Raw genomic sequence first — 72,089 nt, forward strand, 5'->3', positions numbered from 1 at the left:
ATTTCTGCAAAGCCTCTTACTCGATTTTTCTCCAATTTACAATGAATCTAGTTTTACAGTGAAACTTATCTGGTTGAAATACGTATGGAAAGAAAATGCCTGGCCTATTCTTGTGTCTCAAAGCTGACAATCGAACCAGAGTTAAACATCCCATACTTGTCTTTCAAGCTGCGGTTAGGGGTACAGAGGAGGTCCATAATCTGGGAAAGCCAACCAACCCACCATTTGTATGAGGTAAAGGCAAAAATATCTTGCAGCTTACCTGGTGCTGTGGGTGTCTGTTTTAAATTGCCCCCCAATTTTAATTCTTTTCTGGAGTTTGTTGCAGGTTTTCGTTGCTAGGCTCTCCTCTGAGAGAGAGAGAGAGAGAGAGAAGAGGGGGGGGGAGGAGGGAGAGCCAGTGGCCAACCCTTGGATTATGCTGCTCCAGTAGACAACCAGCTTTTGCTCAACCTCCCCCACACACCAATCTTTCATTCTGGCCTCTAATGAGCTGAATTCCAGCAAGTACTGACTGAAAGATGGTGAACACGGCTAGGGAAGACAGTAGCCCATTAATGGATTCTCTCTCTCTCTCTCTCTCTCTCTCGCTGTGTGTGTGTGTGTGTGTGTGTCTCTCCCTGTGTTTTTTTGCGAGATAATAATATCTAAAAAGAGGGACAGAGACAGATCAGAGGCTGAGAAACAAACAAGGCAAAGAATACAGGGTTTGGGGCTGCCTCTGAGTTGAAAGAATGGCTGAGGTCAAAAGCACAATAGAAGACACACAGAGATGCATTCGGCTTCAGTACTAGATTCAATTGGGTTGCACATTGTGGCTGGATTTTGGATCACAGCATAGGGTCCCTACAGTTAAGATCTCCCTCTCCAAAATGTCTGCTTGGAGCCAGGGGCAATTTTCCACCCCAGCAGTAACAGCACACCAATCTGCATCAGTTCTTAAGCTGACATATGCATTACTGCTGTTCCTCACAGTATCCTTTCCCTATTTCTTAAAAAAAGGGTTAAAATCAGAAAGTAAGCAACTGGATACAGACAGATTTATAGATGTTCATTTAATTATTTTTAAATTATATTGTTACTCTCTGTAAAGAAATGATGCTTGGTTCCACTGTTAACCACAGTGGTCGAACTGCAACTGCTTAGAAATCATTTAGATCTGGATTCTAAAACTATGTTACTACACCACTGGTGCCTGGTTAGATCTCTGCAGATCTAACTCAATGGATGAGTAAACAATTAATAGTTGAAGCTTCAGAATACATTGAGAAATGCAGCTGGGGGGGAGGCAGATCCCCATTTTAAGGGTGGTGATTTAATTTGGAGAACTATAGTTGTGCTTTAAAGGGAAACCAATTCCCACCACCACCACCAACAGTGTGTTATAAGAAAAAAAGGGGGGGTGGATAAAACCTTTAGAACTCTATAATGCACATGTTCAGGAATGATCCAGAATCTGGTGACAAATTACTCAGTTTAATTCAAGTAGCAGCCATGCATGTGTATCTGAAAGCAGCAACAGGGTGGGTGGTGTTTTTTTTAATGTCTTTGAGTGACTTTTGGCTCCTGGAAAAGTGTCTGCAATTTTCTTGGTAAGGTTTCAGATATGGCTTGCCATTGTCTTCTTACTAGGACTGACAGAGTGTGACTGATCCGAGGTCACCCAGCTGGCTTTGTGCCCAAGGCAGGACTAGAATTCACAGTCTCCTGGTTTCTAGCCTGGTGCTTTAATCACTACACCACGCCAGTTCTCATAGCAACAGATACAATCATAAATTATTGAACTGGAGCAGCCCAATTTCTCTCCAGAAAGTGATATGATTTTCCCAACCACTGAACCACACTGACATTGTAAAATTGAGGTTGTGTCATCTTTTGTAGTTCTGATCATTTAAAATTTACCTTGCAAAGGTTTGGAAAGAGGTTTAGCTTGTGAGAATGAGCAATAAACCTCTAGTTTTGTTTGTTTGCTTTTGCAGGCTTATAAAAGGAAAATTACATGCAAGACAAGTGGGATATTTATTGACCACATGGGATGGTCATGGGATGGCAACAGAGTCAAAAAGGACAAAGGTATCTAAAGGAGGAGCCCCATATGTGATGAAAGAGTGGTACGAAACTGTGTAGTTGAGACGGGATGAGGGGGTGGGGGGAGGAATCTATTGTGTGCAAAACAGTCTGATGCCCCTTTCCCCAAACATCATTCCAATTAATAGCAAAGCTATTTACTACAATGATATTATCTATTGGATTCTTATGCAGTTCAATCTGTTCACAAGTCTTGCTTTCCTTTATAAAATTACAACAGTGAAGTCTCCTTTGAGCTTATTAAGAAGTCCAAGATACAGAAGACCTTTAGATTGGTCCTTCATTTCTCATTTTTAATAAAATTAATGGACTCGCAGCCTGGAACTAGAGGAACTTGAGATTTTACTATACACTTTTCCATTCTGATGCTCTCCAGATGTAAGACTGCTATTAACAACACTCTCTGCCATTGACAATATTGGGCAGAACTTAATGGAACTGTGGTGTCCCAAGCACATAAACAGTGCTAGTTTGCTTACTGCAGTTCTAATAAACTCTTTTGTTTCCAACAGTGAACGCCCAACCAGTTTAAGGAACTCACAAACAGAGGCACTGGGAAGGACATTCTAATTTAGCTTCATATTTCTTCTCAACTGATTATACTGCCTCTTAATCTTGGAATACATTCTTCATGGCCAAAACCACTAACTAATCTCTCCCCACAAGTTTGTCTTATACCTCAAATCCTTAGATGTGGACATCTGTGACCCTTCAAATAATGGAACTTGTATTCCAACATGTAGAGGGTTACACACCCAATCTTCACCCTTACTTTGACTTTTTGCTCATAGTGGTGGCCACAACTGCTCTTGTCTGTAATATTTCCAGCTCTCTAATTAGGACAAGCAATCTAAGTTATTTATTTAAAAAACAAACAAACCATAAGCAGTGCAAATATCTTCCTCAATGGGTTCTGAATAAAGAATGCATGAATAAAATGGTGAAAAACCGTCTACTGGCTTGGCTTTGCCTGCTATATTAGAAAAAGAACCTCTTTATAAGCCCTAAAACTATCATATATGACTATCATATCCTCTAATTTGCTTCAAAACAGACCAACGATCCTATGAAGACAAATATTCAGAAGCTTTTAAAAAACTTTCTACTGGGCAGGATATTTTTTACCGCCAGGAGCTATGTTTTAATGTCCATGGGTAGCAGGAGACATGTCAATGATGTATTTTATACGACTAAAGGAAACAGGGCTGGAGTTCTACCATAGAAAATTATCTTCTAAAACCCTGGGAAGGTTTAATAAAATAAAATAGTTAAGCCTTTTAAAATTTAAAATGTCTGTTTTAAGGCTGATAAAAAAAGCTGCGTATCATGCCATTATAAGTCTTTTTTCAGAGATTCTATCTGACCAGGAAAACTACTGACCTAGGAGTGAATGAGGTTATGTAAACGTGAGACACTCCTCAGCAAAAACAAGGCTGGGTAAATAAAAGCAATCCCTTTCCTTCTTTTTAAATCCCACTATCCACAGCTTTCACTTTCTGTTGCACAAAAAGACAGAGACTGTTTTTACAGTTTTATATATATTTTTTTCTTCAAAGATTATTTTACAGTTTGAATCCCACGAGAAGGCACTTTTGATTGGCAATTTTATCACACTCTCATTCACGATTAAAAATTCAGCTTATGTTCATCCGATACAGACAGCCTGAAAAACCTGAACGGGGGAATAACTTCTCCGATCGCAGGGAGGAGAACTACTAACAATAATGTGAGACGTGGATGTGGCATTTTATTCAGCCACTTCGAAAACTCCAGGAGCATGGTACACCCTACCTATCTAGTTCCTTGGCGTGTCTAGATGGAGGTTTGTGTGGCTCCTTGGAGCTCCCAAGCTGGCACTGAGAAGCACAATCTCAGCAAAGTGCTGAGTTTTCCAATACTCGGTTAGAGTTGAAACTGGCTTGCTGGCCTTGAACCTTTAGCCTTCCTGAAACAAGAAATAAAGCAGGATGTGGCTTCAGTGGGAAGGCAATTCTATGGAGAAAGTGAGAGAGGCATCACCCAAGCAGCTGTCTAAGGAGGGGCTTGTTTGCTGCTACCCTGAAGGATTAGGATGGGATGGGTTGGTGTGAGAACCAGTCTCCAGTGGGTACAGAAAGCAGTGGAGAAGGGAAAAGAGGATAGGACAATTATGTGAAATGGAAAGTAGAAAGAAGAGAAAAAAGTCATTTCTCTTCCAGGGAACAATTTTGGGTTCTCTATATTTGATGCAGATGAAAAAATGAGTTTTTTTGTGGAATGAGTCCATTGACTGGGTCTCATATTAACTCTTAGCCAATGTGGCTAGTAACACTGGCCCTGACCAATATTGTGTGGATTATTTCATTCCTTTGCCTCAAAAGAATGACAGGGGAGGTTGCAGGCACTTGGGGACACGACAGTGGCTCTCTCAATAGAAGTGTCAACTCATGGGCAAAAAAGATTCCCAATGCATTTCCTTTTATATCAGAAATGACAACAAAGCACACAAAAATAATCACCATCTCCCATGAACAGCATTAAAATACAGCTATAAAAATCATCATACTTTTTCTCATTCCATATTTTCCTATTTTTTCCTAATATATATATATATATATACACACACATATATACATGGTATACATATTTATATAATCTAAAAACATGCCCAGTTAAAATTCTTTCTACATTCTGTTAAAAAAAAAGTCATTCCCCCCACAATAGGGTGTACTGGGCAACTCCCTACACAGAATTTGGATTAATCTTAAAAGGGGATCTTTTGGTTTGTGGGAGCTAATGGGTCCAAGTTGGCCTTTGGCCTCTTTTGGGGAGGGGGGAGGGAAGAGAAAGATTTCTTGGTCCTGCCAGAATGAAGCAATTTCTCAATTTCTCAACTTATACCATCAAACACAGCATTAAGGAGGCAGTTGAGGTAGGGTGAGAAAAGGAAAAAAGATACAGTTCAGATCAGGCCAAATTTAGCTACTCCAATGGGAAAAACTATGTACATGCCAAAGGAGGTTGACGCCATCCTTAAATCAAGATGATCCATTGAAGCAGCAAAGAAATATGCAGTTTAGGTTTACACAAAAGTAAATTAACTCTTTAACAATTTTCTGTCCAAAATGTGTGCATAAATTGTAACCTTCTTCCCGCCCCCGCCCCCAGGAGTTTCTGTGGCTGGAGAAACAACAAAAAACAGTCTTAGAACACCACAAGAGAGTTCCTTGTTAATTCAACCTGACATTAGTATAGATTGGCTTATAAGATAATATGGAATGATTTAGAGATCATTTTGCACTACATTTTACTTTTGCCTCACATCAATTTCAAAAAAATCTTTTAGAAATACTGTACATTTTAAAATGAGTTTTGATAGTTTCACTGCTAAAAACCGTGATATAACATTTGAAGAACTATAAAATATGGAGAAAGTTATTCAATGCATATTTTCAGTGTTTTGATGCATGTTTGCCCAGGAAGTGCAAATCTGGCAAGTCATTGAGAAAATTGCCAGGTTCAATTTCTCAAGGACTGCTAAGGAGAGACTTTAGACCTTCGGTCTTTCCATACAGTACTAGCAACAGGTGCCACACCTGCAAGAAGCAGAAGGGGAAAAAAAAGAAAGATGACAGTAGACTTAAGGGAAAACAAAGCTTCTCTTCTTTTACCCTCAATTATTTTTTCTCTCTTCCACTCCCTTCAGGTTGTTAGAACAATGCTGCTTTTTTAAATGGTTCTTATGGGGGGGGGGAATAAATAGAAAATAAAAAGAAACATATTTGACTACTGTTCAAGGAATCTGCAGTTTGCATTGTTGAAAGATGACCTGCTGAATGTAATAATCAACTTCAAACATACCTGATCTGACAGCTGTGTTTGCAATGCCCAATTCAAAAAATTTCTGAACATCCTGTCACTCTTAGTAAGAGGGAGCAGTATGTTAATCAGAACTGCCTGGTCAGGTGTAGGCCAGCAGTGATCAGATACGTCAACCATTTCTGGTCCATTGTAACAGTAAATTTAATTGTTATTTCATGTTGAAGAAGACAGCTCAGGAACTCCTTGAAAATGAATTTCAAAATGAGCTACCAATGAGCTACCAAGAACTGCAGTACCCTATGCCTGAGTTAGATTCATGGGGTTTATGGCATCTTAAAAAAATAGTAATAGGCAAAGGCACAAGGAATTCTTACATCTCAAAAATATTTTAAGGCAAATTTAAGATGGCACTGGAGAGAAACCGAGGCAAATCGATAAGTAGAAATAGTAACTAGGCAGATTACCGAGACAATTCTTGTTTGGTATCAAAATTCTCTCCTATTAAACAGGCTTCAAAGATGCTGGAAAAAAAAGGAAGAAACATACTGAACCGCAGGGATGGGTCAGCTTTGCTAAAGCATCCTCTTAGGGAACCCCCAGCACTGTGGACAAAGCAGCAGAAATGGAGATACCTCCTTTTGGCACACTAACTCTGCTTTCTCCTCCTCATGCTATATCAGCAAGTCTATTGATTCTAAAAGGCACAATTTCCCCCACATACTCCACAAATACAGAAAGGTTACAGATCTCTAGGGAGACAGTGGGATTTGAAGGCACCAACTGTAGCGCAAGACAAAAAACACAGCGGTCAAGGAATACACCTCCCACATCTTGTCTCTCTGTTTAGTCTAATTCTGCCTGATGTTGTATCCTGTTACTGAGAGGACAGTGTCAAAGAGGGGCTCAAAGGTTGGAGGAGGAAGAAGTCAGGGCTGACACAAAATACAGAAAAGGTGCAAAGAGGACGATTCCAAAGCATTCAACATAAATACTGCAGGACAGTTTCACATATCACTTCTCTAAGCGGTGGGAGGGACCTGTGGCTCTCCAGCTATTGCTTTAGGACCATTTGTGGCTCCCTCATCATGATCATAACAGGAAACCAAGAATGTTCTTCAGCCACAAATGGGACCATGTTTCCTAGCTTCTGTTCTTTAATATTGGACTCTCTTAATTACAGAACTATCTATCCTTTCCATCATTCTGTCCTTCCCATAGAATTTTCTTTCTTGTCAGCCATATTTCACCTCTCAAGGAGTCCCTTCTCCGCATTCCAATGCCACCTCAGTCTTTCCTCCTAAGCAAATGTTTGTATCGTGAACCACCTTACCCCAACACGACCAGTCATAGAAGTGGCCTGAGAGATCTATTTCCAGAGATTTTTTTTTTAAAGAGGGACTTGTAGGCTGGAGGCTGTTTCAACTCCTCTTATCCCCTTGCTGGTAAAGGTGACATAGCTGGCTCACCCTATGTCTCAACGGGAAGAAGCAAACCTGATTTTTTTCTCCTCCTTAGGAACATCTCCAGCCCTTCTCTAATTTAGAGGGGGTGGGGAATGAGTAAAACTGGGAATTCTTCCAGTCTCTTTCTTCTCCCCTCACTGTGTTTGGAAATTTAGGAATTTTCCCACAAGGGGGAGGGGGAGATATTTCAAGAGGAGCAAAACACAAAACTGACCTCACTATTAGTCCCAAGAGTTAGCTTATGTGTAATAGTTATATACAGTCCACAGCTCCTTTGCAAAAGATCCAGCTTAAATTTCAAGCCAAAAAACTAAGCCTTTGGAGGAGGTAGAAACATCTTCTTCTTTAGGGATGAAGCTGAGTCCACTAAAAAAATGCAGTCCCCTGCTCACATCTGTCTATCACTTTTCTGTATCCCTGCCCCATCCACACCACTTTAGTTCTGCTGGTTCTTTTTAGCTTTTCTTCTCCACTTTTCTTGAATAATTTCAATCTGGGCTCCTCCTAGCCAATCAGTGATTTTAGAAATCACTTTTTCCGAAATTGGGACAATGGAGATCTATGAACTGATACAACAATGAAGTGCAGTGAATACCTGGGAAAGAGACTTGTGTACCTTCCCCCCCCAAGATGGTGGCAAATGGGTGGAGAACTGTTCTGATTAGAAGGGAAAGGACCATAGTTGGATCATAGCTTTGGTCACATTAGATGTTTGCGTGTGGAGAGAAAGGGCTGAGGTTCTGGTTTCTGCAACCCATAATTCAAGGGGAGAAACTGTTAACCATAGCAGCAAGGAGGTTTCCTTTCTGGGGGTTCAAGATCACATTCAGATGCTGAAGTTTCTTCTGGTGCCTCATGGGAATAATTGCTCTCTGCTGCCTCCTGCAGGGTTTCCTGGGCACTGCATTGCTTGTTGAGGCCGAGGGAACAGGTCATCCTGCTCAGCAGAAGAAAGTAGCCAAAATGGGCATACCTACCCCTCCTACTTCCCCTGCCCAAAGCCCTGCCCCCTCCATTGGTCACTAGCTAGTAGTCCGATGCTGCTTTAGCACGGTATATACATCATCCACTTTGCTGAGTCTCTCAAAGAAAGGCAGCAGGTCAAGGAGCTCCGTGTCAGCCATGTTGTCAAACCACGAAGCCACAGGCACCTGCCAGGGGTGAAAAGAGGGAAGGGGTTACTGCATCGGTGGCTATTGGTAATTAAAATAAGGCTACCAGGAGCTGCTCTTTTATGTAAGCACACTTCTTTATACCGTGCTATGGATTGCATATGATATTGCTCTACTATTTAGCTTTCAGTTGCCAATTGCAAAAAAAAACAAACCCATCTGCACGATGCATGGTATTCAGAAAAAGACCCTCTTGGGCCCAAGAACCAAGTAGAAAACTATCCCCCACTTGCCCTCTTCTTCAGGCATATATTTTCAGGTCTGTTCAAGAGACAGTCTTCCAAATTGTTATGCTTGCCCACCCCTCAATTTAGAAAGCTGATAGCTCTCCCTCTACTTACAGCATTATCAGGGTGGAAGACATAAGAGGCAGGCGAATTGTCTACAATGATGATCCGTGTCAGATCGCGTCCCAGGCGGCTGAGGTCCTTGACGTAATTACCCCGGTGGAAGACACATGACTCGCGAAAAAGGCGAGCGCGAAAGGCTCCCCACTTGTCCAGCAGATCAGCCACAGGATCAGCATACTAAAATTGAAGGACCAACAGGTGATATAGAAAATTGGTTTGACTAGATTCTCCAGGTGCTCTATATAGGAAGGGAGGGTGTAGCATTAGGATACACAATTTATTCCTGTTTATTTATTTCCTGCCAAAATCCTGAAACTTTTGTATTCCACAGGGCTGGATTGGAAATAAAGATTAGCAAACTCTTTCGCCAGCAGAGGCTAATTGTTAATTAAAGCAGACTTCTACTGATGACATCATCCAGATTGCCTTTTTGTTGCAAAAGATCAAGAAAAATCCAACATCTACAGTACAGGTAGTCCTTGATTTATAACCATCCATTTAGTGACCTTTCAAACTTACAATGGCACTGGGGAAAAAAGTGTCCTTGCATTTATGACCTTTGCAGCATCCCCACTATCACGTGATCAAATGTTGGATGGTTGGCAACCATCATGTAATTACAACTGTTGTAGCATCCAAGGGTCATGTGATCATCATTTGCAACCTTCTCAGCTGATTTCTGGCAAGCAAAGTCAAGGGGGGGGGTAGAATCCAGCTTCACTCAATGACCACATTTCACTTAACAACTGCTGTGATTCACTTAACTGCGGCAAAAAGTTCATAAAATCAGATACAATTCCCTTAACAAATACCTTGCTTAGCAACAGCAATTCAGGCCCCAGTTGTGATTGTAAGTCAAGATTTCTACTAGTAGAGCATTTGCTTTTTTTTAGGATCAAGGAAAATGGTACAAAAGAATGTCTCAGCTTTGGAATTTTTCAGAATTCTTCATCAAGCAAAATGTTACAGAAATCCTGGGATGAAGAGGAAATCCAAAGCACAGAGTCTTGTTTCAGATGACTGGGAAAAGCTTTCTCCCGCAGCTTGCAAGAAGTAAGAGGGATCCTGGGAACCAGGATTTCTGGATTAATTTTGAGTTTAGAATGGATCAGGAGGTTAACTGGACAGAAAGGCTTCTCTCTTTCTGTTGGCTAGGTTTCCCCAAATTGGAGGCCGTTGACTGCCCTGAAAACTTCATGAGAAAGCAGGATGATAGGAGAAGGAGGAGAATCGTACCTTTGCCAGGCTAGCAGTGAAGAGTACACACTCAAAGAGCTCACCCATCCGCCTCAGAAACTCATCCACATGGGGTCGCTTCAGTACATACACCTGGTAAGAGAAATCATGGAAGGGGATCATGGAACAAGAAGAAGATGCGGGCTCCACATCCTGCCTACTTGGCCAACAAACCGATGGATCCGGTTTCTGTCTAAAAGAAGGCAATGCTGAGCATCAGAATAAACCCACCGGAAAATATGCTTTTATTTATTATATATATTTGTGTGTGTGTGTGTGTGTGTGTGTGTGTGTGTGTGTGTGTGTGAAGTATTTGTTAAGTATTTTAGAATACCTTGCAAGGCCCAAATACGGGCCAAATCTTATTGCCTGTATGAGCCTAACCCAAGGCCATACATATATGTATGTATGTATGTATGTGTGTGTGTATATGTATATGTATATGTATATGTATATGTATATGTATATGTATATGTATATGTATATGTATATGTATATGTATATGTATATGTATATGTATATGTATATGTATATGTATATGTATATGTATATGTATATGTATATGTATATGTATATGTATATTTATTTATTTATTTATTTATTTGATTTATATACCGCCCTTCTCCCGAAGGACTCAGGGCGGTGTACAGGGCAATAAAAATAAGAATACAGAATATAAGATTTAAAATTAAATGATTGTGCCCGATGCAGTAAATTAGTTAAAAACGGTGTTAAAACCCCAAACCCATCAGACCAGGCCAGCTTGTTCGAATAGATAAGTTTTTAGATCACGCCGGAAGGAGCGAAGGTCAGGGGCCATCCGGAGTTCAGCCGGTAAGTGGTTCCAAAGGACTGGTGCGCCCACCGAGAACGCCCTCCCCCTGGGGGTCACCAGTCGACATTCTCTGACCGGTGGTACCCTGAGGAGGCCCTCTCTGTGGGAGCGCACTGGACGGAGGGAAGTTGACGCCGGCAGCAGGTGCTCCCGTAGGTAATCCGGACCCATGCCATGTAGGGCTTTATATGTCATCACCAGCACCTTGAATCTCACCTGGAAGGCAACTGGAAGCCAATGTATATGTATATGTATATCTTCCAAGACCTCGGGTCATTGACAACATCAATAGAATAGAATACCCTAAAATTCAATAAAGCACTGCATACAAAAAGAGCCACAAAACTGGCCCAAGCAATAAAACCTGATGAGAATAAAATATCAACTATACAAGATGATTGAATCACTAAAATTCAAGTATCTCCCCCCCAAACAAAATAGCTTTCCCTGCCTAATAGCACTTAGCAATAGCATTTAGACTTATATATACCCCTTCACAGTGCTTCTCTAAGTGGTTTACAGGGTCAGCTCATTGCCCCCAATAATCTGGGTCCCCAGTTTACCAACCTTGGAAGGATGGAAAGCTGAGTCAACCTTGAACCGTTGAGAATCAAACTGCTGAACTGCAAGCAGCCGGCAGGCAGCAGAATTAGCTTGCAGTACTGTATTCTAACCATTGCGTCACCCCAGCTTATGGAAAAGCAACAACCAAGAGACTGGTGCGTGTCCAGCAACCAATATTCCTATGAATTGGGATCATCCTGAAGGTGGTTTTAGTTCAGTTCAGTTCAGTTCATGTCCCCCCTTACCTCACAGGGGGTGGGGATCCTAAGAGCCTTGGTGGAGCAGTGGGCTAATGCCTCCTTAAGTAACACCAGCTGCCTGCAATTAGTGCAGGTTCGAGTCCCACCAGGCTCAAGGTTGACTCAGCCTTCCATCCTTCCGAGGTAGGTAAAATGAGGACCCAGATTGTTGGGGGCAATTAAGCTGACTTTGTAATAATGCCGCTTGGGGTGTGTGTGAAAGCCCTAATAAGCAGGCATATACATAGAATGAAGGCTACTGCTAAGCTTGTAAGCCGCCCTGAGTCTTCGGAGAAGGGCGGGATATAAATGGAATTAAAATAAATAAAAATAAATAATAAATCTCCTCCCCTAAAAGTTGGGTTAAATTGTCATGTATTTATCATATTTATTGTTTAATTCTTTTTTAATTTTTGTACTTTTTTATTGTTGTGAGCCGCCCTGAGTCCTTAGGGAGAAGGGTGGCATATAAATTTAATCAATCAATCAATCAATCGTACAGAATGGCTAGAAGCCAATTGGAGGAGGCAGCCCCTTCAGCAAACTGGAGCTGCTCCTTACAGAGCTTTATAAGTTCTAAGCAGATCTTTGGATTGGGCTTAAAAGCTATCAAAGGATTGGTGGCACACTGCAGTAGCATGTCTCCCTGTTAGCAGGCTGGCCACGAGAATCAGCAACAACTCTACTTGGCAAGCCATCTTCAAAAGCAGTCCTATGTAAAACCTGCTGCAGTACTCTGAAAGTATCTTGCGAAGAGCATGAGTCACGACTGCCAGGTAAAGATTGCAAATATACCAGCCTAGCTGGATAAAAGTCCCCTGGCCAGGACCTCTATCCGCTGCTTCAGCAGGAGCCATGAGTCCTGGAGGAACCACAGACATTTTCTATAGGCTTCTACAGGATCATATTCAGAATTATCACTGGAACTTGATTGCTCCGGGATAAACAGTACCTCTGGGTAGAGAAGGGCAGAGATAACAAAGGCAAAAGAATGCAAGATCCCTTAGAAGATTAAAAAGACAGTAAATGACACTCAGCCTGAGAAAAGTCAGAGAAAGAGGCCCATAGTAAACTCACCTTGATTTGGTATAAGAGAGGGCAGAGGGGGAAGGGTTCAGTTCTTATGCAGTATAACCATAAAATAGAGTTCCAGGAATCGTGCTAGGTCTTGTTTCCTGATCTGGCGTTCTTTGAAGGGCTGATACTCAATCCGGCAGAAGCCATGCATCTAGCAAGACTGCCAAGTTCCGGACCTATTCAAGTTGGGGAGGGCAATCCTAAACAAAGCTAATCACAAAACTGTTTCAGAACCTCCAGCTTGCTGGGATTTAGTTTCCGCTTGTTCCTACCATCCAGATCCTCAATCCCCAGAGACTGAGTTAGGGCTTCACAGCAGTTCTGTCACAGCAGAGAGGACAGCGTGCTGTTCAGCATCGTTAGGATGCTGATGACACCTCACTGCAAACCGGCAGATGATCTCTCTCCAAAGTTTCACAGAGAAGTTAAACAGTGTGAGAAGGGCACCAGTGGGCATGTGGAGGGCTTGTGTGTAATTGGTTGTGAGAATAACCTTGAGGAAGAGAAGGAAGAACTGCAGCCAAAGCAGTGGTCGAATAAGAGAAATCTTAGACTGCAGCATGGAATTTGAGATAGCATCTCAGACTGGACCCTTCCTAATTCTCTTTAGGATAAAGGGCGGGAGGGAAGAGGCACATTAAGAGTTGCAAGATTCTGCTACTGTGACCCTATAATAAAAGGACCTCCGGTTCTTTCACCGCGACCTCAAAACCTTTTTCTTCCATCAGGCTGACCTGAATTGATGATGGGTTTTTAAATATGTTTTAATTTTTAATTTTCTAACTGTGTAGTTAATTTATTTTGGGGCTGTTATTTAATTCTTTTTTAATTCTTGTATTGTTTTTTATTGTTGTTAGCCGCCCTGAGTCCTTCAGGAGATAGGGCGGCATATAAGTCCCAAAAATAAATAAATAAATAAATAAATAAATAAATAAATAAATTATTCATGACTTTGGCATTCAGGCCTGGTCTACCTCAAAGGGCTGGTACCCTGCAGAACACTAAAGACAGATAGTCCCAACCTCAAAGCCCCTAAATGACCTATGAAGCCAAGGTAATTCTAGATATGGTTCTTCTCTGGCACTTGCTCTGCTTTACTTAATGAATTTTACTAAGCACAGAGACAGAGATCAAGGTGTTCTCCTCATTGAAGATCCTCCACAATTCAAGAACGGCTGGGAAAAGACAGCTTGCACCCTTTGCACAAAGAACCAAAGCAAGAAGATCCCCACTTTTCAACATGCAGTAGACAATAGTCATCTGAGATGGTTCAAACTCCAAGGTATGGAATGATGTAACTGGGCAATCTCATCTGAGAACCATTCAAAGCATGCTGAGCTGTTGATTCCTCTTTGAATGTGAACACCTATAACTGTCACGTCCACAGTGATTGATGTTGCTGGCTGCCTCCAAGGCCAAGTAATCGAGAACAGGCTGATTGCAGTACCTACAGCCTATCCTGGATTACTTGAACCTAGCCACAGCCTTTGTAAATGGGAATAGCAATCACGATATATATATATATTATAGGGCTATTGGATTTCAATCTCAGCTCCATCACAGCTCATCCTGACCTGAGTTGAATCTTATGTTGAATCACACCATTGGGTTCACATGGTCTAATGATCAAATGTGTTTTCTTAATCTATCTGGACATGCTAGGATTGAATGGAAGATCTTCTCCTGGAAATAGATGCTGTACTACCAGATGGACCTTTCCCCTCATGCTACTGCTAAGGAGTATCCCATAACAATCATTACCAATTCAGATTTAATGTGAAATTTGTCTGTCACATGAGGTGCATCCAGACTGACCACAATCTCTCTTGTCCCATTTTCCAGCATAGATTTCATACCTGGTGCATGACCCCGTCAATCTCCACTGGGATGATAAAATCTGCATTGTTCACTGGCTAGAGAGGAGAAAGGAAGCACAAGGTGAACCACAACTTCTAAAAGACTTCTTTCTACTACCCATCTCCCTGGTTTTGAAAAAGTTATGTTGATAACGCTTCCTGGGTTTCTGAAACAAGATCAGCTTTACACTTTGCTCTGCCAACAAATAAGTCATATATCTCCTTCCTTCATTCGCTTCAGTAGTTTGGAGGGACTAAGTTTGGGGAAGGCTGCTCTAATGAAGAAAGTTTAAAAAATATAGCTGTTAAAAATCTCACTTAATAGGACTGCCTGGAATGAAAATCAGCAAATAGCCTCACTACTCATCAAAAAGGGGAGAGGAAGAGGAAGAGGAAGAGGAAGAAGAAGAAGAAGAAGAAGAAGAAGAAGAAGAAGAAGAAGAAGAAGAAGAAGAAGAAGAAGAAGAAGAAGAAGAAGAAGAAGAAGAAGAAGAAGAAGAAGAAGAAGAAGAAGTGGTGTAAGAACTCACCTTAAAAGAACTATGTACTAAGGTCTCATCCAAGTCAATCACCACACAGATTTTACTGGCATCTTGCAGTTTGATTTCTGGCAACAGGTATTTGACTGTGGTCTGTAGAGTGAGAAAGATAGAGAGATATATGCATTTGGATTAAAAGAGATATAGAAGCAAGGAATTTCAATCTCTAACACAGGGGTGTCAAACTGCCGGCCAGCGGGCTGGTTTCAACATACTGAAGCCGCGCCCACCCCAATGCCAGCAATGCAAAAAGAGTCACGATATGTCGTGACACATCATGTGATGTGGCAGGTTTGACACCCGTGCTCTAACAACTAGTGTAAGGGGCAATGGGAATTAACCTGTAAACAGCAAGAATGCACTAAAATCAGAGGTTCTTCTTCCTATGTTTTGTGAAGAGTGGATGCTGTCTCCTTTTAGTTTGCTTCCCCATATTATCATCAAGGAATATTTGGCAGGTATCAAGATCTCTATCTCAGTCCTCTATAGAACAAGAATGAATGAATGAATGAATGAATGAATGAATGAATGAATGAATGTCGTCTGTCTATCTATCTATCTATCTATCTATCTATCTATCTATCTATCTATCTATCTATCTATCTATCTATCTATCTATCTCTCCATTCATTATAAACCTATTCCCTATTCCATGATTCCATAGCTATACAATATAGGCTAGGAAGATGAAGTAGGTGCAATGGGGTGCTTTATACTTGCAGGAGGAAGACCTTCTGAAGCCAAGTCTAAGCATTTATACAATTGGGCAATAGAGGGCGCAAATATATCGAGGCTCGGGTGATCTATTCTAAAAGTGAATCAACTTGGGGTAGCAATTTAAAATTAGTTGACAGTTCAGCAGCTCTGAATAATTAAAGGCTCTCTGATCTCTCAAAATCAACTAGGATATTCATATATTAGCACCACACTTAGTCATTTTTTAAAAAATATCTATCAATTAGAGGGTGTGTTAATGTTCTGCCAGCCCAGTCCTCATGAGCAACAAGCTATAAATCTTGAGGGATGCCAGAAATATAGAAGGCTCTTAATAAGGCCCTAACCTTTTTTGTGAAATTAGTGGATGGATAGCTTAAGTGGCTAATGTTTGATTTTTGTATAGTCCAGTGCAAATACCAGTTGGGTACTTGTTCTATTACGGAGTGTTCTTTCAAATATAGATGAAACCCAATCTCTCACTAGATTGCCATCTTGCACTTTCGACCTCAGAGAAATGTTGGGCAAAAGAGCCATGACTCTTCCTGCCCATCCCCTCAAACTTGTCAGCTGTCATTTATCTATTGGCAGTTAAGCAACGAGGGATCAGGTGTCAAGACCTGCAGCCAAATGCATTTTAAAGATCTCTTTTCAACCTCTGAGTTGCATGGCAGACATGCCATCTACCGGTATGTGGAATGTAACTAACTCTCCTTATCCAAGTACAAGAAAGCAATTGAAGCATTGCAGAGGATGACTAATGCATAGTGAATGAGCTACAATGGGCCTTCTAATTTCTTAAGCTGTTTTCTGGTTCTTGGGGCTTAATGTCACCTGACAACACCCATTAAAGTTTTTACACCTTCTCTAACCTAGAGCCTAGAGCAGGGTTCTTCAAACTTGGCCCTTTTATGACTTGTGGACTTCCAGAATTCCTTAGCCAGGCACGCTGGCTGAGGAATTTTCCGAGTTGACGTCCACAAGTCATAAAAGGGCCATGTTTGAAGAACCCTGGCCTAGAGTTTTACTATTTTAAAGTTTACGGTGTTATCACTTGATCAAGGGACTCAGGAATTTTACCTGAAGCTAAACGTGGCCTGAGATTCTCAATGGGTAGAAATATCATGAACTGAAGTAAGGGAGTGGGCAACAGCCCTTTTCTTAAAACTAATGTAACTTTTCTCAGCATAGCATTTATTGGATGGTTTGGACTACAATACCCATCAGTCCCAATGATGCACAATCATTTCTTTTGCTTGCTGGGAGAAAGGTGTTTTAATTCCACATATCTGGAAAAATCATAGGTTGGGGTAGACTGTTCAAGAGTTCTTTTTAACAAATGGATTTGTTGTATTCAGAAGCATCAAAGAGACTGGTTACATCCTGTAAGGCAAGATCTTTGATGGCCAAAAAACCAGGAAACAAAGACACAGTTAAATATACCTTGGTCACTGAACCGTTTTCTTCCACCAACAGCGGGGCATTGTTGTTGACAGGGATAGGCTCTGAGTTGTCATGGCAAAGGCAGCAAAAAAGGGATTGGAAGATGCTGCGATTCCTGGGTTTCTTGGAAGATGATTGGTTCTGAACACCTGCAGGATTGGGGGGTAGGTGGCCAGAAAAGACAAGTAAGTGGAAATGTCCTATCAAAGATACTTTACTGTCTAATACAAGAATAAGGAGCATCCCTCCCATTCCATGTGTACAAGTCAAGTGGACTGCAGGAAGAATTCTCCTTCAACCCAGGGATAGGAGAACATCTCTTCTTGCATCTGAAGACCATGGGCTGGCTCAGGAACACAAGGCTGTGTGATACACAGCTCTCAATCCCGACACTTTTCTACTGTCTTCCGGCATCTGTTCCGTGAAGCACCTGTCTCATTCTACCTAACAGTAGGCTGGCCCTAAGGAGAGGTATTCTACTCAACCCCTGCCCAATATGAAAGCCTTACCCAAGCATCTATCTTCTTCCTGTTCAAGCTTTCTTGCTTTAAAGTGTCTTTGACCCACTACAAGACTGGAAAGTTCCATATCCAAATGTGAGATGCATTGTATTATTATCTTGTAAAATATCAACATCTACTTAGGCAGCTCTTATAATAGGGTTTACTTTATCAGTACGGTAGCTTTCCCTTCTCTTCACATACTCCTATTTTGAAGATATAATTTCACATTTGCCATAGAACCATATTGTGCATGAATGCCTACGGTCAAAGGGGGGAGGGAAATGTAATACTATATTTAAGTGAATACTGTAGACCAATAATTTTCTACCTTACATCCCACTAGGCTGGTTTTAGCATGGATGCATATTGATTCATACATTCATATTCTCAAGTTGCTACTTTAACACTAGATATAACCTGCCAATGAAAAATATCGTCTTTCTGTGAGTGGGTGCATTTATCATTGCAAGGAAGAAAAGATAAAAAAATAAGCTTTAAGCAGGATATTTGGTTGGATTGATTTCTAAATAAACCAATAACTGCATGCAGCTCTGTAAGCAAAACAGGTTTGGTTCACTTGGGAAAGAGGTGGATCAAGGAGACATTAAACAAGACTGATGGACAGCTTTTCTTAAGTCAGGCTTCCCACAAGCTGATACTTTCCAGATGGACTTCAACTATACTCCAGCCAACACGGCTATCTGATCAGGGAACCTGGGGGTGGGGTGGCGGTTAAAAACTCATGCATCTGAACAGAACCAGCTTGTAGGAGATTGGTGGAGAAATCAAGCAGGTTGGATCCTCGATGGAGATATGGGGCTTTTCCCAAAAATGGAAATGTGCCAGACCAAGTGGATATGTGGGTATGAATAAACAGGGGGAAGGAAGAGGAAAGGAGCATGCAAGTAGTAGGCCTAAATACGGAAGGGAGAGAGATTAGCCAATACAGGGCTCTGCTGAAGCGAGAGGAGACCAGGTTGCAGGAACCAGATTTTAGCTGTTGAAAAGATTTTTCAATATTAAGATATTTTGATAATACTTCTGATCTTCTGACCATGATAATTGAATCCATACTTTGCAAGAAGGAAAAAAAATATCATCTCCTCTTCCTAAGTTCCATGCAAAAATGTACACCTGTTTTATAGAAATGGCAAATATATGTTCCCCCACCCCTTTCACATTTCCCTTAGTCACCACAAGGATGTCAATACTAGAAAAACCCCGGGGCAGTTTTAATTATGCATCATCTCCTAAATTTTAAGTTAAGATTCACTTTCCCATCTCATATCTTTGCTGTTCTATCCCTGGCTCCTGCTCTCTAATGCAGCCCCAAATCATGAAATTGTCTTCACTCTGAGACGCCCTGGACCAGGGCTATGGGAGGTCAGAAGAACATATAGCAGAAAGCCCAGCTAGCAAGAAAGTAGCACTTTCACTCCCAGTAACCCTACTAACTTAGAGTCACAAGATCTATTTGGGGTTTTTAAGCTCACTTTGTTGCAAGTTTATCTAAGTCCAACAAACTTCTTTTGTCCTAACCGTACCCAGAGATAGAAGCTCTGTGGTAGAGGGGTGTTGCTTTTATGAGACCTCAAGTAGCACTTGCAAAAGAGCTCCACCATGTTTGTTTTTAAAATGAATGGACAAGGCTCAAACATAAGCAGAACTTATTTAAAGCAAGAGAGGTCCCAGGACCACATGTCCTGAAGTCTCTCTCTCTCTCTCTCTCTCTCTCTCTCTCTCTCTCTCTCTCTCTCTCTCTCTCTCTCTCTCACACACACACACACACACACACACACACACACGCACACACATATTTAATCTTATCTCAAAATGTCAGCTGCCAAAAGCCAACGGTGCTGTATCCTGCCATTCTGAGGCTGGAACACACACAAAAGCTGTACCACTATTACCACTATTATCACTACCATGCTCTGCAAAAAAAAAAAAGGAAAATCTTTTTATGGGAGTGTTAGTCAATAATGCCCAGATGTGTAACGTGGCCATACCCACTTTTCATTATTGTCCTGTGACGTTTGGGCCTCCGGATGTGTGCTCCGAGGGCACTGTTCCACAACATGTCGAACTTCGGAGACAAAGATTTTCTGCATGCAACGCCATCATGTATTGACTATATAGTCTACCTCTGAATTTGTAAGTAGACCAAATAGCTTCGTGTTGACTCTTTGAGAATGTAATTGTGATGTGGTTTTTAACATTTTTGTCATATGCTAAATAAATAAATGGGCCTCTGAAACTGCTTAGTGCTGCTCACCCCTGTCTCATGGGGAAGAGGAAAGATCTTCTCTTCGTTCAGTATTCCTTTGCCTGTCTCACTTTGCAATCAGAAATGCCCTCTGCATGTGTGTCCTCTCTGAAGTTCAATGTGATCTTCCTAGGCAAGTGTGTCTAGGATTGCAGCCTTATTGTCTACCTGCCTGACATAGTCCAGCCTTTAAGCAGCCAAACCTAATGCCAAAGGGGATCATATAGAGAAAATGTTTAGGTCAAACCCACAGGTAGATTGTTTGGCAGTTAAGTTTAAAAAAAAGGGGCCTTCTTAACAGTTGATCTATCAGTCATAATGTGTGGCAGGCAATTCTCAAACATGAAAATTTCATCTTAACAAGGAAAATAGCTTCTCCATGGATTTATCTACTATAGAAGAAGGCAGTTTGGTGTTCTCGAGAGGGCGTTGACTAACACTCCCATAAACCTTTGCTTCTAGCTGTGTATTATGAGCTTGATGGGAATTGTAGTTCAAAAAATATGCCTAGCGCTTGACTTCCTTCTGTTTCAGGCACTGATACAAAGCCATCTTCTCACTTGATGCTAATGGGTTCAGTGCAAAATAAACATAAAAGTTGTACTTCATGTCTGCAGGTGTCTTTCGTTTTTGTTCATTCTCACAGGCAGACATAATAAGCATGGTGCCCTGACTGCAGTGGGTTCTTGCCTATCCTCTTGAAGAAGAACAGAAGCTATGTAACCCGAGTATGAATTTGAATATCCAACTATGATGAAAACAAAGAGTTATAAATTGCTGGATCAGATATTTTATTCAGACAGCTGTGTGACAACCACAAGGAAATTGCTCAACATGAATGGTAGGAAACAAACAGCAAATACACAATATTGAGCTTCTGAGGGCAAAGTGTGGTGACCTCGGAAAGATGTTCCAAATATCTCCTTTTTTTCTACCTTTCTGAGGGGGAGTTGAAACTAAAATAGGCGTACCACTCTTATTGGAGTATTTTGCTTTGGTATTTTTTTATAGAAACAATCAAATGATCTAATTTCTGTACTTTGCTGCTGAATTTCAGCAGTGTAACTGGAGAAGGGCATTGACATAGGTTGTAGGTTACCCACCCTGTTCTCTATTTTTTTTTTCTTGGAGGCAGGCAAAATGCTGATGAAAGTCAAGAGCCCCTTTAAAATCTAGGCATGAGTGGCTCCACATTGCACATGTGGATAAGGATAAGCTTTCTTTTCTTTCATTAACACTGATATACATACTTTAAGGGCTCACTGATATACATACACTACAGGCTCACATCAGCATGGGAGGAAACGCTGACACTTTTCAGCAATCCTGGCTGGAGGAGTCTCTGAGGGTCACATCCAAAGTAGCTTAAGTGAGCCTGGGACCACAAATTCCCCATCCATAATCTTGGACCATTACGGTAGAGCTGCTGTCACTATGAGCAGAGGAAATCTAAAGCAGATCCTAATGAGTCAGTAACTATGAAGGACAGATCTTAGTTGAAAACAGAACAAGGCCATTCTCAGACCACAAAAAGCTTTCAATTTCCAAGAGCCCTCAGTTTCAAGAACCATTTGCTTCCTCGCAGTGGCAACCCCCCAATCACCCCAGAGACCTTCAGCAGACTGTTTTAGGAACACCCTACACTTTGACTGGCAGCTGCACGTCGTAAACATGCTCAAAGAGGAAAATATTCCTATTCAGCTCCACTCTTTCTGATTCAGTTCTCTACTGGAAATATTCTTGGGTTATTGTTTTTACTGACGAGGGTAACAAGAAGAAAATCACACACCTCATCAGGTAAAGACAAGAAAATTCAAGGTGGGTCAAACCAGCACTGCAAGTAAAGCAGACTCAATTCATCAGCCATTCAATCTTTTAAAAAAGAAACTTGAGATCTGGGGTGCTCAACATGAATACAAAACACAGAATTGCTGGGGCAAAGCACTGAATACTGAACAGATTACCAGAGTCAAAATACAAACTAAAACATTTGTCATTTGCCAAGAACCATCATGCTCAAAAGCCCAATTCCGGTTTCCCAGCTTAAATGAGAAACAAAATCTCACTGTACACTAGTACAGGAGTCTCCAAACTTGGCAACTGTTGACTTCAACTCCCAGAATTTCTCAGCCACCTATGGAGGTTGAGGAATTCACCATTAAGACATTTTTTGTGAATGGTACACCACTCTAATCTCTTTAAATCCAGCCAAGGACATCCAAATGCTCATATTATCAGCTCTAAGTAAGTTCAGTGCAGATTCACTAAATGCACATTGTTGCACTAACATTACCTGGCTGGTTTGGACTTAGGAAATCAGAGGTAAATCTCAAAATCTCCAGTGTCACAGCCCATTCTGAGCACTCCCAAATCTCTGGGGAATTTTTCCCTATCTGTGCCACTTAGTACAGGGATCTCCAAATTTGGCAACTTTAAGAGTTGTGGACATCAGCTCCCAGAATTCCTCAACCAGGAGTTGGTCAGGACCCTAAAATTAGCCATAGCAAATGTGGAAAAGGAATGCCTCAAAACAATTCAATACCAAATGTTAAGGTGTCCCCCAAATCCTGCCATTATTAAATAGAGATCAAAATTAAGAGAGTTCTTGTTGTCAATGAATGATATTGAACCCCTGATTTCGGAGGTTGCTACTAATCAAAGAAGACAGATTCTCATCCCTGCAAAGGAGAATACCATAAGGAGCTTGAAAAAAAAACATTCCAAGAATACAGTGATTTTTGCCAATGGCACTTAGTCATGGCTACATTTAGTAATCAGGCATCTTTACAAAAGGCCCAGCAAAGGAAACTTGTGCCATTCTGAGTTCTGCTCAGCAGAAAGCCCTGTAATTTCCCCTGCCTGCATAATTTCTATTCCAACTGTTGTATTAATATCAAGTGTCCTGCTGTATTTCAGCAGGTCACTGCAAAAAAGAGAGGAAAACAATATTAAAATAGTTTCCATCCCTTCCCTTCCCTTCCCTTCCCTTCCCTTCCCTTCCCTACTCTTTCAAATTCTGTGTTGTGTCTGTACTGATTAAAATTTTAGGACAAGCTGTTCTGCTTTCATTGATCTGTTAGCAACAACTAGAGCTTTTCTGGGCAAAGAGTAAAGTACAGATGCTTTAAAACCACTAATAAATAAAATGGCTCGCTCATGCAGTTCTTCTTCAGTTTTACTCCAGATTTAACTGGGAAGGCTAAAGTCCAAACAAGCAGAGCCATGGACTCCACTGATTTCTCCTACATATGATGGCAGCGGCAAACGATGTCACTGTTATGAATATACAAATGAGAAAGCACTCATTGAGCACGGCATGCAAAGGGGATGGACGCAGAGATTGTGTTAGAGAACACAAGGCCTACATCAGGGGTCTTCAAACTTGGCCCTTTTATGACTTGTGGACTTCAACTCCCAGAATTCCTCAGCCAGCCATGCTGGCTGAGGAATTCTGGGAGTTGAAGTCCACAAGTCATAAAAGGGCCAAGTTTGAAGACCCCTGGCCTACATTCTAACCAGCAGGAGTGAGCTCAGAAAAAACAGCACCACAACCTCACATCTTTCTTGGCCATCTTTCTACCCATCAAGCCAATCAACCATAGTCTACCATCACTGCACATCTTGAACTGCAAAAATGGTAGTGGTAGGGAGATAAACCATCACTGGCAGGCCACTTTCCTGAAGCTAGCAAGAAGGCATTATAATAATCAAAAAAATCTCACTGCCCAAATTAGATTTATGGTCCAATTCAACCACTTCTTTGTTACCTCTACTAGCCAACTAGCAAACCACAGGTGGGGCACTTCCCCCCCCCCCCCCGCACCTGTTAGTCAGTGGTCCCCACTCCTAAGCTTAGAAAACCCTTTTAATAGAACTGTTTGAGGTCTTTTTGAGACAAAGGCCACATTCAGACTTAACACTAAGCCATTATTTATCAGCACTGAACTAAGGGCCTTCCATGAATTTGTCTAATTAAGAACATTGCACAAGAAGTCTGATTAAGCATGCTTACATGTTTATTGCAATTATTAATAGAGTAAAAAGAGAAGTTTTGAAGTTAAGATTCCAGCTGTTTTCTTAACGCAGATGTCCAATCTGTGCCCCCTCCCTTTATTATAACCCCCAGAGACCTCCAGATGTTTTTACCCAATTGTAATTGTTAAGCGAAAATGATTAAGCATATAACTGGAATGCAATCATATCAACTACATTTAATTTGGATTATGTTTAACCGTAACAAAATTGAATCCAGATTCTCTTCTGGCCTTAGTCATGACTTTCTGGAGTTTAGTCTCTGGTACAATGCTCCAAAAAGGCACCCAGTTATTTCTCAACAAACACAGCATACTCCCATCACAACAAATGACAGCCAATTTCAAGAGAAAACCCACTTGGTCCTTCTCCTGCTTCTATCACCAAGGAAAATTATGATCGGGCAGTTAGTGGCACTGATTGACAGTGCCTAGGTTCCTATTTTATACACAACTATAACAAGATTTAATTGGTTTTGGCTCGCCACAAATGTGTGCATGTAGGCATAGTGCTGAGTGAACCATGGTTTACATCATTGGGATGCTCTGGGTGAATAAGGCCACAGATTCATTTCACAAACCATGGTTAAATATACTGTTAGGATAATGTTTCAACCCAGTCAATGGATTAAAGTCACCCAATAAACTTTGGGACAGATTCTAACTCCATAGCCATCACGTTTCACTGGCATTAATCATGCTACTTTAAATAGTGCATTTTATTCCGATTGTTGTTTTTCCGTAAGCTTTACAGCAGCCTTCCTAGGCAGGCTAGTATTCATTTACTCCCCATATTCTATATGGGATGGAAACAAAGGGAATATATACTGGCTTCTTATATTTGTACTGGGCAGAGATTTAAATCTGAGATTCACGCTTTGGCTGCATCAGGCACTTTGCAGGTCTTCTGTATGGCTATTATCCCTACCTGCTTCGGCCCTCAAACAGAAGCTTTGAACAGATCCCTTGCGCTGCCAAAGAGCTGCAATAAGACTGACACAGGAGCTGTCCTTTTAATTTAATTTATTCAATATATGTGTTACCCGACTCCCTTTCTCCCAGGACTGCTGCTACAATGATTTTGCTCACATTTTTACTCTTTCTCTCACTGCATTTAGAAGATCGTTGAAGACAGTTTTATTTCACCAAGCCTTGAAGACTACTTAAGTGTTATTATTGGCATCTATCTTGGGGCTGGGAGCTGGGGGTGGATTTATTCTTATTGCTGTTCTTTTTAATATTTTTAATGTTTTGTTGTAATCTGCCAAGAGCTTTGGGATTAGGGGCCAGGTTGTAAAAAAACCCAACAACCCTGTAAAACAAATAAATCAACAATAAATTAAAGGAGGAAAGAGAGAGAATACAGTGGCTAGAATGTCCAAGAAATCTTTCTTTAGCTATGAAGTCACTAAATGGAGTCACGCCAGGGCAGGGTAGTATGCTGTTTCCAGATGTACTTGAACTGTAGCTCCCATTATCCCTTACTGCTAAGGAAGTTAGGTAAGGCTTATGGGACTTGAAAGTCTTAGTTTCCCTCTGTACCCCAAATACATGCAAGATATAATACTGGCCTACCTTATTAAGATAAGGACTACATTCTCATTTAACACACAGCCAGGGTTTATTTTTGCACACAGAATAAACCACAGTGGTCTGATTTGCATATAACACAATGGATGAGTCTGCTCCAAACCTTAAGCCAGTGAGCCATGACTGAAGGACCCCACTCTGCAGACCAGCCTCACACCCTCTCAGAAGGCAGAGATGGTCAGCGAGGGGTAGGGACAAATGTCCATGAAGGTTAAATGGACAAATGTCCATTTAACCTTAGTGGAGCAATAAACTCTCATGCCCACGCAAAGCCTCCTCCCAAATCCACAAAAATGGGCCAAGCATCCAATACAGATTTCAGTCCCAATATAATCGGTTGAACACTTTCGAACTATTTTTCAAGGGGCTTTCATGCCTCCTATTGCACCATGCCATGATGGCGCATTGGTTAAATTGCAGTGTGGCAGGCTAAGTCTGCCAACAGCCTGAAGTTTGATCCCGACAAACTCAAGGTTCACTCAGGCTTCCATCCTTCCAAGGTCAGTAAAATAAGGACTCAGATTGTTGGGGGCAATAGGCTGTGTCTGTAAACTGCCCAGAAAGTACTGCAAATCACTATGAAGCAGTATATAAGTCAAAGCGCTATTGCTATTGTTATTTCCACCACACTTTTAACTGTGCCCCAAAGACTACTGAAAATTGCTTGAAAATGGTAATTTTGTCCTTGAGTTTTTTTGTGTTTTTTTGGGGGGAGGGGTTGCGGTCTTGATGGGAGATGGGCACAAACTGTGTGCTGGGGATTCAGGCATACACAACAGCTGTGACTTCTGTAACTCAAACCAAATTCAAATTACAACTGAACCAAGTCAGTCTAAGTCAAAAGCTCTGCATGTATGACTGAACTATGCTGCCCCTTAAACTCATTTACTGTTTATGAAGGGGCAGTTTGGGATTTCCTATGGAGATTTTAGAAGCCTGGGAGATTTGTCGCCTATTTCTTACAAAAGAGCACAAAGAAAACCAGTTTTTGTAATCAGCTTTTCTTTATGCCTCTGCTTGATGCAGAATTAAATGGTATAACTCTTAATTGCATCCTAATAGCACTGGCCTGCTACAAGTAGAGAGATCTCTTTTTCTTTTGAGCCTTCAATCATATTTTTAAGAGAAGCAACACATTTCTCTGCTGAATGTTAACATACAAAGAGGAAGAACTGTTTGCAGCATCCTGCCTTTATTCCAATTTATTAAAGTAATACAATTGTCAATTATCCTAGCATGGCGCATTCACCTGTACAAATGACTTTATTTGCACTGGCTAGTGTTGCTTCATTTGCATTTGTTATCCTTGCAATTTTCCTGAGAGGTAAACCATTATTATAATCATCCATATTGGAAATGGGTTGACTATGAGGAGGGGGTTCAAGGAGGAAACGCTCCTGATGAAGTTAAGTCATTTGAATCAGAGGCTTCCTGATTCAGAGCTCAGTCTCAAGTTGAGCCTTTTACAGTACTGTATGCAATTGTACAAAACAGCAGGATAAAATATTTTTATTATAAATTAAAAGTGGTAATTATAAATTTAGCGCAATCATTACAAATTATAGGTATTATAGAATCTTTGGGCCAGCCACTCTCCCTCTGCCCATCCCACCTTGCTGGGCTGTTCTTGTGAGGAAAAGAGAAGGAGAAGAAGGAGTATTATTTATGTGTGCTGCCTAGAGTTATTAATAAAAAATAACAATGGCATAAAAATAAACAAAAATAATTATATCTAAATTATAATTATAACATAAAACTTTGGGAGCTGGATAGATACTGGGAGAGGATGAAGAGCTATTACAAGTTCTACTAAGAGCTTAGAGGTTCTCTCCACAGTGAAATTCCAAGGGAATTGAATGTGTTCAACTCCTAGCAGGAATTATCACAACAGGCTGGAGAAGAACGATTAAGCACCTTTCAAAATAGAGAAAGGGAGCTAGAAATTGGTTTCTTTTTACCCCGATATAGCTATCCTGTCAAAAGAGATGAAATAGGAAGTAAATGGGAGTTTTAAACATGAGCCTTTTCTCACTAAAATCCATAAAGTTTTGTGAAGAATGAAATAAACCTTTTAGATTGGGCTTTGCACGCTTAGGACAATTTTCAGAGGAAACAATATTTAACCAGATGAACTTCTATTCAACACCTACCTCCTCAAAGCAGCCTGGATACATTCCATTCACATTTCTCTTATTAAAAACAGAACTGCAGGCCTATTTCAGGGAAGTATTAGAAGAGAAGAGGAATGGACTAAGGTGTTTGCCGCATTTTCCCATCTAGTGCCATCCAAGTGCGCCTGATGGACATACAGCAATAAACCATTATGCGATTCACTTGTTTCTGGCCTAGTGTGATCTGCAAACTCAACCATAAAGGTTCAGCATTATGGGGAAAAAAACCAACCCCGGCTAAAATGGTTTGACTTGATAATTGTAAGTCAAACAACCAAGCTCACTAAGGAGCCCAGTTAATATTATGTATGAATTCTGTCCCAGTACTCCAACATGGGAATCACCAGTTACTAAAAGTTGTCGATTCCTTTACCTAAGCCCCAAATCTCCATTACTAAGCAAGACAATTGTTAAGTCAGTTTTGCCTCACTTCTACAATCTTTCTTGTCAGAGCTGTTTTAAGTGGATCGCTGCAGTTAAGTCGGTAACCAGCTTGTTAAGTGAAACTGGCTTTCCCATTGACTTTGCTTGTCAGAAGGTTGCAAAAGGTGGATCGCGTGGCCCCGGGAGACACCGCAACCGTCATAAATACACGCCAGTTGCCAAGCATCTTACTTTTGATCCTGTGACCATGGGGATGCCCCAATGGCTGCACGTTTAAGTCTGAAAATCGGTCACGATTCACATTTTTTCAGTGCTGTTGTGACTTTGAACGGTCATTAAATGAATGGTTGTTAAGGCGAGGATTATCTGTAAACTGCCTGGAGTCACTTAGGTAAGATAGGTAGTGTAAACAAATGAACAAACAAACCAATACATACATACATACATAATGGGCAATGGTTAAAACTTAACTTGAGAGGTTTCTGCATCCCTGCAGGTTATTTTCTGCCTGTACCTCTGCCTTTTCTAGTTTACTGTTTTATTTTTGGTCCAAGCCTCTTCCATGGCATGGGATAAAGACCTTGGACAACCCTCCTCCACCACTTCTATGGTTCCAAGGATGAACACCTAGGACCTCAGGCAGGATGCCTGAGAGTCCATTAACAACATTATAGACAATATTCCTTCTGCGAAAGCTTCGGATGGAAGAGGGGCAAACTCTTCAATCACCCCAAATCATTACAAGGTCTTATTCTACGTGGAACTTCTTGAAGGCAGAGAGCCTGCTGGTCGTATTTGGCAACCCAGTAAGCCTCCAGGTGGGCTTGCTTACTTAGATGAATAACAAATGTCTACTTTCAGGTAGACTGGTGGGATGTCTTTAATTGATAAGAGTAGAATTGGTGCAAACCTCTCTGTTCACTGCTTATAATGGTTCTGATACTGTCTCCAAGACTCCAATCTTGAACTGCAGTTCTACCAAGCATTACATTACCATATTCCAGTGAATACGATTCTTCTTATGGCATACGTTAAGAAAACATCCCACCTTTTTCCAAGACCCCTGTGATCTCCCTAGCTCAGGGGTTTCCAGCCAGGGGTGGTCGTACCCCCTAGGGGTGCAAGATGATAATTCCAGAGGGTGCGAAAACTTGGGTGTTCAAAATTATAGCGTATATGCATAATTCGTTGCTGTTGTTTTGAACTTTTGTAAGGGGGTGCGAGAATATATCAGAAGCCTTTTAGGGGTGCAGGGTATAGAAAAGGTTGGGAGCCACTGCCCTAGCTCAACCACGGCTTCCTCAGACTGGTTTCTGTGGTCAGAAGGAATTCCATTTTCCATTTCCCCCATCTTCCTTTCTGGTTCTGCAATTCCATCTTTATTGGCCTGACACATCCAGGCTTAAATGGTGGAAATCAGAGAGGGAAGAGTTGGAACAACTACCTTTCCTCAGATTGCTGCAAACGACCAGGGATGCCTCCGTTCACAAGTCCAATCTGCCCAGCAGTGAAGAACCAGCCTCCCTTTTTCCTCACTGTTAAAGCATCTGATGAGAAAGAGGCCTGAACTTCTTAAAGGAAGGCAGATTTCCTAACCTTGCTAACCAGCTCCTTCCTCAATGTTCACCGGGAAGTGGCAGAGAAAGTCTAGAAGTCACAGGTCGCACACACTCTCTCCCCACTCCCCTCTTCTTCTTCTTGTTGTTGTTAAGATTGCCATTGGTATCACTCTGTTCACGATTCAAAATGAGGACAAAAGCAATTGCACATTTCTCCCATAACATCAGAGTGGCTCCTTTGTAGGTGCTACAAATGGGCCATTTGGAAGGGGGAAAAATGGGTGGGAGACAATATGTCAAAAGATTGAGAAAATGCAGCTCTTTCTACCAGTCAGGGAGACTCTGGATTCCTGCCAAGTAAGAGATCAATCCTGAGACATCAGTAAAAACACCCCATTCAGCAACTCTGGCTTCTCTCCAACAGAGGAGCCTTATGGCTGATTTACTAACACCTGGCACAAAAACTGGCTGGAGTGCAGTGTCCAGTCTCAGCTAGATTTTGTCCACCCCCAATTTAAAAAGCCAATCTCCACCCTCCAGTCCTTACTTTCCATCCCTCCAAAGCAGCAACAGTGAAACCCACAGCTGGAAACATCTGGAAAAGTAGCTCCCTTGCAAATGAAGGGCCCAGTTCTCACTCTCCGGAAAAACAATGACTGACAGACAGTTGGATGGGGAGAGGCATCCAGGATATTGGGGGAAGGGAAGGGGGGGAGGACAGGCAACAGGATGCCGTTTGCACTAAGTTTCACTCTTGCACACTCCAGATGGATCAGACTACAACTCCCATTCTGCCAAGAACATGAGAATTGTAATCCGATCCCTGGAACCGACCAGATTGAGGAAGGCGGGTTGTCTGAAAGCTCTGAATAAAACCTGTTGCTGGACTAATACTGTACAGCCTCTGCCATAATATTCGGCGCCGAGGAGTTGGAGTGGGGGCAGCAGAGGCACCCAATGACCCTAGATATGCACCCAAGGAAAATGTAGGCCCTTCACCTATCCCCACTCCTTCCAAAGGATCTGCTATGGTAAAAGAGGCCTTTTTGGCAGATCCCGACAGAAGCGACCGCCGTTAGGTTTCGAAAGCGTGCGCGGACTTTGCAATCATTCCTACAGAAAATTCACGCACGTGTGCAAAGCGATGGCGCTGATGTCTCGACGCCCAGGCATCCAGGACGGGATGGGTCCCCCCCACACACACACACCCACACCCAACTTTGCTTCCTCCGGATGCGTGAGGCTGCAGCTCCCACCGCCCTTACCCACACTCACGGGCGCACGGAATGCAAGTGTACCATCCCGCGGGCTCCGGGTTGAAGACGGCTCTGCCCGCCACCAGCGCCCGTGTTAGGGAACGGCTGGAATTCGCGGGACGCGGCGTACACGGGGGGTCGGCGAGCATCTTCAAGCCCAGAAGAAACGCACGTGTGAAGAAGACATTCCGCTCCCCACCCCCACCCCCCTACCCCACTCCCCCGCACCCCGCTTCGGCTTTGCCACCGGAATCTCAAATCCGGAGTGACTCCGGAGGCCCTTTGGGGAAAGTCTGCAAGCGCCCCTCCCCGGTTAGAGCCGTTGGCACCAAAGGCTGCGGGGCAGGGCGACCCAGCGCTTCTCCACTCCGAGGGGCGAAGGCGATCTGTCAAACCCGAGAGGGCCGCCGGGCTTCTGCAGCTCCGCTTTGGGCGACCTGTAGAGAGGGGGAGGGAGCGAGACTCTTCCCCCCCCCCACCACCCCACCCCACCCCCAGCATTTCCCCCGAGGCAGGCAGGCAGACACGGACCCCCAAAGCATCCGCGCCAGTGCCCCGCGTGGGAGGAGGAGGAGGAGGAGGAGGAGGAGGAGGAGGAGGAGGAGGAGATGGAGGGGGGGGGTTGTTGTTGTTAAGAATGCTTACCTTTCTCCTGCAGAGGACTGTTCACCTCTTCCTTGCTAACCTGGGTGATAATGGGTCCGCTGTCCATTAGACCAGACGTGCAGAGCGCTCTCCTCCTGCCTCCGACCGTCTCTCCGCCGCAGCCGCTTCGGGGATTTTTCCGAGACTTCACACCGATTTTTTTTCTTTTCTTCCCCCGGTTGCTTTTTTTTTTAAAAAAAAAAAAACCCACCACCAGCAGCAGCAGCAGCAGCAGCGGAACGGAACGGGAAAAAAAAGGAAGGAAAAAAAAATAAGAAAGAAAAGGAAAGAAAACGGAAGAGGGGAAATGAGAGGGTGGGGGAGGGGCGGGGGGAGACGGGGAAAGGGAGAAACAAAACAAAACAAAAAGGGGGAGGGGGAGAAAAAAAAAGACGGCGGCGAAGGAAACTTTGTTACAACATGGAGTTCCCTCTTCACGGGTTCTGATACAAACATGGAGCCCAGGCGCGGTTTCAAGCTGCCCCTTAAAAGGGCAATGGCTCCGGCCGGCCGGGACAGCCACCAGCGGCGTTCTGGGGAACCAACCGACGTTGCCGCTGCTCTCCTACCAGCTGAGGGTCCCCACCCCCCACCCCGCCACACATGTGGGATCGCTGGGGGCGAAACGGGGGGGTGGCGGGGGGGGGAAAGGGCGGCGGGGTTTGATTTTCATCTTAGATCTGCCCTGGGCAGACGCTCCAAACTCTCGGCTCTTTGGCCTTTCCTTGCAAAGCCCTTTCTGCGGGGCGGCAGAGCTCGGCAAGGCCAGAGTGGGAGGGTGCGGTTGGATCCGCCGGGGGAATCTTTCCGCCTCGCCTAATTTGGGAGCCAGGAATTGAAATCGGGGGATCCACCGCTTGTCTCCAGGGCTAGGATCGGTTTTCCGAGCGATTCTTGTCTGCTCTTGTAAGAAGAGCGGCCAGGAAGGAAATGTGGAGCCGTCGAGCTCTCCTAATCAGCTTTCCCCCCCCCCCCCATATTAGCCTGATGGGAGGATGTGCAAGCTTCCTTGTGGGAATCTTTGCCTCATTTGTCAAGATGGTTTCCCGAAACAAGCAGAGAGTCTGTCTTAACATTCTAGCAAATATTACCGGTTTGGGATTCTGGTGAGAAGGCCTGAGCATCCTTTTCAGAGGGAATTTTCCAAATGTTTTCCAGCCTATGATGGGTCATTGTTCCAGAATAGCAATCTTCCCTTAGAGTAATTAATTCACCAACCTTCCAGACTTAGTGATTTACTCAGGAAGAACTGTCAGAGCTCGTGGCTGACCTTGCTGGGCGCCAGAAATGGCAAGAAGGCTTGCAAGAATAAAAGGAATTGGTCTGCGGGAATTCACCTGGCTCTTTAGCACCGTGCATTGCTTTGGCAATTAAGAAATGTGTCCATCTAAGGGCCTTTCCAAGTATTGAATAGCTGTCTGTCTTGACCCACCAGAAAGCAACTGGCATAACATTGCTTGTGCTGTTGCCAAGTTGGCCTCTATTACTTCTGTTTCCAACCACTGCCAGTCTCTTGGCTCTCTTTTCCAAGCTAAGAGGTGACAAAGCTGAATAGATATTACACACCTGGAGGCTGGCCTTGAAGGTCATCAGAACAAGGAAGATAGTGTCACTTAATGTCACCGGCTGACCGCAACATCCTGGGGAACAGAAGAGAAGAAAAAAAGAGATCGCCAGACTCTGTGGCACAGTTGGGGCAAATGCAGAACAGACTTAGGAGGGTGGGTGACATTTTCTCAGAAGGGGCTGGATAGAATCATAAGGCTGGAAGCGACTTCAGAGGTCTTCTAGTCCGGCCCCCTCCCTGCTCAAGGCAGGAGTCTTATGCTGGAGGTGGGGCCATGCTTTTTAAGCAGCAAGAGGGGTGGCAATTCTCTGTTTAATAGGGTCCTTTCCCAGCTCAGTCAGCAGCTAATTTGCGTCTTGAGCGATCCCCTCCTTAGAGAGGGTAGCTGCCCTCTGCAGGCTGGATCCGCAGGGGGATACCTCTGGTTCACACAAGAATCTTCCATGAGACCGCCGCCTTCCCAACCATTCTAGAGCATGGCTGGGGAATTCTGGGAGATGAAGTCCACAAGACTTAAAGTTTCCAAGGTCGGTCATCCCTGATCTACAGCATTTCTGTGCTGATGTGATTTGCCTGGAAGGAGGTAGCCTCCCCTCATCAAGATGGCTACCTTGGTGCGGTCAAAATGCTGCTTGCTTTTTTTTATGATGCACATTAAAAATGTGTTGCTCTAATTGCCACCATCCTGGCTTTTTTTATCACATCCCATAGCTGCCTCTTCCAGAGCACATGGACGTTTTCTGTATGGATCGTTTAAAAAAGGAAAACAGAACCAGCAAAGCCATCTCTCAAATCAGCTAGAAACCCACAGGGACATGATAAGGAGACAAGGTGGGGGAGGGGACGACAAAGTGGGAGTTCTGACCATTAAACAATTGCCTACTGTAGAGAAATGGAAAAACAACTTGAAAAATCAATCTTCACTGTAGAGGTCCCCAGTCTTTTGGGCACCAAGGACCGGTTACGTGGAGAGAGGTTTTTTCGTGGACCGAAAGGGGCGTATTTTTGTGTGCTGCCTGCATCCCGCGGATGGGGTTTTGCTTGTTTGTACAGCCTGGTTCCTGTCATGCCACCGCATGGTACTGGTCCATGGACTGGGGGTTGGGGACCCCTGCTGTACATGTAATCCTCAACTTACAACCATTCATTAACGACCATTCAAAATTACAGTGGCACTGAAAAAAGTGATTCACAGCCAGTTGTCCCAGTTATAACCGTTGCAGCATCCCCATGGTCATGTGATCAAAATTTGGGCACTTGGCAACCCGGTATGTATTTAGGCAGCATCCCAGGGTCATGTGGCCACCATTAGCGCACCCTTTCCAGAAAGCTTCCAATGAGCAATGTCAATGGGTAAGCTGGATTCGCTTAACAATCACATGATTACTTAACAATTGCAGTGATTCGCTTGACCATGACCAAAAAAAAAGGCTGTTAAATTGGGTGTCACTTAACAACTGCCTTGCTTGACAGTGAAAATTCTGGTCTCAATTGTGGTTGAAAGTTCAGGATTACTTATATGTCCTCAGCAGCACAAACTCCACATGTCCTGGAAACACGAAAGGGCATCGATTGGTTAAATCTTAGATTGCTTGTGGTCAGGAAATGAACTTGATTTCTGGTTTACGTGACATACTGACCCATAAAAGGACAATGATTGGGATCATTGCTCAGCAAAGCACAAATCACGCTACTGCAGCTTACCCTCACACACTGTGTGGCTTATTCTTAACATGTCATGTGTCACCTTCAATGGCGTCTCCAGATTTGTGGATTTCTGGAGGTATTCTGTGTGCAGTTTGGTAGAATATTCTTCAAAGAATATTGGGAGACCAATTTTGGAACAAAGTCTTTGCTCTGGCAATGTGTTTTCCAGCTCCAAGCCTTACTTGGACATCTTTGGGACATGGGTATGGGCAAGCTTTATTTTCTACAAGTATGCATACGTTCACATTATTGATAATGAGAAGAACAAAAATGACACATTCTTGTTATGGCAGTCTAAACTGAATACTGGGGTATTCCACACCCATCATTAGATAAAGGTTAGAGAAAAATTGTCAGCTTTTGCTCTGCTCTAAATTGAAGTCAAGCAGCTGAGATTCTGTCAGACCATTTGCATAAACACACTTGCACACATATGCACAGACCTATCTACCACACACACACAGGCTGGAAACCGATCTTTGCTCCAGCCCAAGGAAGGATTGGGGGAACTACTAAATTTGCAAACTGTAAGGCTTGTCTCTTTTGCCTGGGTCCTCAACTGTCAGGCCTCTTCACTTCCTGCAGAGTATCTGGAATGTGAGGAATTTCCTTAGAAATCTCCATTTCCCCTTGCAGATGTGGAGACGTTTCTCCGGTTTGTTCTTTTTTATGCCTCATTTTCGTTCCCACTTGTCTTTCAAGGAATACTGAAGTCTTTATGGGGAAAGGTGCCTTATATTGGCAGAGTTCACAAATTATTTAACCCATGTTTTATTTTTATCCATTTCTATGTCTGCTTGTCTCAACAATACGGCCCTGTGTTTTACTGACTGAAAAAGAATGTTATGCATTTGACGGATGTATTATGATGCAGGCATATACAAAATGAACAGGGCTTCAATCATGAAACAGTATCTGTCATCTTATAGTTTCTGACACACAGAATGTGGACATACCCTGTCTGTTTTCTTAGTATTAAATTTCTGAATAATCCCTTTCTCTTTTGATTAATAGTACATAGAGGTAGATAGTTTTTCATGGCAGTAAAATAAGAACATAATATGGAGACTGTAGGAAAAAAAACCTTGCCAGATTAAGTTCATCCCCTCTTCTCCCCATAGAGAGCCACAGAGGTAAATCTTGTTCAACATAGCTTGTTGAATGACCCATAAAAGAGAGGGTTACACTCATCAAGTGAAGCCATAACGTTTATAATCTCATCAAGTGGCTGAGTTCATCCAACAGCCTATGAGTCACAAACAAGAAAACCATGTGATGATGGCTTAGCATGATATGTGAGCTCAGTCTGGTCACTGGTCTAAGCACTTCTATCCATCTGTTTGCTGATCATTGCTGTGTTCTCTGTTGAGGCAGAGATTTTTCTCAGGCAAAAGAGACGGAGGCATTTCCAGCTTGGTTGGAATGGCCAAGGATTAACCTGCATCCCCACCCTGAGCCATTGAATACGCACAATAGGTCTGCCCTTTCCTTCAGTGCTAGAATCGCATCCCAACCACAGATGGGGAAACAAAACCACTTCTGCCTGGTTTCCTTAAAAGGAAGGAAGACACAAAAATGAGAAGGAAATCAGGCAAGGTCAAAAAGAAGTCATATTGTCAGATCTAGCTGGACAAGCAGCCCTTCTGGAGAACTGACTAGGATATCCAGCCCTCCCCACAAGAGTATGGCTGGATCACTCAGTACAGATTCAGAGTGAAGCAGCACCTCAAATTCTATATTCAATGCCAAATAACATTTATTTTTTAAAAAACCAGAACCATAGAAATCACAATAAAGAAAAACCAGGAAGAAATCCAGTCCTCTCCTCTTGTTTCCCTGCAGGCAGCAATGCCTTTGGTACAACAAACCACTATGATACCTAAAGGAGGGGGGAAAACTGCAGATGATGACATCATTATGCAAATGACATACCATTACAGAGCAAGTGACATGATATCTGACACAAAGATGTAAGTCACAGCATTCGTTTGGCGGTGTCATTACAAATGTCATTTGCCTCCTCCCTCCTAGCTTGTACTTAGGAAAGAAAATATTAGCACAGAACAATTGCACAGAAAAGGAAGGAAGGAAAGAAGGAAGGAAGGAAGGAAGGAAGGAAGGAAGGAAGGAAGGAAGGAAGGAAATAGAAAAAGGGCACCAAGAAGTAGCATGGCTATGATACAAAAGCAAAGTGTTTTGTGTGATCTTAGCAGAGAGAGAGAGATGGAGGAAGGGAGGGAGAGAGATGTGGCATAGACAGGTAGACTTGACAGTTCCATTTATGATGTTGCATTGGGCAATAGATCTTGAATACCTTCAGCTGATTTTTATTATTTATTTATTTATTTTAATTCCATTTATATCCTGCCCTTCTCCGAAGACTCAGGGCGGCTTACAAGCTTAGCAGTAGCCTTCATTCTATGTATATGCCTGCTTATTAGGGCTTTCACACACACCCCAAGCGGCATTATTACAAAGTCAGATTTGCAGCCCAATTAACCAAGCTGAATAGGAAACATGAGGATTCAATATTTCAAGAATATCTGTTCCCCCGCCCTCAGAAAATTAGTGCAAATACCATATTCCCACTAAGCAGGACCAATTAGTAGAAATATGGCTTTAAGTGTAATGTGGTAGGACTCAACCATCTAAGAAGCCCTCTTCTGGATCAGACCATGGCCCGTTGTAGTCTCCAATGCTGTTTCTCACATGGGCAAATGCAGGGCTTTTTTCCTCATAGAACGTTCAAAACGGAGTTCCGGCACCTTTTTTGGATGGAACCTTGTAGGGTAGGCAAGGTGGGTTGTATGACACGTGTGAGTTCCGGCACCTTTTTCTTTTACAAAAAAAAAAAAACAAACCACTGGGCAAATGGTATCCCTCTGGCACGTTCACAAGTGGGAGACTGAGACAGCTTTCTCTCCTGCCACCTGCCACCAGATTTAGAGGCAGGCTAGCCTCTGGAGAGTGGGGAAGGCTGCCTCATAGTGTTTCTGGTTTGGCTTCCACTAACATTTGTTTGTTTACTTGTTTTAATTCAGCCCACTTTCTAAATATCCTACAAAATTGTCAATATATTTTGATTATAACTGGCTAACAGCCTGGGCAAATTTCTGAACACGTAACAGTTAGCTTCCTAGATATACATCAGCAATGTGGGGTTGTTATGTACATTCTCTATGAAATTTTATCCCTAGGAATTATCTTTGGTATCCCACAAAGCACGCTGACTGATGTTCTACAAATGGAGGCAACGGGAGGCGAAAGGAGGTTCATGTTTATTTTTCTAATTGTAAGCACATTTCTCCAGTTTTTCAACTGGAGAAAAAAAATGTTCACGGAACAGCTTGGAACAATGAGCGAGGGCTTCCCCTCAACTTTATATCCTAAAGACTCGTCTGTTGCAATAGGAGACAGTATGCGTGGTTGTCGCTCCGAAAATTACTTTTCTAATGGCTGCAACTGAGCTGGTTGCCACGGTGAATCAAACGCCCGAACCACATTTTGCTCTATTTTTCCAGCCCCACTGCCATCGGGTGCAACTCTACGCTTGTTCAACCTACACTCGATTGAGAACTGGGGCGGGAGGGGGGGGGGGCGGGTAGTGAAATGTGTCAGTCCTAAATCTATAGCTCGTGCGTGGTTTGTGTGTGTGTGTGTGTGTGTGCGCGCGCGCGGTCCCTAGTGCAATACAGCCATCGCCCTTTTAAGGGAGGAGAAATTCTTCGCATAAACAAGCTTTTGGGCCTGGAAGCTGGACGCCCCGCACTTGGGAGATTCGAGAGGAACGGGCGGGAAATAGAGGCAAAGGAGACACTGGGTGCTAAACCTTTGTGTGTGTGCGGGGAAAACCTATCGCACCCCCCCCCGAAACGGCTTTCTTTTTTCAGCGAAAGCGGCCATCAAACCCGGGGCGCAACGGACTGGGAGGCACCGAACGGCGCTTTTGGAAAGACAGGAGGGGAGGGGAGACTTGAAACGGTCAAGGGAGCGTCTTTCAAGAATGATACGCAATCGCGGGCGAAACTAACAGAGGGACGGGGAGTAACCCACGCGAGCAATGGAAGTGGGATGCCCTGGGTGCAAAAAAAAGAAAAAAGCACCTTAATCCACAGCTTTGTAGCAACCTGCAACATTTTCTTCCTTTGGGGCTGGCATACACAAGATTCCTCCCAATTTAAATATAAGGAATCGTATTAAAAAAAGCCTCCACGGATGCCCTTGGGGGAGGTTGGCAGACGGGGGAAAGAGAGAGAGAGAGACAGACTGAGAGAGAACTCTCTTAAATGCCGAAGAGCGCAAAGACCCTTTTTAAAGAGTGTGCAGACGCGCCAGAATCTTCACTAAGTTTGTTTGGGACGCTTCAATAGCGCCGAGGATGGCGAGGCAGGATAGAAGCGGGTCAACCCCTGCAGGAAGCATGTATGTTCCTCTCTCTGGGCTGCCTTTGCGTCGCTTTCCTTTATTCCCGCTTGCCTGGACGTAGAGTGGGTCCTACAGCAAGGGATCGATTGCAAATTCTTCCCCTTTCCTTGAGACGCACAGTGCTAAAATCTCGACTTGGACCTCGCCGCTCCGCCCATGGCGGGGGAGAAAGGAAGTTGTCAAGTTTTTTTTTCTGCTTCAGGATCTCGGTTCCTCCGGCCCAGATCGACGGATGGGCGCGCAGTGGCATCTACTCCGTCCTACATAAACTTTATGGATAGATTTCTTCTCGTGTTATATTACCAGATGTCGCCCGAAGTGCTGGAGGATAGAAGAAGGCCTAGAAAACAACAACAGGAACACAACAATGTCTGGCGGCCTGGATAGCGGAGTGAAGATTTCTATTCTTTGCTGCTCCTTATGATACAAGAGAGTGGAACGGGCCCCTTGGGTGTGACATAATGACTGCTGTTGCTTATGTCCCCGGGGGCTCCGCCTCTCTTAATTGCTGTGTGATTAATTCCAGGGCTAGCGTTCATTTGTGCAACTGTCTCTTGTAGCGGGCAGTTCCACCAGCTTAATTGTGCACCAGGAATACAGGTAGTCCTCAACTTACGACCACAATTGACCCCAAAATTTCTGCTGCTAGGCGAGACAGTTGTTAAGTGAATTTTGCCCCCTTGTATGACTTTTCTTGCCACAGTTGTTAAGTGAGTCATTGTAGTTGTTAAATTAGCAATGCGGTGGTTAAGTGAATCTGGCTTCCCCACTGACTGCTTGTCAGAAGGATGCAAAAGGTGATCACATGACCGTGGGATACTACAATTGTAATAAATAGGAGTCAGTTGCCAAGCATCTGAATTTTGATCATGTGACCATGGGGATGCTGCAACAGTGGTAAATGTGAAAAACGGTCTTAGGTCACTTTTTTCAGTGCTGTTGTAACTTCAAACAGTCACTAAGTGAACTCTTGTAAATTGAGGACTACCTGTATTTCAAATTCTGTAGTTTCCGCTTCACGGCACACCAGTCATCTCAGGCCTTTTCCTCAAGAGTTCTGTTTAGGAAGCACAATTCCTGGTGACTGGACAAGTCCATGCAATTTTCTTGGCAAGATTTCACCAATGATTTGCCATTGACACCTCCTCCTCAGAGCTGAGAGGGAGTGACTGGCCCAAAGTCCTACAAATGGCTTTGTGCCTAAGGCAGGACTAGAACTCGGGGCCCTCTCCCAATTTCTTGTCTGGTGCCTTAAGTGCTATTGCCAGTAGTTACTCTACTTCATTATTTATATACTACAATCCAGGTATATAGTGTTTGATAGACACGTGGCTTGACAGGTTCCTATCCCAAATGCAATCGCAGAATAAAAAATAAATGGCAGCAGGGGGAGGGAAATGATGGATGAATAAAAAGAGGAAATGTGATTGTTTTAGAATTTAGATAGATGCATTTGGGATTATTGTAGCCAGAATGAAGTGTTAGCAGTATATACTCCTTCTAAACCTTTGGATATCAATGCAAAGATATAGGCATAATGGTCAATCACTTTTTTTTAAAGGTAGGTTTGGATGATAAGATAAATCTTTATTGTCATTTTTTACTGTGGGCACACATCAGAAATGAAATTTAGTTGCCTGCTCTCAAAAGTGAGAAACATACATGACACACACCTAACCATACTATATACAACATATGTATAGACCCACACCCCTACATATACATAACAATAAAATATTAAATACTGTCCGTCTTGAATATATAACGGAAGGAGGAAGCCTGAGAGTTCACAAGGTTAATGCTGTATGGAATGAACCTATGGTTGAGTCTGGGTGTTCTGCTACGGATAGCATGAAGCCTCCTCCCAGAAGGTAACAAGGGGGCTGGAGGCTAAAACATACAGGGAACGGTTGCTGGAATTGGGTATGTGTAGTTTAACGAAGAGAAGGGTGAGGGGTGACATGATAGCAGTGTTCCAATATCTCAGGGGCTGCCACAAAGAAGAGGGAGCCAAGCTATTCTCCAAAGCACCTGAAAGCAGGACAAGAAGCAACGGATGGAAACTAGTCAAGGAGAGAAGCAACCTAGAACTAAGGAGAAACTTCCTGACAGTTAGAACAATTAACCAGTGGAACAACCTGCCTCCAGAGGTGGTGAATGCTCCAACACTGGAGGTTTTTAAGAAGAGACTGGACAGCCATTTGTCTGAAATGGTATAAGGTTTCCTGCCTGAGCAGGGGGTTGGACTAGATGACCTCCAAGGTCCCTTCCAACTTTTATTATTATTATTATTATTATTATTATTATTATTATTATTATTATTATTATTATTATTATTATTATTATTATTATTATTATTATTATACAGATTGTGAAGAGGATGAATATTGTCCCAGATAATCTTACGGACCCTGATCAAACAACACTTCTGTGCTATGTCCTGGATGGGAGGGAGGGAACTGCCAATGATCTTTTTTGGCCATCCTCACCACTTTTGAATCTTGCGTTATCTTCCTGTCTCTTTGCAATCTGAATGATGTTCAGTTTTTGCTGTCCTATTTTCCAAACACAAATTCAGAGAGCAAGGATGCCATTCATGGGTACTTAGCATACAATGGAAGGTAAAACATCTCTGATGATTCCTTCTAAACTAAGGTATATCCAGAGTATACAGTGTCTATGGAGATTCTCAATCATCCAGATAATGGTGGTTGTCCCAAAGGTGATTTTTTTTCCCCAAAAGGTAACTGGACTTCCTTGGTTTTGTTTTTTCTTTGAAAACATTTCACTTCTCATCCAAGAAACTTTTTCAGTTCTGAAGGACCAAACTGAATAAGCTTCTTGGATATGAGAAGCTAAACAACTTTCCAAAGGAAAAAAAAACCCAAGAAAATCCAGTTTCCTTTTGGGGGAAAAAAAAGCCTTTGGAACAGTTTATAGTAATTCTCTTCAAAGAGATTTTGGGATTCCCCATTAGACAGGCCAGAACTGCAGGGCTCCTTCTGTACCTGTTTCAGCAACAGGATCAAAATAGACCAGAAAAGTGGGGAGGAATCCAGCCATATCTGTGTGGCCGTCTGTATGTCATGGGGCCTTGTCTTCCTGCTGAAATGAAATGCAGTTGCTATCCCTCTTTTGAGCCATTGGCTGAAAACTATAGCAGCATGAAAGTTACCATTTCCATTGCCAATCCTTAACCTCCCTCTGTTGCCTGCCTTTCAGCTTATTGCAATCACCTGACAACTCTCCAAAGGAACACAAAACAGCATGGACATCTGCTACTAACTGTGGTAGTGAAACAAAAACAACATGGGCATTATAATGCCGTCCTATAAACACCACCCTTTTGTAATTGGATCCAAGTACACAAATCATGGGGGGTTGACGTGAGTTTTCTAACTCTGCCACCCCATGACAATTAACAGATTTTATATTGCTTAAGGCTGACCTTGTATGGGATTGGAATAAAGAGAAACATAATTCCTTAAAGCTGGCACAGGGAAGGACAATTAATAGCTGTCTCACTTATGGGATGGAGAAGATGAAGACAACATTGTGGGAATTAGCAGAGAAAGGACATCACCAAACCATGTTTCTGCCTGATTAAGAACAAGTTACAGTAGTTCAGAAGATTTCAAAAGATTTCAGGCCATAAAATGTGTTTTTAAAAATATCTTGGGACTGCTGATCAAGAAGCGGAGCTGTAATAAGAAAATGAATGCCCTTTTTTGTTATTACTTTTAGTCTTTCTTCAGAACCCCAGCAAATTCTCATGGAATTCCAGATGATTCCACAGAACCCTGATGAACCACAGGGATGGTCAACTCAGCCTGGCATTTTTCAGGAGAAGCAATTCTCCCATACAGGACTGTTAGTTCTTGAGTTATCAAGTTTTGAACAACAATGTCTTTACTTAATGATCATAATGGGGACTTGCAACTCTTGTTGCTAAGTGATGTGGTTAAGCAAGACATCATGTGACTTCACTTCTACCATGTTGTTAAGTCGCACATGGTTGTTAAGTGAGACACCATGGGACTGCGACTTGTGATTTTTCAGTTCTGCTGGCTTCTCCATCTACAACATACATTGTAAGAACTGTAATAGCCACCATATAAGACACACAAGTAGAAGACTAGCAGAGTGAATCCAACTAGCAATCAGAAGACATGATGAAAACTCCTTATCCGACAACACATGATTCGAATCAGCTATAATTTCAACTGGGAAATTGGGGATCCTAGATCAAGCTAAGTCCAAAAATGTTAGGGAATTTCTGGAAAGCTTGGCATTCAGAGAAATTGGCCATCAATACACACATAGAAATAAAATAGCTTTACACCATTCAAAAGAGACAAAAAGCCAAGAGGGAAATAAAAACATCAGAATACATCCTCTCCAGCAGCCTATATCCAGATAAGCAGGGATGAACACAAGACAAACAAAATACCCTTATCAAAAAACATCTAAAACATACCCTACCAACAGGCAGGGCAAACTACTGAATATAAATGGGGAAAATCTGTTTACTCACTCCCTTGCACTGATGACATTACCTAGACGAGTAATAAAAACATCTGTAAGCAAACAGAAATTCACAAAAAATAAAAAGTAAGGGGAAAAAAGGAAATAAAGTCATTATGCCTTCTGGCTTTCTTTTTATTGAGTAATCATCATCTTAATCTTTGCATATCCTTTTTGGGTTTTTTTTAAAATGTTCCTTAAATGTGATAAGCCAAACTTTTTTTAAAAAAATGCCCTTCAAGCCACCAAGCTTGAAAATGAGAGACCGTGTGTTCTAGGCATGAAAGCCAGCTGGGTAATTTTGGGCCAGTCACTCACTCTTAGCCCAACATACTTCACAGGATGGTTGTTGTGGGAAAACTAGGAAAAAGGGAGCATTAGGTATGTTGACCACCTTGGTTTATTTATATATATAAAAAATGAAGGTGCGGTAAAAATAAGCAATTAAATGCAAATCAATAAAAATTTAAATGTGTTAAACCAGCCAACTGTATTTTAGCCCAGCATCAACACAACTTCCATTTTGATCTGTTGGGCAAACCTAGAATTGAGTGAAGCTAACGGTGGATAAAACTCAGTTTAAATCTTCTCCGCTCGTATGTGTAGAGTTAGTCCTGAAGGCAGCACAGTTAGATTTATGGCCACAATGGAGCTCAAAATTTCCGATGCTAAGCAAGGAATGTATTGATTTTTGCCCCATTTTCCAAAACTTTTTTGCCACAGTTGTTAAGCAAATCACTGCAGTTATTAAGTGAATCATACGGTCACTAAGTGAATCTGGGTTATCCCATTGCTTGTTGGAAGCCAGCTGGGACACTTACAAAGGGGGATCTCAGGGTCCCAGGACCGTGCGACTTATCATAAATACATGCCAATTGCCAAGGGCCCAAATTTTGATCACATGGGGATCTTGCAATGGTTTTGTGAAAAACCCTCATAGATCACTTTTTTCCAGTGCTGCTGTAACTTCAAATGGTCACTAAACGAATGATTGTAAGTCGAGGACTCCCTGTACAGTACAGGGAGTCCTCAACTTAACAAGAGTTCATTTAGTGACTGTTCCAAGTTGCAACAGCACTGAAAAAAGTGACATATGACCATTTTTCACACTTACGACCATTGCAGCATCCCCAGGGTCACATGGTTTACATTGGGATGCTTGACAACCGACTCACATTTATGACGGTCGCAGTGCTCCGGGGTCATGTGATCATCCCCTTTTGTGACCTTCTGACAAAGCCAATGGGGGAAGCCAGATTCACTTAACAACCCTGTTGCTAATTGAACCACTGCACTGATTCAGTTAACCAAGGTGGCTGATAAGGATGTGCAGAGTACCTCTTGAGATAACAAGAGCTTGCGCAGCAAAAGAGGATACTGAGAGTAGTCAAGTTTACGCAGCCACCACACAGATACACTGAGGTGTGTAAAAAAGTTTTACTTGTGGAATAATATAATAGCACAGTCCAAGAATAAATCAGTCCAGGTCATACACAAGTGAAGGGATGATAGCAAATAACAATAGCCCAAAGATTATCCAATACAGAGTCTTCTTACCAGTCCGTAAGTCAAAACACAGTTCTTCAGGTTTAGCAAACAGTAGCAAACCTACAAACCACAATAATCAGCATGTAACAGCAAACGTAACAGCGAGAATAACAGAGAGAAAGAAGCTATGTCTCTAGCTCCCTCTTATGGCTGTTGGAAAAACAGTGTTGGCCAATCATCAGACATTTAAAGTGATACAATACAGTTTCTATTACAACAATACAATCATAGTTTATATATATTGCCAACCCAACCAGTTAGGCCATAGTCATCTACCTAACAGTGGCAAGAAAAGTCGTAAAATGGGGCACTTAACAAGTGTCTCACTTAGCAACGTCAACTTTGGGCTCAATGTGGTCATAGGTTGAGGACCACCAGTAGTTGCTTCAACCCATCTCCTGCTTTTTCTGAGGATTGGAGCCAGCAGCAAAAACTTGCTTAACTCTGCTGTGAAAATCCCATTCATTTCTTAAGGTTGTTTTTCTGAGGCCAGCAGGAGCTGCACCCTCATCGCTTCCTGCTTCTTGCCTATTCCCACTAAGGGGGCCTCTGAACTGGTTGCGTTTCATCAACCGCTTCTTTCTTCCCTCTCCAGGCTTGTGAGTGAAAGGCCGAATCAATGGCTCCTGCATGCTTAGCAATTCCTGGCTTTTCTTTCCCTCCCTCTTCATTCATTTCCTGACTCTCCTTACAATGCCCGCATTGATGCCTGCCTCTTTCAGGGTAAACAGTAGTGCTATGTGGATATGGAGGGCTTTGGGGAAAAGGAAAAAAAAACCAGGGCATCAGCAGAATTGTCCTGTGTCAGGGGAAAAAAAAAATCAGAGTCCGCGGTTTCAATGTCTAGGGAGAGGCAAATGGCAAAGGGTCGTTGTGTATGGTATTTAGTTTAAGCTGTAAATGTAGAGATTTTTTTTATGAAATGCTTTTCCAGTGGCAAAGATCAAGAGGAAGAACCCAATGTGGTACATAAAATAAAAGGAAAAAATTAGGCCGAAGAATATTTGCACTAGCCTTTTTTTCAGAAAGAGCAGTCTATCGTTGCTTGTGTCATCCTTCTTAGGGCAGTCTGGTTTTGTCCCTTTTTTTGGCACTGTTACTTTTCTAGCCTCCTGCAGTTGAAGCTGTTTAAGCATCTGGATGGAGTTCTCAAATAGACCATTTCAGTAGGTGGGAGAAAAAGGCTAGAGCTTCATGCTATTGAATCTTAAGAACTCTCCGATTCTGAAATTAGAATATGCTGTGAAAATGGAATGCTTAATTTATTCCAGCTGTACAAATATTGGCTCCCCACATAGAATTTGGAAATATTTGGGTTTGGATAACTGACTAAAACCTTTTTAGTTTGCAGAGAAGTTTTCGATCCTACAGGTTAGGTTAAAGCTATATCTAAAAGGAGGTGGAACATTTGATTGCATGGTTATAAATGCCATTATTTTTTCTGACACCTCCTCTGGTGTGGATGTATCCCTGCTCATGTTAAACTATCAGCAAAAGGGTACAAAAGGCTTCTCTGTACAGGTAGTCCTTGGTTCACGCCCCCAGTTGGGACTGAAGGGTTTGTCATTAAGCAGTGCAGTTGTTAAGCGAAGCATCACATGACAACACCTGGTTTTACAACTTTTTTTTCCTGCAATTGTTAAGCAAGACGTTACATGATCATGATTTGTGACCTTCCCCGATGGCTTCCTCATTGATTTTGCTTCTTACAAGTCAGCTGGAAAGGTTGCCAATTGCAATGACATGATCCTGGGATGCTGCAACCACTGTAAGTACGAACTGGTTGCCAAGCACCCGGATCACAATCATGTGAATGTGGGAATCTTGTGATGGTCAGAAGAAGTGTGAGAACCAATTGCAAGTAACTTTTTTCACTGCCATTGTAACTCTGAATGGTTGCTGAATGAATGGTTGTAAGTGAAGGATTACCTGCAGTGATCCTACTTTTATAGAACCCAGTGTTTAATCCCAGATCATATGCATTTTAATATGGTTTAGAGACTGATGAACATGTCTCTCATTTTAATTCACAGGAAACTCACTCTTTATTCCACATGGCTATAAGCATATTCCAGCCAGCTAAAGCGGAAGGTGGCGAAATATCCAATAATAACCTTTGGTTAACTTCCTTATTGAGTATTATAATTCTGTCTCATATAAAAGCTGCTTTTCAGTATACGCAAGGCAAGCATTCCTGTCAATTTCACCGTCAAAAGGCTGTATCGGTAGATTTATAAAGGCTCAATCTAGAAGGTTCCGGTTTTATCACATTTGTAAAAAGTGTGTTGTGGTTCTGTCTGGAAAGACCTCAGTGCTACATGTTCAGAGGGCATTTGTCTGTGAGAGCCGGTGCACATGATAAAGAATTCCAAAAGCAGGAAGTGGGTGCCCTTGTGAAATGGTCAATGGAATGGTAGTTTGCCCATTCCATTCATGAAGTTCCCAGAATTCTACTTGTCACTCTTGCCCATAGGAATCCTCTACCTGTTCTGTTACTTTTACTCTGGGCAGGTGGATGCCCTTCAGAAACTCTAGGTTGTAGTTATACATATTTTCTAAGTTTGGAGACCTCTATGGAACATAGAGGCTTTCCTTGGACTACACATAATGCTGGAGGTTGCTGTCTTTTTTTTAATGAAAGAAAACAAGGAGAAAGCCCAGGAGCCATCAACGTTAGCCCCATTAGGTGCCATGCTGGAGACCGCAGGCTTAGAGAGTTCTTCTTGAGCAGACAGGGTTAATATTAGGGACCATGTTGACTTCCACATTTATAGGAATAGGCATAGGACTTAGAATTGGAATATCCTTTATTGGCGAAGTGTGATTGGACACAGAAGGAATTTGTCTCCAGTGCATAAGTTCTCAGCGTACATAGAAACAAAAAAGTGATAAGTCATAGATCATAAATCATAAGATACAAACAACGTGATAATAGAAGAAGATAGTAGGAAAGATGAGAAGATGAAGATAATGGCAATATAGCCCTATTATATGGTTAGATATCTGTAGGTGTAAGAGAGTGCTGTGGGAATTAGATGTTTAGCAGAGGGATGGCATGGGGAAAAAACTGCCTTTGAGTCTAGTTGTTTTGGCATACAATATCCCAGGGGCCCCCAACCTATGGTCCACAGCCCAGTACCGGGCCGTGGCCTCTTGGCCACTGGGCCACATGAATAGCTGGCAAGCCCTCCCCATTCATAGTGCCACCGCGCAGGCGCTAGCAGCCCTGTTTGCACATGGATGGGGGTGCTAGCACCCCCACCAGCATCATATGGGCACTAACAGTCCATTTGTGCATGTGTGTGGGTGCCAGCGGCTTATTTGTGCATGTGTGCAGGTGCCAGCAGCCCATTTGTGCATGCTCAGTGCTGCAGGTGCATGTGCCCCACTTGCACTTGCGCACTAGCGCCACTGCCTTGTGGACACATTTCCCTGCTCCTCCCTTTCCTTCTGGGCCGCCAAGCCGGAAAGATTGGGGAGCTCTGCAATATCCTGTAGTGGCATCTTGAGGGGAAAAACTGCAACAGTTTAGGATGTGAAGATGTGATGTCCAGGATGTAATGCTTTATTTGGCTCAGAGGCCAATCTTCCAATTGTGGGGAACTAATTTCCCTGCTCTTATCCCCCTGGAAGTCACAAATCCATAAGGTGAGAACAGTAATTTGAAGCCATACTGGCTTTTTTATTTTTATTTTGGGTACTCCTGTCAGAAGCAGTGAAGCACTTCCAGGTTGAAAGGATTAGCTGATGAAATTACCATTGCCCAGGGGATGCCCAGCTGGCATTGGAGTGAAGGACAAGAGCTCAACTCTGCCCCATGGGAACTCTCGGGTCTTGAACATGGGCTTGCTAACCTCCTGCCCAGTGTCCCAACCACTCAAGCCACCACACTCCTGCCGCACTGGCTACCTGGATCAATCTGTAGCTCAGTTCTCAGCTGAGGCCTTCTGGAAAGGCCTCTGACTGCGAATTGCAGGCTGGAGCTCCATTCTCAGCTGCAGAATGAAGCTGCTCCTTTGGCCACGGAAGAAGTGGGCTGAGGCGAGGCAAATGTCAATCCAAGGGAGGCCTGGCTGCAATGATAACTCCACCCCCCAGCTTGATTTTTAGGTTTGCATCTTGCCCCCAAACTAGGGCTTATTTTGGGGGTAGGGCTTATATTAGGCCGACCCTCAAAAATCAACCTAGGTCTTATTTTGAGGGTAGGCCTTACTTTCGGGGAAACACAGTAAGTGCAAAAGACCCGCAGTCTGGTGCTCAGAGTAGAAAGCTTAATCCCTGCAGAAGGCTAATTGGATAGAAACATTTCCAGGGGCTCTTAATTCACATAGATAGGAACTGGAAAGACTGCAGGAAACATGAAGAAGGATTTCAGTTTGCACACCAGAGCACATGAAAGAATATCTCTCCTCATCAGGAGAGGTGAACTGAGGGACCTCAAGGGGAAGATCTTTTGGGAACCTAACTGGACATGATCGATCAGAGTGGAAATACTGTGGCACTCTTGAATGGCTTTGGACTAATAATCTCATCATTCCTGACCATGTTGAGTATTTATTTGATTTGAGCATTTGTCTTCAGGTATCTTATTAATACCACCCAGTTCACATCTTTTGATTCTTGGAAATCACTTGATAATCTTTTTACTGAAAAAAAATGTTATTTAGTCTAAAACAATGTGGGGATGGGATAGTACAAAATAGCCCCAAAACAACAGTATTGGTGTATATGGTCCCAATTATTTCCATGACATAACTCATCAGTTTAATGGAATAAAAGAGTCAGTTAAATGAATTTAGAATTTCTGCACATCATCAAGTTGTTTTCTTGGACAGAAGAACAGGTACAATGATTAAAACTGATAACTACTGTATTCTCACAGATAAAGATGGCAGTCCAGTCTCTTCTTGAAAGCCTCAATTGATGAAGCTCCCACAACATCTGAAGGCAAACTGTTCCATTGGTTGATTGTTCTCACTGTCAGAAAATTTCTCCTTATTTCCAGGTTGAATCTGTCCTTGATCACTTTCCATCCGTTATTCCTTGTCTGGCCTTCAGGTGCTTTGGAAAATAGGTTGATCCCCTCCTCCCTGTGACAGCCCCTCAAATATTGGAACACTGCTATCATGTCTCCCCTGGTCCTTCTCTTCACTAGAATAGACATGCCCAGTTCCTGTAACCATTCTTCATGTTTTAGCCTCCAGTCCCCTAATCATCTTTGTTGCTCTTCTCTGCACTTTTTCTAGAGTCTCAACTTTTTTTTATAGTGTGTGGAGTCCAAAATTGATTGCAGTATTCTAGGTGTGGTCTTACTAAGGCTTTATAGAGTGGTATTAGTGCTTCATGTAATCTTGATTGAATCCCTGTTAATGCAATTTAGGATTGCATTGGCTTTTTTGGCTGCCGCCGCACACTATTAGCTCATATTTAATTGATTCTCCACTAAGACTCCAAGATCCCTCTCACAGTTACTGCTATTAAGCAAGGTTTCACCTGATCTATATATGTACTTTTGTTTTTTCTTGCCTAAGTGTAAGACTTTACTTTTCTTTAGATTGAATTTCATTTTGTTAGATAGGGCCCAGTGTTCAAGTCTTGTCAAAATCCCTCTGGATCTTGAGCCTATCATCAAGGGTGTTGGCTATTCCTGCCAGCTTAGTGTCTTCTGCAAATTTAATAAGTTCCCCCTAGATCGTTTATGAAGATGTTGAGTACTGGACCTAGAACAGAACCATATGGTACCCCACTCCTTACTTCCCTCCATGTAGACGTAGCACAGTTAAGGACTATTCTTAGAGTGCGGTTTGTCAGCCAGTTAAAAATCCATCTGATGGTAGTGCTGTCTATCCCATTTTTTTAAAGCTTTCCAAGAAGTAGGTTGTGGTCTACTTTGTCAAATGCCTTGCTGAAGTCCAAGTATAACATGTCCACAGCATTCTGCTGGTCCACCAATTTAGTAACCTGATCAAAGAATGAAATAAGGTTGGTTTGGCATGATCTGTTTTTAACAAACTCGTTATAACTTTCTTTGTTTCTAGATGTATAGCTTTGCTAGGTCTGCCAGTTTAAAAAGTGCAGCAGGAAATCCTTCTTTTTACTTAACTACTGTATCTAGGGCAGAGGTCTCCAGATTCTGGGAGATCTTGAACGTATTTGGAAAATTGAACAAGCTGGCTGAGTGCTGTACTACTGCAGATTGGCAGCCAGGAAGGGCAGGGCCAGCCACAAAATGTTGGGATAGCCTTTCTCTCTGTATATAAAGGCTCTCTGTTTTGTATGTAGAAGTATGTGGTTTTTTTCCCTTCTCTGGATATCCTCGTCTCTTCATTCCCTCTATTGATTTCTGCTCCCCAACTTTTCCAGACATTTTTTTTCTCCTCTGGAATTTATTGAACTCCTTCCTATCCTCTCTCTGACCATTCTCCTGGTCCTCTAGGCATAAACCAAGAGTAATGTAAAAACACAAGCATCACTTTGAGTCTACTTGGCCCACAGTTCATTTTCCTTTCTTCAGGTCAAAACCCAACTGTGGGAATATATGAAGATGAGAACGCTGCAAGGCTTCCACTGTCTTGGGAAGATTTCAAGGGGCCTTGTCATCATTTCATTGCCAAGCCCAGATTTAAGGTATGGGAGATTCATCCTTTTTTACATCTACTATTTCTTTCAGGACAGTACTTCATGATACACAGAATAGACAGCTTTTGTGAAAAATGAAACTCATGTTTAATTTCCAATTTTCTATGCCTTCTGAGTCACTCCATCTACAGGTAGATTATGACCGGTCATTTAATGAGTGTTTGAAATCATGATAGCTTTGGAAAAAATGCTTTACAACCTGTGTAAAGCACTTCTGGCCATTATAAAATATTGTATTGGCATTTCTAAGTCACCTGATTACATTTTGGGCGCTTTTAGTGTTCTCATTTATGACTGGTTGCCAAGTGTCCTGCGGTCCTGTGATTGCCATTTACAATCTTCTCGCTGGCTTCCCCAGAAAGCCAATAGGCAAGCAGCAGAGAATGGATTTGAAAGATGAAGGATGATGGATTTGAGGTCCTTTCCCCTGGCATGCTAAGGGATTTTCCCTTGCTTCCATGCAGGGAGGAGAAATCCACTCATGTGCTGGAGAAATTCGGTGAGATTGCAAGCAAATGCCAGCATTCTGAGCCTTTCAGTTTCTGCCAGATTTGAGGTCTGTTCCTCCAATGCGACAAGGGATTTGCCCTCTAGAACTCCATTGTTCTTGCAATTATTATCCCTGGTGAGGCAGAAGAGTGCCTGGACTACCTGGGTGCAGTGGTAGGCCTGGGTCCTCTTCCCTGCCCCACCATGCACTGGAGGTCTGGGCCTTCTCCCTGGTGTTCCATTTAACAACCTGCACAGTTGCTTAACAACCACAACTGGGCAAGTCAGGATTACGAGTCGTTGAGCAAAGTGGTTATATAATATCTGGTTTAACCACTTTATTCAACAACTAGGATTCCAGCCTCAATTGTGTTTGCAAGTTGAGGATTACCTCTATGTTTTAGTGCCATGGCAGCATAGGAGCTTAAACTAAAGACATTGATCTGAAAAGGAACTACTAGAATTGAAATGTCTAAATTTGCTATCCAAATTATGTTAATAGCATTTGTTACAGACTTTGAGAATTCTATGCCTTCTCTAATCCCTTACACTAAACCATGAAGTGGTTTTTTTGCTTTGGTTTGGTGTACTGTGTAAGCGCAACATTTGCAATTTGTAAATCCCGCATCATTTTATGTAAAAAAAACACGTCGTATTAATCAATAAGCCGTAGTTAAATAAGTCATGGCTTAGCATAATGTTTGAATTGACATACTGAGTGGGCCTCCTTGTTCTAATTAAGATGATTCATTACTCCATCTGTCATTCCCATTACTACTTCCATCCTGAGGGCAGAAGCCAAGCAGCAATAGCACGGAGAAGATGGAGAGAGATGGTTGATCTACAGTGGATCCTTGACGAGAGTGTGGGCTTGCAGAATTGTCCATTGTAGGCTCTGATACTAGCCTTTAGATAAAAATGGGGGCAAAGAAGGAATAGCTGCCAGATCCTGCAGTATAAATATCAGGTGCATATTGCTTTGATGGATTTCTCAGAAAGAGTCAGAGCAGAGGCCAGAATATGCAGCTTGAAGGAGAAAGTCTATGGCAGTGGTGCAAAAATAGAACCAAAGGGACACATGCATTCTTCCAGCATTTCTTTGTGGCCTCATCAATGGCGGAATCAAAAATTTGTCTCTTTACCGCCATTCTTTAAGTTCCTAATCCCACCTGCCCAAAAGAAGGACTGCTTCCCACCCACTACTGAAGTGCGTGTCTTGATGTTCCACACATAGCCGATCTGGGCCTGAAGCTGGTAGAAGTTGGTCATGAGTATCTAGAATACTTTATAGTTCTTTCTTTATACTCTCCCCCCCCCCCCACACACACACACACTAACTTGCCACATATTGTCAGGATTAAAAACAAGAGTGCATCAGGTCTTGAACCCTCTCTGGAAGTTACACCACAGCCATTCCAAGTCTGAATGTTCTTTAGGAATGCCAGAAATTGTCCCTGGAACTTTTTGCCTGCAAGGTAGGCGCTGTGCTGCTGCTGAGTGATCACTACTGATGCTTAGAGTTCATCCTTTGCCAACAGAAACTGTGCTTCTGACACCTTTGCCTCCTGGCAGATCCCCAAGAGCAGCTGCTTCCTGTTTTGTTGGGGAGAGATAGTGATGATTCATCAGCTTCCAGTGGGGATGAGTGGGATGTACTATCACTGCAGTCCATAACTGAACCGAGAATGGGGCCCACGAGCCAGGAAGGCAGCTCCATGGGAAATGAGACAGGTCCAGATCTGGAATGGTGAGAGATAAGACAAAATCCAAGAACAAGTTACATGTATTTCTACAGTACAGTCATGTATATGAGATATTAAATAAATAAATGAGGGAGAGTTTTGACCATGAAGCCACAGAACTTTCCCTATAGTCTCTGTCTGCCTGCAACAGTAAGCAAGCTTCTGTGTCCCTGTGTGACTTACCCATTTTCCCCCCATTAACAATTCTCTTGCATTCTTAAGTTTGTCTTCAACTTTTGCCCTTCACCTATGCTGGGGTGATCATTCTCAGAATTCTCAGCCAATATGTTCGCCCTTGTCCCAACAAGAGACACGTGTGAGCTCCTTTTCTTTCACAAGGTACTTATTTAAGGTGGTATCATTTCCCTGGGCCAGTTAGATCCGTTCCAGAAGTTGTGCTAAGCTGCAATTTGCTTAGAAACGGCCTATTGAATTTGTCATAACAGGCTGTGCTAAAGCCAAACAACATTAAGTTACGTAATTTCAGTCCATTTCTGTGCCTTCTCCAGCATTGTTGTTCTATTGCTTCATAAACACCTATCTTTATATAACATCACTTTTAATTATGATAAGGAATAGGGGAAGCGAAAGAGATCCACAACGGCTGAATGAATGAATATTCAGGATAAACTGATATCGCTATTTCATCACTACCACTCAGGTCACTGATTATCTTCTCTGGAGATTTTGCATTAGGAACAGTTTAACGCAATAGATTCCACAATCTTATCTGTTTGAATAAGGTAATCCCTAGAACTGTTAAATCCAATTTGGGGATAAACAACCGCTATGGATGATGCCAAATTTGCATACAAGCTTCCTACCAGGTAGCAGACGAAGGCCACGTAAGCGAGGAGCACGAATGATATGGCAATGTAGTATGCCAGATAGTTCAGGCTTACGATGCTTGTCACCACAAAGTATAAATTGATTGCACAGATTAATCCAGTGATCAGGATCATTAGAAATTTTCCAAAGCTAAGAAAACAAGAGGAGAGAGAAAAGCGAGTGAGGGGGGCGTGGGGAAATACATGGATCGAGGTTATTGAAGCAATTCCATCTCAACCACATTTTAGAGCTACATTTGCCAAATCACCTAAAGGAGATTAGGCTCTGTGGGGAGTGGAAGTCTTTCCCTCTTCTGGAAACGCTTCTTACCTTGATTTCTTCCATTTTTGTCTTTAAAGAAAAGAAACTGTGCAATCCTCTAAATACTATAATTAGCATAAATAATGCCTACATTTATGGTGACTTATTATTGCCAAAAAAAGGATGGACATATCCATGTAGTCACCAGAGGCTAAGCTTACATGTGAAAGGGACGCCTCCTGAGCATCTTCTGTTTATGGAACAACCTAAAGAAAAAGCTGTTTTTACGGAAGAGCAAGCAAGCCAGACTAAGTTGGACTTTGATGGAAGATAGAGATCTGGGCAGTGTGGTTCTGGGGCAGGTCCAACAGTTCAAATTTAAGATGGAAATGGCCCTCAGAATCACTAAGGAATCCCCATCCATATTTAGCTACTTACATCCCGTTGACAAAATCCTTCATGAGAGGTTCCATGCTGGTGAAGGTGAGAACAGGTATGACGGCAAAAGGTAGCTAGAATTAGGTAGAAAAAAAATAGGTTGAGCATGCAGGCAGGTTTTAAAAATGATCCCTAGGTTTTTCTTTCTCTACCCCTTCTCAGAATTTTTAATGGAATTACACGGGCGAACAACCAACGTATTTTCTAAGGGACTCCTGACCATTGACTAGTTTGTTTGTTTGTTTATTTATTTATTAGACTTATTTGCCGCCTGTCTCTCCTAGAGGAACTCTGGGTGACTTACAGACATTAAAGGCCAATAAAACATTGAAGCAGCAAATGTTTTATTTATTTTATTTATTTTATTTTAATTCCATTTATATCCCGCCCTTCTCCGAAGACTCAGGGCGGCTTACAAGCTTAGCAGTAGCCTTCATTCTATGTATATGCCTGCTTGTTAGGGCTTTCACACACACCCCCAAGCGGCATTATTACAAAGTCAGCTTAATTGCCCCCAACAATCTGGGTCCTCATTTTACCTACCTCGGAAGGATGGAAGGCTGAGTCAACCTTGAGCCTGGTGGGATGCGAACCTGCACTAATTGCAGGCAGCTGGTGTTACTTAAGGAGGCATTAGCCCACTGCTCCACCAAGGCTCTTAAATGCTCTTAAGAATAGTAATAATTTACAAATAAAAAAGATGGGGAGGAAGGGAGCAAGATGCACACAGTGGGGAGAAGGAGATGGGGGTCTTGCCTTAATCTCAGTCACCTCCAGTGTGATGGACCCCAATGGGCCCCAGGCTAACTGGCAGAACCAGGTCTTCAGGCTCTTACAGAAGGTCAGAAGGATCTCACCTTGGGAGGGGCGGGGGCAGGAGCCACAGGAGAGAAAACTACCCTCCTGGCTCCCATCAGCCTAAATTCCTGGACCGTTGGGCTCTGCATCATGCCCGTTCTGCTGGCATGGGTAAGGCAGGCCTGTTCCATTGGAATAAGACAGTTCCTCACGCTACGAAGGGCTTTAAAGGTGATAATCAATGCCTTGAATTGCACCCGGAAGCAAACTGGCAGCCATGCAATTTGTGGAAGAGCAGTGCGACATGGGCCACCCAAGGAGCCCCAAGAACTGCCCACACTGCCACATTCTGCATCAGTTCCTATTGTTCACAGACTCGTGATATGATATCATAGTTTCTTGCTGGTCTCAGAGGATCATTAGCAAACTAGCATTACATCAAAGCAATAGTAGACAGTGTTGTGCCTTCCAGATATTTTTGAACAGCTTCTATAATTCCTAACCAATGTTCATGTTGGATTTGATCTAAAAGGCATTTGTGACCTGCAATTCTTATAAGACCCTATAATAGGGGTCTACAAACTTGGCCCTTTTATGACTTGTGGATTTCAACTCCCAGAATTCCTCATCCAGCATGCCTGGCTGAGGAATTCTGGGAGTTGAAGTCCACAAGTCATAAAAGGGCCAAGTTTGAAGATCCCTGCCCTATAATCATAATGTGGGTTTGTAGTCCATTCCTTATCTGATGAAAAATATCCAAAGCTAGCAGATAAGTGCCAGGCTTCAGCATGAAAAGCTCTGACTGTGTTTTTACTGTCCCAACTGCACTTCCCATCACTAAGTTATTCCTGAAGTTTAATCAAAACTCCCCTCCTGTAACTTGTGCTCCAGCCTTGACCTACAGACTATTGGAAAAAGCAGTTTTGCCTTATATTCAGGAGCGAAAAATCTGGAGCTTTTGAGATGTTGGATTATCTCCCAGCAGCCCTGGTCTGCATGCCAATGGAATGGAATGCTGGGAATTGTAATTCAACAACGTTTGGTGGTTGTGGGATGCCCATTCCTGTCACAGAACTTTAGGGATTTGTTGAAAGTTCTAGAATAATTTTTTTTTTGAAATCTTTTCTTTTGTGTCCCTAACAGATAAAAGATTGTTGTCACTATTTTTCTGGCAAATGTGGTTAAATAAACTAGTTTATTGCAAACAGATAAGCAATGTTTATAAAGGTAGTCCTCAACTTACAACAATTCACTTAGTGACTGTTCGAAATTACAATGGCACTGAAAAAAGTGACTTATGACCATTTTTCACACTTATGACAGTGGCAGCATCCTCAGGGTCCTGTGATTTACATTCAAATGCTTGACAACTGACACACATTTATGATGGTTGCAGTGTCCCAGGGTCATGTGGTCACCTTTTGCAACCTTCTGACAAGCAAAGTCAATGGGGAAGCCAGCTTCATTTAACAACCGTGTTACTAATTTAACAACTGCAATGATTCACTTAACAAATATGGCAAGAAAAGTTGTAAAATTGCGTAAAGCTCAACAAATTTCTCACTTAGCAACATAAATTTTGGTCTCAGTTGTGGTCGTAGATTGAGGATTACCTGTGTTTGCATTTCCACTGGGAGCCTGCATTCACAAAACACACGTAACCTGGTTATTGAATTAGCTCATTTTCTGCACTGGCACAATAAACTGAATCTTAAACTAAGCAAACAAGGTGGCACTTCAGAACACATTAAACCACAAAAGCAGAAACAAATCAAGGTGAACACAAATTAAGCATGATGTACAATCTGTTTAATCTTCTGACCTGGCTAAGCATGCCATGTGAAGGTAGACATGGCTATTGAAGCTGTTAAAGATGGCTATTTTATCTGGCTTTGAATTTGCAGAATTAAAAGAAAATGTGTGGAGTTCCTTGAAAGAAAGATTAGCAGGATGAGGAAAATAGCAGCCATCCCAGATGGACTAGATACAGTATGTTGGATTACAAATTCCATCATTACTAGGATGGCCAAGAAGAAAGGAAATAATGGGAGTTTTAGTCCTAACTAATCTGACTGAATTTGAGCACTTACCAGAACGATAGATTCCAACACTCAGAATTCCCCATTTAGATGGCACCGAAGAGAATTCTGGGATCTGAAGTCTATATATCTGCAGGATGCCAGATTCAGAAAGTGGCCGTATGGGATTAGAGCAGGGCTTTTCAACCTTCTCACCCATTGTACCACTTTTAGGATATGGCAACATCTGAGTACCACCAGTTGCCTAGCTCCGGCCATCTCTCGCTTAGGCTTGTGTGGTGCTGCCACCAGTTCAGCTCATTCCCATCCCCTGCTACCACTTTTCTGGGATGGTCGCGTACCACCTGCCAGGTGCCAATGTAGCACAGGTGGTACCCATACCACTGGTTGAAAAGCCCTGGATTAGAGGATCCATATGGAAGTCTATAGCTAGTCAGGTCTTTGAGAATCTGTAGTACAGGTAATCCTCGACTTAAAACTATAATTGGGATTAGAATGTCCATTGCTAAGCAAACCGATTATTAAGTGAGTCACACCCAATTTTACAGCTTTTTCTGCTACGGCTGTCAAGCAAATCGCTGCAAATTGTTAAGTGAATCACATGGTCCTTAAGCAAATCCAGCTTCTCCCATTAACTTTGCTTGTTGGAAGCTGGCTGTGAAAGTCGCAAAGAGTGATCACGTGACACCCCCCCGCCCCCTCCGGGATGCTGCAGCCATCATAAACACCTGCCAAGTGCCTGAATTTTTATCGTGTGACTGTGAAGATGCTGCAATGGTCATAAGGACAAGGATCGGTCCCGGGTCACTTTTTTCCAGCGCCGTTGTAAATTCCATCTTGGTTGCAAGTTGAGGACTATCTGTAGCGAATCTTGAGAGAAGGATTCTATTGGATCCGAAGCTCACCAGGATGCTCTGCAGTACGTTTAGAAGGTCATTGAGGCCTGTTAAGTCTCCCACATTCCTGAAGGCAGCGACAAAGACGGTGGGAAGAATGGCGAAGGAACGAGTGAAAACCACACGGGCAAAGCGAGACCAGCGCAGTTGCAAGAAACCCTGAGGGACATAAAAAGAGAGGGTTTTATAAAGGTCAAGCTACTATCAGTCATTGGTAGTCCTACTATATTTATCAAACCTTGGCCATCTGAAAAAAAAATCCAAGCTTAACCTCTTTTGAATAACTTGAGGCTCTCTTGAATGTTGTCAGAATAATAATAATAATAATAATAATAATAATAATAATAATAATAATAATAATAATAATAATAATAATAGTAGTAGTAGTAGTAGTAGTAGTAGTAGTAAAGTTGGAAGGGACCTTGGAGTTCATCTAGTCCAGGGGTCGGCAACCTAAAAAAGAAAAAGAGCCACTGGGAACCGGTTCCATCATAAATTAAAAAAAGAGGGAGCCGCGTGCGTGTGTCCATGCACGCGCATGCGCAAAAAGGTTTTTTGCGCATGCGCGGACGCACGCGGCTGCCATTTTTTAAAAAATGAGATGGAACCGGTTCCCGGTTGCCCGATGGCGACGGCCCGTCTGCAAAGCTGCCGCTTTCGGCAGCTTTGCAGACGGGCCGTGGCAGCTTCCTCAAAGAGCGGCGCCCCTGCCCATTCCGAGAGGTGCGCGCGCACCTCTCCGAACGACCGGAGTTGCGCGCGCACCTCCCCAAACCTTTGGGGAGGTGCGCGCGTACCTCCGTGCGAAGGGGCAGCGGCGCCGCTCTTTGAGGAAGCTGCCGAAAGCGGCAGCTTCCTCAAAGAGCGGCACCGCTGCCCGTTCGCGCGGAGGTACGCGCGCACCTCCGGTCGTTCGGAGAGGTGCGCGCGCACCTCTCGGAATGGGCAGGGGCGCCGCTCTTTGAGGAAGCTGCCGCGGCCCGTCTGCTAAGCTGCCACTTTCGGCAGCTTCACAGACGGGCCACGGCAGCTTCCTGAAAGAGCGGCACCGCTGCCCATTCCGAGAGGTGCGCGCGCACCTCTCCGAACGACCGGAGGTGCGCGCGCACCTCCCCAAACCTTTGGGGAGGTGCGCGCGTACCTCCATGCGAAGGGGCAGCGGCGCCGCTCTTTGAGGAAGCTGCCCATTCGCGCGGAGGTAGGCGCGCACCTCCGGTCGTTCGGAGAGGTGCGCGCGCACCTCTCGGAATGGGCAGGGGCGCCGCTCTTTGAGGAAGCTGCCGCGGCCCGTCTGCTAAGCTGCCGCTTTCGGCAGCTTCACAGACGGGCCACGGCAGCTTCCTGAAAGAGCGGCACCGCTGCCCATTCGCGCGGAGGTGCGCGCGCACCTCCGGTCGTTCGGAGAGGTGCGCGCGCACCTCTCGGAATGGGCAGGGGCGCCGCTCTTTGAGGAAGCTGCCGCGCCCCGTCTGCGAAGCTGCCGAAAGCGGCAGCTTCGTAGACAGGCCGCAGCAGCTTCCTCAAAGAGCGGCACCGCTGCCCATTCGCACGGAGGTACGCGCGCACCTCTCCAAAGGTTTGGGGAGGTGCGCGCGCACCTCCGCCCATTCGGGGAGGTGCGCGTGCACCTCTCCAAACGGGCGGTGCCACTCTCCATTTGGAGAGGTGCGCGCACACCACTGCCCGTTGGAAGAGGTGCGCGCGCACCGGGCGGCTGGGAGCCGCAAGAGACGGCTCAAAGAGCCGCATGCGGCTCCGGAGCCGCAGGTTGCCGACCTGTGATCTAGTCCAACCCCCTGCTCAGGCAGGAAACCCTATACCATTTCAGACAAATGGCTGTCCAGTCTCTTCTTAAAGACTTCCAGTGTTGGAACATTCATCACTTCTGGAGACAGGTTGTTCCACTGGTTAATTGTTCTAACAGTCAGGAAGTTTCTCCTCAGTTCTAGGTTGCTTCTCTCCTTGACTAGTTTCCATCCATTGCTTCTTGTCCTGCCTTCAAGCGCTTTGGAGAATAGCTTGACTCCCTCTTCTTTGTGGCAGCCCCTGAGATATTGGAACACTGCTATCATGTCACCCCTCGCCCTTCTCTTCATTAAACTAGACATACACAATTCCAGCAACCGTTCCTTATATGTTTAGCCTCCAGTCCCCTAATCATCTTTGTTGGTCTTCTCTGTACTCTTTCTAGAGTCTCAACATTTAAGTCACAGATACAGCTAAGAACTACTTAAGCCAGTCTCAGCTGTAGGCTGGCGATGAGATGAAAGCAGCATCACAGATGCCTGCCAGACAGAAAAATGATGTTGCAGGGGCATTTTTTAAAATCACGATTATGAGTTGGAAGGTGAAGGCCAGTAGAAGGAACCGCAACTTCAAGCACAGTTCATCTCTAACCCAATGGCCATTATTTTGAAAAAAGATTGCAACCTAGTGGTCAATTTAAATTATTGCATAAAAAAAGCAAAAAGCTGAGTTATTTGACTATATTTGGAATGTAGAGAGTATGTAAGGGTTATTCTTCCCCAATGGGCACCACAGAGGCCATTTCTAGCGACAGGGCATTTCTCAGAGAACAAACTGGTGCTGTAAAAGAACAAGCAATTTGCTAGTTGTCTAAGAAGCAGAAAGGGTGAGTATTTCACAAGCCAAGAGGACTCTTTTGAACCTCTGTTTCAATTTTAAAATAAAAAATGAAGAAATGGACAGCCTGTTGAATCATATCTAGGTATCCAGCGAGGAATGGGCTCAGAACAGAACACTGGAAAAGCACCACTGGTTAGAGGCGGAGAGAACAATCAGAACAATGGGAAAAATTAAACAGGAGTCTTCTGCCTTGTTCTTGATGCTTTTAATCAGGGGTCTTCAAACTTGGCCCTTTTATGACTTGTGGACCTCAACTCCCAGAATTCCTTAGCCAGCGTGACTTGTGGACTTCAACTCCAGCATGCCTGGCTGAGGAATTCTGGGAGTTGAAGTCCACAATTCATAAAAGGGCCAAGTTTGAAGACCCCTGCTGTTAATAGTCACGTATCCTTGGAACCCTTCCTTGTACTCATAATGTAGATCACTTTCACTTGAAACCACACCTCCCCACACACTACTCGTCTGCTAAATTCCCTCCCTTCTATTCTCAAGTCATCCTGGCTGGGAATGAAAGCCCTGTAGCAAAACATAACTGGAGCACGTCAGCTTGGGCAAGACCATCTTAAAATTAGACCCAGAGCATGCCTGGGACAGCATGTGGATCAGATTAGGGGATCAGATAAATATGCACAAACAGTATCTTTGTGTGGGTGTAGTACAGCACATGAATGATTTTGGGAGGGAGCCCATTTTAAAGATTTTATCCAGAGGAAATTTATCCAGTGTTAATCGTGATAAAGCTTACAGAGAACATACGCTTCTCAAGGCTGGTTGTTATGGAATCAAGTGGGAAAATATTGCATTTCTCCTCCTCCATCTACAAGATTTCTGGAGGCATTTGGTGGACTCCTAGGGAACGCAAAGTTACTTTGATCCATCTGGTCACTTCTGAAGAGCAGACTAGCAATTATTAGACCATAGATGGCAGCATTGCAATGTCTTGTAGTCCAGGTTTACCACAAGTGTTTGGCCCAAGTCCCATTAAATGTCTTCAGTTAGCTTTAATTGGGATTATACCCTGGAGGCTAATAAGTTATAGTTGTCCTGTCTTGAAAAAGGCACATTTTAACCAACCCTTTAATGATTTATATTCACTGCTTTTCTGGATTTCTTTTTGAACTTTGATGCGGCAGACGCCATCTAAAAAACTAACACCTATAACAAGACTCCTCCGATCAAGTACAAGCTGTGGCCTAACCAAAAAACAAAAAACAAAACCCCTTCATCTAACAGTGGAAACAAATAAAAGGAGAGAGCCATAGACTGTATGCAGGAAAACATCTGTGCCTCTGCAACAGACTCTGTTCTGATGCATCTTTCCCCGTGAAAACACGAGACCATAAACTGGCCCTGGAGCAGGATTCTGAGGAGACCTGGCTCATGTTAGGCCCTTAGAGGTGGGGGCCAGCAATGGCCTTGGTCTGCTGCTGGCCTCATGTGTGCAGTATGATTGCTGTCAATCATACTGCACTTCCACTCAGTAATTTTTTGGCACTGTGCAACTCGATCTATCCCTGCATGTTAATTTTCCCCAATACTTGTAACGTAGCTTTGTTGTGAAGCATTGTGGGAAAATAAAATGATAGGTAGGCAAGTTATGTAGCAATGGCCCGAGTGCTATTATCTGTGACCATGTTCAAAGAATCCCATTGGGATCACAGGTGGAGGAGGTGGTTCTCTTTACTGGATCGGAGTCTAATAAAGTTTCAACCCCCCAACATCAATTTTGCACATCCACCTGTCAAAACTTGCTTCATCTTTGCCCATGAAAGCACTTTGATCTGACTTGTCTAGACAAAGCGGTGCGTTGGATCAGTCATCCAAAAAACTGCTAGCACTGCTGGTAGATTATTTCACACAGGCTGATGATATGCAGAAAAAGGGAAAGAGGAAGAAAGCTACAGATCTTAACCAATAGTTTTGTTTGATGTGGTGTCAAACTCAATTTCATTGAGGGCCACATCAGCATTGCAGTTGCCCTCAGGGGGCTGGGTGGGTATGGCCAGGGTGGGCGTGGCCTACTGGGTGGGCATGGCTAGAGTGCGTATGGCCTACTGGGTGGGCGTGGCCAGCTCTACATCATTCACATCAAGGTTACCTATGGGGGCCTGGGCAGGAGTGGGACAGATCTGAGGGTCTCTGGCAGAAGGAGGGTCTCTGGGCCAGGGCCAAGGCAGAGGGGGCCATTCCCTCACTGTTTCCAGGATGGCTTCGTGGGCCACATGAAACCACTTCATGGGCCGGATCCGGCCCCCGGGCCTTGTGTTTGACATGTCTGTGCTAAGCAAACCCAAAACCCAGGACACCACTTTAAGTGGCAGGATAGAACAGAGAACATTGGGGCAGGAAAAAAAAACTAGTGGTAGTATGGAAAGCAAATCTTAGTCCAATAGTTTTCAACCACCTCAAGGACAGCATATGAACTGTGTCTGCCATGGGAAAAATATGTTCTAACAGGATAATGTGAGCCTGGACTTAAAAGGACACACGGAGCTGGGAGAATCACGGGAGAAAATATGAGGAGAGGGAGTATTTCCCCCGTGGGAGAGGTCAGGAAAGATGATGAGAGAAATGGGAATTTTGGAATTCATCAGCTATTAAATGAAAGAGTAGCAATCAGAAACCGTATATGAATCAGGAAACTTCTGTACTTTGACAAAGACATGTCAAGACATAATGATACCATTATGTATTGGGGGATATATGTGAGGAGAGGAAGAAAGGCAAAGTCCAGAATTTTCAGATTGGTTTCCTTCTTTTGCATTTTGAAACTTAAGAGCAAAGTAAACTACTGTATAGTTAAAGTAAAGGTAAAGGTTCCCCTGCACATGCGTGCTAGTCGTTTCCGACTCTAGGGGCCGGTGCTCATCTCCGTTTCAAAGCCGAAGAGCCAGCGCTTGTCCGAGGACGTCTCCGTGGTCATGTGGCCTGCATGACTAGACGCCAAAGGCGCACGGAACGCTGTTACCTTCCCACCGTAGTGGTCCCTATTTTTCTACTTGCATTTTTACGTGCTTTCGAACTGCTAGGTTGGCAGAAGCTGGGACGAGTAACAGGCGCTCACTCTGTTACGCGGCACTCGGGATTCGACCTGCCAAAATGCCGACCATCTGATCGACAAGCTCAGCATCTTAACCCACTGAGCCACCGCGTCCCTACTGTATAGTTACATTGCCTTATATTTAACAAGATTTTTATATCTATTTTAGAGGCAAGCAGGCAGGCAGGTAGACGTCATCTGTGGTTACTCATTCTTTGCCAGTGCCAAATATCAGCCCTCTCCCCTCCACAATTTACTATACATCTCCAGGTATTTTCTCACCTCCATAACAAACTGTCCCGCATAGGTTCCTGTCATGGTTGAACTTTGACCTGCTGCAAGGATCCCAACAGCCCAGATATAGAGAGCAATGGGCCCAAAGTAACATCCCAGGATAATTCCCTGCATAGAAAAAGGCAAACATTCATGGCTTGCATTCCACCATGCACATACTCATTGTGCTATGTAAAAATGCATGAAATCATTTTGGCTGCATCCTGCAAAGGTCCACACAGCTGCTCACCATCTCATTTGTCAAAGGCTAACATTTTAGTGACAACACAGTAGTAACAACCTAAAGAACTAAAAATAGAAAATAATTAAAGGTAAAGTTTCCCCCGCACATGCGTGCTAGTCGTTTCCAACTCTAGGGGCCGGTGCTCATCTCCGTTTCAAAGCCGAAGAGCCAGCGCTTGTCCGAGGACGTCTCCGTGGTCATGTGGCCGGCATGACTAGACGCCAAAGGCGCACGGAACGCTGTTACCTTCCCACCGTAGTGGTCTCTATTTTTCTACTTGCATTTTTACGTGCTTTCGAACTGCTAGGTTGGCAGAAGCTGGGATGAGTAACAGGCGCTCACTCTGCTACGCGGCACTCGGGATTCGACCCGCCAAACTGCCGATCTTCTGATCGACAAGCTCAGCGTCCTAACCCACTGAGCCATGGTTAGATAGCCCTAATTAAAGAGAAAAACAATGGAGTGGAGGAGAGGGAATTTAAAGTCAATCACAAGGCTTCAAGATAAGGAAATTTAAAAAGCAACAGAAGTGACAGCCGTAGGTCTTCGGCCTCCTCTCCCTATTGTTTAACATCTACTAGGGGAGGCCGTCTACCTAAATCCATATCTCCACCCTTGAATAGAAAGGCAATGTGGTGGAATTTGATATATTTGGAAGGTGGGGAGGTAGAAACTCAGATTCAATCTCAGCTAGATGAAGTGACTGCAAAATTGAAAGGCAACTGATTCTGAAAATAGCTGAACATCTGTAACTCTAGATGAGGCTGTAGTCCCTGAGAAAAAGTTGGCTCAATATCCGGGGGGGGGGTCCCACTTCTGAATAGCAGGAGGGGGACTATAGATAGAAAGCCCTTTGTGCAATTATATCTTATGTGCCAGTTAAAATCATTTCTGTAACAGGAGGCTTTCTTTATGATCACATACTGTATGCCCTTAACAACTCATGTCTGGACTACGACAATGCAAAGCAACCCTTGCACACCAATTGGAAGCTTCAGCTGGCTCAGCATGTGGTGACCAAGTAATTATTCCTACTGTAGGTTTGCCCATAAAACATTATGGGAGCAGCATTGGGTGCTAGTTGCTTCACAGTGCCAGTCCTTGGGAGAACACAAGCAGTGGAGTGTTCATCTGGAGATTCTGTGCAGTTCATCTGTTTTGTATCAGCACCCATTTGGTTGATAGCCGCCATTTTGCTGAATACTCACCCCTTGGAAAATATCCACAGTCACAGTCTCATTATTTTCGGGAAAGTTGGGGAAAATGCTCTGATTCAAGAATAAGCTCTGATTGGCACAGACATCATGCTGGGGTATATAAGACAAAAGAAAAAAAAACACCAAAGTTATTTCATTAGAAAGCAGAAGCAGACCTATTACAGGCACCTTGGAGCAGCAAATTCCTGCACTCTTTGCTCTGCCATAAAACAACCAGTCTGCTGTTTGAGAAATTGTAGGGTAACTCTATCTTAAATCTCTTTAATGCTATTAATCTCTTCTGATATTCCTTGTCATCCCCTTTTGTATCTCTGTGTGTCTGTGTAAACTGTCTAGAATAAATTATAACTCTCACACAAATATGTGGGATCCGCAGGTCTGTCCCTATGCATCTTACCATCACTTATGCCCCCTTTCCCCCTAATCTTTGTTGCTAATAATGGCCAGCTTCCTCTATTTAATGGTAGGAACACTTATCGTATATGCCAGTGCTGCAAAAAAAAAAAACTTGCCTTTCAGTTTTCTTCCTTCTTCACAACTAGGAAAAGGAAGCTTTTACTGCACTGGTTTGCACTAAAGGGTCCCTGTTTATCTGCCTCCCAGTCATTGAAATATCACAGTTACATAATATAGGACATTCTATCAGAGGTGCTAGGTAAATAGGTAAATAGGAAGAGGAAGGACAATTCCTATTTGACTGAAGGAATACTCTCTTTTTTCCTAAACCTTCTTAGGGAAGCAGAGAAAACAAGACAGAAAAAGCATACGGAACAAGGCTTCTGGGATTATTCCCAACCCTTTCAGAACAACTCCATTCTGAGCCACATCTGGGAGGGAAGAAAGAGGGAGAGAGAGGGAGAGGCAGAGGGAGAGAGAGAGAGAGCGCTCAATAGGTAGTGCTTCTCCCATGGGAATGCACTGAGTGATTTTCTTTCCTGCTTTTTTTTTTTAAAAAAAAATCTCAATATCCCCCAGCTTAATCTGACTCTTTCCTAACTGATTGATTGATATCTATATTTGGCTTCTCCCTCCAAATTTGACCCTCTTTGGTTCCCTTTTGGGAGAGCTCTTAGGTTGATGGACAGATAGGACCCCCAAGTCCTTTTCTATCATTTTCTTTGGTCAAAAGAATAAAAGCCTACACGTAGGGGGAAGGAACTATAGATGTTAATGTCGGGGTTGCCTTCAAGGGAAGAAAATGTGGGCTCATGACTTACCGCTTCCTGGTTGGTGTGTTTAAAAAAAGCCTGGCCAAACACAGACATGACAAAGAGATTGATGAGAAAGGAAACAAAGAGTGCAATGGTGGATTCAACCAGAAAGTACATATTTGCTTCTTTCACCGCTTGCTGGTTGTTGCGATCCACTTCTCGGGTCTGTCGGGAAAAAGTGCAATAGTTTCTACCTTTATGTGTGCCACAGGATATTCCAGGGGTCTTGCCCCCTCCCCCATAGGACATAGGATGTCAGGGCAGGGAACTGCTCCATTAAACGACGTGGATGAAATCGATCCAACCATTTGAGAGTGTGGGTGAGGTCATCTATCAGAAATCTCCAGGGATGGGCTCATGCTTCACAATAACCTCTGTTTAGAAGCCCCAACTCAAGCCCCAAGTCCCAAACAGTGGGAAGTGAAGGACAAGGTTTGGCTAGGTTTTTAATTCCCAATAAGTCATTCTCATATAATTGATAAGAATCAGCTTCTACTGAGTTTAAGAACCTTGTGATATATTTCTGTGTGTAGCCTCGGGGTTTAAAGCCTGCATTCCTTTCTCCTGCCCTCATGAAAGAATTTTTTGCAGTCTGTTTCTCAGGCTTTGCTGTTGACGGCACCGCGCTGTGTTTACACAATCATCTGGTCTATTCTCAGGCTGCTTATTGCCTGCCTTGTCAGCTTCAGTCCTCATGCCTTCCATGAAGCTATCACATGCGTTGCTTTTTGCCCAGCGTGACATATAAATGGCTTTCGGTTATGTGCAACCATTAGGGCTTCTTCAGTAAAACCTGCTTTAAAATAATATTGGCTGAGCATTACACAGACTGCTTTCACATATATTATAATGCTTAGCGAATACCGTTTTAAAATACTTCCTTAGTATCTGGGAGATATGTATTGCTTTAAGTAATAAAAAGCCTGGTGATATTTAGACTTTTGAGTTTTAAAAGTTAATTATTTAACTGAAAACACTGTGGTGTCAGATTTACTATATTACTTTTCATTATAGTTTTGTTAATATTTTAGGTTTTTTAAAAATAATTATAACTACACAAAGAAAGGATTTTTCAAAGCAGTATGGAAGGAAAATGGAAATTTGAAACAGGAATAACATTTTAGAACAGCTATTTTAATTATGCCTATTCAAACAAGAAAATATCTGTTTTGACTTACTGCAAAAATATTATAATTTTAAAACTGGTATTAACATTTTCTGACAACTACTCCTAAATCCATCCTGAGTTATGATGCAGACTAGTGGATTTCCAAAGGCTTTTTTGCAACATCCTCATCAAGATTAATTAGCACAGAAATGATTTATGAAACTTTTTTTCTAGTTATGCTACTGTGGGAAATGTATTAAAGTTGTAATTAGAAACTATCTTGTCAGAATTTGCTAGAAAAGTAATTATGTCATCTGCAAACAGGCTTATTACATGATACTTCATTTTCTATATTAAGACTTTGAATATTCTTATTCTACCTAATACTCTGTTGATTAGCACTTATGTAGTCATGCCTGATCACATGTTCAAATCCAGATTGATATGTAATATGTAATAGGGCTCTGCATTTGATGAGGGACTTTTAACTGTGAGAGAAGCACCACGTGGCTTCAAGCTATGAAGCAACTTCTCTTAATTTCCACATAGCTACTTTAAGGCTCTTCCAAAGCCTTCTTTGAATGCACAGCAAATCTCAGGACTTGGAAGCAGACACACTGACTTTTCAAATAGATGTGCTTTGTGTTTTTGCTGTGTGGATCCAGAGGGATGCTTGGTTCATATATGAAGTGAATTGTCAACTGTTCTGTACAGGCTAATTACTTAAACCTTGTTTTGCCTATTGGATAGTTAAGCAGTAAATATTGTTTTATTATGATATAAAAGTGCAACAGGAAAGTATAGTGACATCTATTGGGACTCTTATTAAAGCAGTGCTTCTCAGACTTGGCAATTTTAAGATGTGCAGACTTCAATTCCCAGAATCCCTTAGCTGATTATAAATAATTAGAAACCAAATTGCTTTCCAGTCAGGAATTTTTGTGTCTGCAAATACCCTACTGGATACCTAGATTTGATTATGATGATGACAATGATATTATTATTATTATTATTATTATTATTATTATTATTATTATTATTATTATTATTATTATTATTATTATTATTAAAAATCCAGTCTAACACCATCCATTCATAAAATTTACCCATTCAAAAATTAATTACATTTTCATTTACAGTTTCTTATTGTTTAATTAAGATAATTTGTATATTTCTCAGTTAATTTAATAGCACAAGGGTTTACTTATGCTTTAGTTAGTAGTTTCAGCATTGTGCAGAATGTCTTATAAAGAGAATAATATTCTGTAAAAGTACTCTGTGTATCTTTTTGCTTAGACAAAGGATTCTGGTTATTTTATTAGATTCTGTTGTACTTACCAAAGAAACGGTTTTTTAAAAAAGTTTTCTAATGATAAAATCTAATATTTTTGAAAGATAATTTCAAAACTCATAATGATTTATATTTCAAGTAAATTACATTTCTAGTAATATCTTCACTATCCAGTGCTAATTATTATTTGCATTTTATAACAAAAACAGCATAAAAATCAGCATTTCTAGCACTTAGCTTTGTTTTCTTCCTCTCTTTATATTTACTTCTTTTAAATATACTGTAATTTGGTTCCCATATAAATGCTTTCTAGTAAGTTTTCATGGGATCCCTTCATTTTCAGCCTGAATGTTAACTTGAAGATAATTTTCTATTCCCTTAGATATAATTATCTTTGGCTGAATTGATTAAAGACCTATTACTCAATAATTAAGAATCCAATTTTGCTATAAGAGTAAAGAAATAGTAGACCTCAGATTAAAATGATCTGATATGACATGGCATGATCAGAAATGGTTGCGTCTTCAAATGTAAACTTGCTAATCAAATCAAATCAAATCAAAGTGCTATCTAGTCATAATTAAGGTTTACGTTTACTGCTGTATTATGTGTAATATTTAACTGCTGGGTTTCAAACATTAGTCCTGATAAACTTTGAGCAACTCTGTTCATTTCTGTAGATGAAACATGCAATGGAATGCTTTATCTACATGTTAAGAATCCCCTGCTGATACAAATTTCAGCTTTCATTTATTTATTGCAAACTTCTGTATGGCTGTCCAATTCAATCAAAGTCATTCTTCATGACTTTACAGAAAAATTCAGCAGAAGCTAACAGAATTCGAAACCATGCTACATAAACCAGACGTCCATAATGAAATCCTAAAATGGCCATCCAACAGGAAGGGCGCCATCATCCAAGCAGGGCTCAGCACAACCCCGAAGATGAAGGAAAGAGCTTTGTAGTTTCGAACAAAATTATACTTTTTAAATCAGTTGTGCTTTTGAAACACAGGTAGTCCTCAACTTACGATCACATTTGAGCCCCAAATTTCTTTTGCTAAGTGAGACGTTTGTTAAGTGAGTTTTGCCCCGTTTTATGACCTTTCTTGCCACAGTGGTTAATTGAATCACTGCAGTTGTTAAGTTAGTAACATGGCTGTCAAGTGACTGTGGCTTCCCCATTGATTTTGCTTCTCAGAAGGTCGCAAAAGGTGGTCACATGAAACCAGGATGCCACAACTGTCATTATTAGGAGTCAGTTTCCAAGCGTGTGGATTTTAATCTTGTGACCATGGGGATGCTGCAACGGTCTTGGCCAATAGTCTTGTTTTTTAGTGCCGTTGTAACTTCGAACAGTCACAAAACGAACTGTT

The 72,089-nt window shown here is 42.8% G+C and overlaps 2 protein-coding genes and 1 long non-coding RNA gene across 4 annotated transcripts in view; 1 reads left to right on the plus strand and 2 right to left on the minus strand.

The window, feature by feature from the left end:
* Positions 1-3,609: 3,609 nt before the first annotated feature.
* Positions 3,610-32,048, minus strand: CTDSP1 (CTD small phosphatase 1). 2 transcript variants are annotated; one of them, XM_081314011.1, is made up of 8 exons: positions 31,783-32,048; positions 17,378-17,526; positions 15,212-15,313; positions 14,682-14,738; positions 10,111-10,203; positions 8,866-9,051; positions 6,354-8,503; positions 3,610-4,033 (listed from the first exon to the last, which is right to left on the minus strand). In XM_081314011.1, exons 1-7 carry the CDS (start codon positions 31,847-31,849, stop codon positions 8,375-8,377), a joined length of 783 nt encoding a protein of 260 aa, XP_081170137.1. In that variant the 5' UTR covers positions 31,850-32,048; the 3' UTR covers positions 3,610-4,033; positions 6,354-8,374. The 2 variants fall into 2 exon arrangements, with proteins under 2 accessions (XP_081170137.1, XP_081170136.1); XM_081314010.1 differs by having other exon boundaries at positions 3,610-5,663.
* Positions 8,966-10,151, plus strand: LOC308659905. The gene is made up of 4 exons (XR_014024639.1): positions 8,966-9,072; positions 9,206-9,346; positions 9,768-9,927; positions 10,030-10,151. It is a non-coding gene; the product is annotated as an uncharacterized lncRNA (long non-coding RNA).
* A 20,213-nt stretch (positions 32,049-52,261) lies between the features above and the next one.
* SLC11A1 (solute carrier family 11 member 1) overlaps positions 52,262-72,089 on the minus strand; it is a 31,373-nt gene continuing 11,545 nt past the window's right edge. Inside the window, exons 9-15 of the mRNA XM_081312519.1 lie at positions 68,321-68,479; positions 67,095-67,193; positions 65,652-65,771; positions 59,693-59,842; positions 55,951-56,024; positions 55,248-55,401; positions 52,262-54,420 (exon numbers count right to left, since the gene is read on the minus strand). Of these exons, the coding sequence (XP_081168645.1) occupies positions 54,340-54,420; positions 55,248-55,401; positions 55,951-56,024; positions 59,693-59,842; positions 65,652-65,771; positions 67,095-67,193; positions 68,321-68,479 (837 nt within the window). The 3' untranslated portion in view covers positions 52,262-54,339. The remainder of the gene's footprint in view (positions 54,421-55,247; positions 55,402-55,950; positions 56,025-59,692; positions 59,843-65,651; positions 65,772-67,094; positions 67,194-68,320; positions 68,480-72,089) is intronic.

Source organism: Vipera berus (assembly GCF_964194415.1).
Source record: "Vipera berus genome assembly, chromosome: 1".
NCBI classification, from domain to species: Eukaryota; Metazoa; Chordata; class Lepidosauria; order Squamata; family Viperidae; genus Vipera; species Vipera berus.

What these genes read in the sequence shown, in the direction of transcription:
- CTDSP1 (XM_081314011.1), bottom strand. Translation starts at nt 31,849, where the DNA reads ATGGACAGCGGACCCATTATCACCCAGGTTAGCAAGGAAGAGGTGAAC. An exon ending in CAGTCCTCTGCAGGAGAAAG is followed by an intron (nt 17,527 to 31,782) that starts GTAAGCATTCTT and finishes CCAATCCTGCAG; the next exon opens with GTGTTCAGAACCAATCATCT. An exon ending in TCACTGCTAGCCTGGCAAAG is followed by an intron (nt 9,052 to 10,110) that starts GTACGATTCTCC and finishes CTTCAATTTTAG; the next exon opens with TATGCTGATCCTGTGGCTGA.